We start from the raw sequence: 69,046 nt of genomic DNA on the forward strand, positions 1-69,046 counted from the left end.
ATTTAGAAGCAGACGTCCAAATGCTGCCCCCCCCCCCCCCTCCTCCCCCGAGGCTCATTTCACGGGTAGGTGGTATCCCGGGAGGAGGCAAACGGAAGGCGGAAGGCTTTGCGGCGACCAGGCCGCTGGTCGTCTGTAACGAGGAGGCCAGATGTCGAGATGCCACCACGGGGGGGGGGGGGGGGGGGGGGGGGGGAAAGGGGCGAGAAGCAGCTCGTGTGTGTCGGCCCAGACGCCCTCGCCGCAACGACAACACTGCTGCGGATTTATTGGCTCTCCAGACCCGCTGATTAAAACTCATCCAGGATGACCTCATCTGCACCGATGGAACGGACCGAGGCCGACTGTGCGTCTTGGCGTATTAATACGACTAAACAACCCTCTCCTGTTTCTCCCTGTGCGTCTTGTTCTGCGTCTTCACACACGAGTGGTTTCTGTTTGTTGGCTTCACTTATAATGCACACGTGGTCAAAACAGTTTACAACACGGAGGAGGTCCGTCAATCCCGCTTCGACCCAAACAGGAAGTGAATTTGGACACTTTTGTTTGTTGGCAGTTACCAGAGATTTTCAACAAAAGGTCTTTGGGTTTACGAAGCCGCCTTGGTGACGTTGTCATGGAGACGTTACCAAGATGGAGATTTTACCAGCCTGGATCGCACCCGTCGCCGACCAAGGGAAAAAGGAAGTGACCATATTTGGCCGCGGGAGGAGTGGCTTAGAGACGCCGTGTACGTCTCTCGTAGAGACCTGTCAATCACTGTGTGGCCCCGCCCTGAAGCACCTGCTTCATGCGTCTATTTGAGTCTAAATGGACGTTGCTTTCACCTCTGAGATGATGAGTCTCTACGACACGTCGGAGTGTCTTTTTAACGACTTTGTACCATTGATTGAAGACCAAGAACACAACAGCAGACAATAATTATTACAACTGAGCGCAGACTTTGACCGTTTGTCACATTTACACGTTTAGACTTAACGACCTGCTCCTCAACCCGACTTGTGAAAGATTCCTTAATGAAAATAAGCAACTTGCAGGTGTGTGCGTCACATGTTCAGCTTCTCACCTCGGGGGGGGGGGGGGGGGGAGATTTATTCTGAAAGGTGTTTTATTCGTGTGCTTTACAGCTTCAACATGGGGATAAAATGTGCAGATGTTCGGGGGTCCTGATAACTCTTTGTAAACTGAATAAATACATCTGTTTTCAATCCCAAGGTTGTGTAACAACTGGGTTCATGTTGTGTCTGTGACACGTTACATTGAATCACTACATCGATGGTGACCAGATGGCCCATGTTTTATTTCTCATAGTTTCTGATTTATTGTCTGTTTACTGTCACACTGGGAGGCTGCTCGAGGAAGGGCGTCCTTGTGGATTTGGACTTGAGTCCCGCAGAGAAGTTTTTGAATGTATTTTCCTCTTTTAGCTTGAATTGCTTCTGAATTTCCTGACTTCTCTCCTTCTCTCCTCTGAGTGATTTGGTTTTCACTCATAATACACATGTTTCTGTTTTCTAAATATTTAACCGATCTCTGCATTAACTCAAATAAGTTTAAGCTTGACTTTCATTGTTTATCATTTTCCGGAATGCACAGTTAAATTTGAAATGGGCTTTTAACACAGTGCTCAACGCACTGTGAAGCAGTTATGTCTCTTTATTGAACAGGAATGTCCTAAAGCATCTCCTGCTTTATGGTCTGTTTGACTCTACATGGAGCATCATTCACTAAATGGACATCATGCTGTAAGTAGAGTCATTTTCTCATAGACCTTAGAGAGAATACAGGTTTAGGACATGAAGCATTGACTTTGCTTGGTACAAACCTACAAATTATGTTTCCTTTAAAATGTCATTTTCTTAACCTCTGTTAATATAAATATGTAAACAGCTGATGTTAAACGGTACTTTGTTCCTGTGAAACAGATGGTTTTCATTTCAGAAGGTATTCGTGTGTCTCAGCAACAGTGACTCAGCAGTTTAACAACAACCAGATCACATTATTAGTTGAACTTATGACATCAGGGCTTTCTTTACTGTAATTGATTCATTTAATCCGATGTTTACTATTCATCCTATTTCAGCCTAATTTTTCATTAAATTCCTTCAAATGATTGATGTCTTTTATTTAGAGTTGCGATGAAAGAATTTACATCAGGTTATTTTTCTCCATCTTTTAAAACACACCACCCGAGATGATGTTTGCCAGACGGCTTATTGTTGGAATACTGGCAGCCAGAGGTGTTCCTGGGAGGAGAGCAGACGCCAACAAGTACCCAAAACAAAGTTCAGCCTTTGAATAAACACATCCAGGAATTCCATCACATCATTAAACTCATCCAGGAATTTGTATGAACTCCTCGGAGCCATGATTAACATTTCACATGGACGGCATATCTGTAGCTGTGCTGCTCTCAAACAGCTCTGCATTCTTCTGCCAGCGTTTGCATCTGCATGTAAAGTGTGTGTGTGCGTGTGCGCGTGTGTGTGTCTGTCACATTGTGTAAAGCGGCGGTCTGTAACCAGCAGTCAGGGTGAGGGGAAGTGTAAAAAGAGGGTACGGTTAGTGGTGATGACCACACCGGTGTCGGGTGTTCTCATGTCCTCCCGGAGGTAGTTTGGGGACCCGTTTCAGGTGAGGTATTTGTTGGTGGGATTGTGGGTGAGATACGGTTGGGAAAGGTCTGGGATTTGAGGAAAAGTAACGCAAGTCAATGCATTGTCCCCAAAAGTAGTGAGAACCAGCGTGTGCTTACGTGCGGCCACTTACACCCCTTCAGAGATGCTGTATTGGGGGATGTGGATAATGGCGTAGAGGAAATTATAGAGGCCCAAAGCAGAATGTGGTTGAGCTCGGCATCTGTGGCTGTGCAGTTTAACTATGCTCATAGTAGCGTACCTATAATTAACATCTTAATTATAAACAGCTAATTCCCACAGGACCCTCACATAATTCCCTTAAATGTAGGACAGAATTATCCTTTCATGTTGCCAGATGTGAAATGAAAGAAATGTGTCAGAATAAAAGAATCCAGCAACGCTCAGAAGTAAAATCGCTCTCTCTTTTTGCAAGAAGAATAATTTGAATAAGATTTACATTGTGCATTTGCATGCTTCCTGGCAGCATGACGTCATGCTGGCGTCTCATGAGCTGTATCGTGCACTCATCATGCCTCCTGTGTCATCGACTCTGTCTGTGTTTGTCCGCTCTTGTTTTGACTCGTTGTGCAACATTTCGTGCAGCGGAGTTTCAGCCTCGATCTGATTAGATCTGCAGTCTCTGGGTTTCGCGGCGGTAACGTTTGGCTCCGTCTGGAGTTCAACCGGAACGCGCTGGAGCCGATGAACATACAAATGAAGCCATCGTTATCAGACTGTAGCGAGGTTCTGTGTGGTTCTGACACCTAATATCCCACTTCAATTATGCCTTAAATTATGCATGTCATGTTGGTCAATTTAAAAGACAAATGTCACAAGACTGTTAGCTTAGGACTAGAATTCTACTGGAATTGGAGAGAATTTCGCCCCAAAAGTTGCTTTAATTGAACTCTAAACTCAACCTAATGCACCCTCACCAATAACTGCTCCTAAAGAAAAAGACTTACGTGAACACATGAGGAAAGATAACGTTATATATTTAAGTGGAGCGTAGCTAGCAAAACAAGCTAAAGGGGCCGAGTGGGTAACAAACTTATTGTGCGAGTCAATGGATGCGGTTTCTTTTAAAGTGATAACGTGAAGTTAACGTGAACTAGCTAGCTTCAGGCTACGCTAACGGTAATGTTGCTGTACTCAAGTTAATTTTGAATGAAATCAGAACATGGAAATTGCCGTCAGTCTACATGTGGTCTTCAGCCTGTTAAATGGAATAAAACACAGCGTCTTTCTTTACTTTAGCAGACTACTGACAGCCGTGATATATTTCAGTCCATAAGTGTGCCGTATATCGCAAACCCCAAATGTCCTCCGGCCTCTCGCATGACCAAACTCAACCAACTCACTCTGTTGAAGACGTGGTTTCATTCCAGTGTCAACTAAACACTTTTACTGGGTTTGGGACCAGGCGAGAATAAAAAGAAGTGTGTGTGACCTCTCACGTTGGACGTTTACAACCACAGCGTCGCACAAGGAAAACATCTTGAGTCATTACGAAAACAATGAAACACCAGGATTGTGGGAAAGAGGCCTTTTGTTGTGTTGAAGACCACGATACCTGCTGACTCATGGTTACCGGAGAGCAGGCTGGTTCAATGTTACTGTATTAGAGGAGGAATACACAAACTAGTGGGCTTCTTTGTAACGTCAGCGCTGTCGGCTGGTCGCCATGTTGAGAGCCTGTTAGAGGCAATCGGAATTCTCTACATGTTGTTCACCCTTAATTAAATATTACAACCGAGCACTGTTCATGAGAAGTGGATGTCATCGTCCTGACGTCCCCCGCTGGCTTCTGGACGTCATCAAACCCTGAGTTTAGGATTTCAGATTTTAACTTTAACAGAAAATAGGAGTAACGGGAAATTCTCCACATTCAGTTGACTACGTCTTCAAAAACGTCCACTGGGAAATCAGCGTCAGTAGAGGAAAAGATCCATTTGATTTAGACCTAATAAGACACAACCGCAACGCACGTTTGTCAAAGCGTCACATGACCAGTGAGGCTGATAGCCGTGACCTCTGACCTCTACGGTGGTTTGTTGCCGTCTGTGTCTTGTACTGCCCCCCAGCAGACCCCCATTAAACCCCCCCCCAAGGTAGTGCTGAGTAAGTGTGTGAGAGAAAGAGGGATGGGAAGATGGGGGTTGTCGAGGGGGGGTAACATTTTCTGGTAAACCACCTCACCAAGACCCCCCCCCTCACCTCTTGAACGCACCATGTTGCAAACTCCGTAACACACACACACACACACACACACACAATGTTGACAGTAAGCAGGAGGTTGGAATGTTTAAGTATTTGCATGAGTCCGTCTGTTGCACACACACACACACACAGACACACACACACACACACACACACACACACACACACACTGACACACTCACACTTGCTATCTGGTGCTGAATGTTTGCTCGGTTGGGGTCCAGTTACGAGGGGGAGGGTGGTGGTCCTCAGCAGCCGGCTCGTCTCATGTGTGTTGGTTTCGTCCAATAGAACAGAAGACAAAAGAAAGCCGTCCTAGTGGAACTGTGGAAGGACTTGGACACGCTCTGTAGTTACAGAATATAAAAAAGCTGTGATAGTCATTATGAAAGTACAGGCTAGTTTGAGCGTGTGGACAGTGTGAGACCACAGACCTTCTGGTCCAAGGATGAGCCGCTTCATTTTGTGGTAATTTAGGCCTCTGGACTGAAGTGGTAGTGTCTCCTGGACCAGGGTCCCTTTAGAAAACCTCTACTGCAGGGTCTCACAGTCTGACCCTCTCAGTCCTGGTTCTGGTTCGCCCTCCGTTCCCTCCAGCTGGTCCAGCACTGCGTCCTGGGTCTCCAGAGAGGAGAAGCTCTGCTCCTGAAGGAGGAGGAGGAGGAGTCAAAGGCTTCCGGCCTTCAGGTGGCTGAGGTGAAGCCGTATCTGGGTCTGTGCGCGGTGGACCGGTCTCTTCTGGAGGCCCAGTTGGAGTCTGAGCTGAAGGAGGTTCTGGTGAACCTGCATGAGTTCATCTGCTTTCACCAGAATCAGAGCCGTTAAAGTTAAAGTGATTTTAATGACATTAACATGTAATGTAGAAACATGCCATTAGAGGAGATGGATGGAAAGACAGAGAGAGAGAGAAGGTTCCATGATGTGTTTGGTTTGGAGACCTCCTCTCGCACTCATTGCATTATTATCCCGTGTTTGTTTATGTATCTCCGTCCAAAGTGGGGAAAGAACAGATGAGCGAAAAACTGAGGGTCGAGAGACAGGAGCAGGAGGAGGAGGTGCAGGGAGAAAGTATCAGAGACAAGGAGTTCAGTTTACACAACTCAGGGATCTACCCCCCCCCCCCTCCCCTCCCCCGCCTAGCCTCGCCTCCTTCCTCCTCCCCCGCCTCCTCCCTCCTCCCTCCTCCCCTCACATCTACTACTCTTTCCGTGTCGTTTCCTCACTGCTACACCCCACCTCCCTTTTTCTTTATCTCCTCCCTCCTCCAGGGCCAGAAGAGGGAGGATTGTCCGACCTGAGAGTTTAAACAAACCAGAGAGCCCGTCCGAGCGGAGCTCTCACACACACACACACAGACACACACACACACAGACACACACACACACTCATACAGCTGTTGGGAGTTTGAGGGAAACTCTGCTGAGCTTTCACCGGAGAGCGGAGCTGAGGAAGGTTTGTGAGAGGAGGTCTCCTCACCGTTGTGGTTTAATGTGACTTATAGAGCTGGAGAAGATGCACTTCAACGCATTCCTGTAGTTTGTCATATTTCTTTCTTTCTGCACGAGCTTCGATTTCATTCATTCGATTTTTGTGTTTTCAGAAAGCAGAGCTGATTGAAGAGGAGGCCACCAAGGATTGGGGATCGAACCAACCAGACCTTTGTCCTCGGGAGCCCCTCCCTCTCAGAGCCCGGAGGGCCGTCTTGGGCCCCCAGAGGACCACCACTGACTGACCTTCTACCGATGGAAGCGCCGACCCCGGCTGAGATGGGAGACCCGTGTCACCCTCGCTCCTGCTCCCCGGAGGGGGAGACGGTGTGCGCGGCTCTGGCCCGCTACGAGACCACCCTGCGGGACGCCATCAGGGAGATCCACGTGGACGTCAGCGCTTTCAAGCTGGGCATGGAGCGCCGCCTGGAGGAGACGGCCGACCCCGGGGGGCCCCTCGGACGAGCCGTGGCTCAGCTGCGGCAGGAGAACCGGCAGCTCAGGGGCCAGCTGGAGGCGCTGACCCTGCAGGTGGAGCTCCTGAGTGGGATGGCGTGCGACAGGAGCGCCTTGCTCAACAACAACAACAACCACCACAGTCAGAACCACAAGAACCACCTGAGTGACATTCAGGAGAACCACCGGGAGGGGAGGGAGGTGGTCTACGGGAAGGGCGAGGCTCACACCCAGAGCCAGGCTCTCCTCCACCTCCAGCCCTGCAGCCTGGGGGGCCAGGGCAACAGCTACGGGGGTCAGTCCAGTCCCGCGTCCCCACCCGTCTCCTTCTCGTCCTCGCCGGGCTCCGGGAGTCCTCCGGCGGGCTGCAGGGTTTCCTCCGTGGCGACGGGCCCCGTGGCAAGCGGCAGCCCCTCCGCCGCTCGCTTCTCCAGCCGAGCCACGTTCGCCGTGTCCAGCAAGACCAACGTGAGTAGCCTGAATGTCACTAGAGAGACGAGGAGCCCGACATTGGGCCACGGTGCTATTTATCTGATGTAGTGAAGCAGAAGCTGTAATAATGCATTCTCCCTGATGTCCAGCAGGGGGCGACTCCTCTGGTTCTGGTTTAGTCAAAGAGGCTTTCTGATATATAAAGGTCTTCATCAAATCGTGCAGGTTTTGGTTGCTTAGTAACAGCACAATCCTCCACATCTGGTTTTGAGAAATGTCAGCTGTATTCTGTGTAGTGACCAGCAGGGGGCGACTCCTCTGCTCCCATAGACGTCTATGAGGAAATGACTCTACTTCTGTGTAGTGACCAGCAGGGGGCGACTCCTCTGCTCCCATAGACGTCTATTAGGAAATATCTACTCTTATAAGTAAACATTCAAGTATTTATTCATTACTCTTAAGCTCTTTATTTCACTCAATCATCCGTCAGAAATCTCAAATGTCATGAACTGCCTCGACGCTCTTGCTCGTACTGACCCATCACTTCGGGACACGGATGGAAAGGTGTTAAACAACAGCAGAGGCCTTGTCTAACACGGTAATCGGGATGTGACTCAGCGTGTTGGGACGCTGTCGGGCTGAAAGCGGCTGAATGTGAGGTTGTCGCCACACGGTTGTGTCACTGCGGTTGTGCAAGAGGGGACGCCGCAAGGCTTCATGGAGAGCGCCTACGTGAGTCTAGCCGTGGTTGGCGTGGTTTTCCCATGTGGAGTCAGCATTGAGCGCTGTGGTTAGTCGCTGTCATCCTGGGTGTGAGACTCACCAGCCGCCCTGATAACTCTTTCTAAACCGCTTTTGTTTTTAATGCCAAGGTTGTGTAACAGTTGGGTTCATGTTGTTACATTGAATCACTACATCGATGGTGACCAGATGGCCCATGTTTTATTTCTCATAGTTTCTGATTTATTGTCTGTTTACTGTCACACTGGGAGGCTGCTCGAGGAAGCGCGTCCTTGTGGAGTTGGACTTGAGTCCCGCAGAGAAGTTTTCGAATTTCCTCTTTTTGCTTGAATTGCTTCTGATGAAACCAAAAAGAGAATTTCTTGACTTCTGCTGTGTCATAAATTTATTTGGTTTTCAGAACAGAAAGAAACTTTTGTCTCATCTTAGAATAAAAGTCTATGTAACATGAAGGAGGTTCTTTGTTCTATCTCAGACCCTTCAGGAATTGCAGATATTGCGATCTTGTGCTGCAAATGTGCTGAAGCTATTCCCATATCAGTTAAATTCCCTTATTGGACAGGCAATGTCCAAAGTGTCCCCTGCTTTATGGTCTGTTTGACTCTAAATGGACCATAATTTACTAAATGAACATCATGCTGCATTGAAGACGACTTGAAACTAGAGACTGAGACCATAAACTCATGTTTACAACGTTTACTGAGGGAATGAATCAAGAGAGAAGTAGAGTCATTTCCTCATAGACGTCTATGGGAGCAGAGGAGTCGCCCCCTGCTGGTCACTACACAGAAGTAGAGTCATTTCCTCATAGACGTCTATGGGAGCAGAGGAGTCGCCCCCTGCTGGTCACTACACAGAAGTAGAGTCATTTCCTCATAGACGTCTACGGGAGCAGAGGAGTCGCCCCCTGCTGGTCACTACACAGAAGTAGAGTCATTTCCTCATAGACGTCTATGGGAGCAGAGGAGTCGCCCCCTGCTGGTCACTACACAGAAGTAGAGTAATTTCCTCATAGACGTCTATGGGAGCAGAGGAGTCGCCCCCTACTGGTCACTACACAGAAGTAGAGTCTGGGGCCTCGGGTGTTTTCCAGTCCAATCCATCAATCAACCGTGGCCTTGCATGCAGTGTTATGTTTATTGCCTAAAGTAAACGGTAAAACCACAGACATGAACCCCCATGTCAAACTGTTTTGCTTTACAAGTACCTCAAAGCCGCAGTGATTACCTTGAATGTGGGGAGACGGGGTTATTTACTTCCAGGGCTCTCCGTCCCGCTGCGAAAGGTTTACGAGTATTAGGATTGTGCTTCTTGGAGCACAAGTTGTTCCTTTAAGCAGCTCTGAACTCACAGCTGTGCTCTACCGCGTGAGGAGGCGTCACAATATGAAATGGCACATTTCTGGAACCAGTTTTTAAAGACAGGTCCTTATTTCCCCAAACTGTGCATCCTGCAACTGTGCATTCAGAGACACATGAGTCTTAAAAACACACACATTATGCAAATGTTAGTCATGAATCTTTAATTACCCAACTATGCAGTGGATACAACGGTGGAATTTTATCTCCTGTGAAATCATGTGGTCGGAGCTAAACAACAAAGGGAACCTTTGTGTCCGTGTGTCTCTGCGTTGGGAGAACATCCCCCCCCACCCCCCACCTACCCCCCCTCCTCCTCCTAACACACAGCCAAACACACACACACCGATCGGATCAAAACCCCAGAAAGGGTTCCTGGGTGCACTGCGTGTTGATCAGAGCTCCTGCTGGGCGGCCCGCGGTGGAGTAAACAGTCGTAGAAGCAGCTGACAGAACCGAGTTTTAGAAACTCTTGGTGGATGGATCCAATCAATCCCTGCATGCACACACACACACACACACACACACACCTACAGCACGGCTCCGTATGAATCATGAATACTCACCCCCCCCCCCCATGCGTCCTCTGTCTGTGAAGGCGTGTGCGGTTTATTAACGTCACTCGGCCTTTATTGAGCAGAACATTTGCAATTAAGGTTTTTAAATATTTTGAAAAGGTCGTCATATTTTGCCTCTAATCCGCTTTTCTGATTCAGTACATTGGAATTCGCATAAAATACTTGAATGGAATCCCAGCTGTGTGTTTAATAGTGTGTGTGTGTGTGTGTGTGTGCGTTTGTTTCCCATCTGGAAGGTTTTGAGGTTGGTAACGAGGCGGCAGTGTGGCTCTTTTCTTTCCTCTAATGGTTCTGGTCCAACAGGAATTAGGCAAGATTTGGATTAGGACAAAGACCCAAATCTCTTCCTCCTCAGTTTTTACCTCCTCGCACTCTCTGCCATCACGCACACACACACACGCACACACACACACACACACACACACACACACACACACACACACGTCAGCACTGCTGTTGCCAATTACAGTGGCCAAGGCAGCGGCCTCAATGGGCCATTGTGTGGGTTCTTGAGCTTTATTGGGAAGACATTGAGTGAAGCATTACAGATAAAACCCTCCTCTCCACATCTCACCCTCATCTCACCCTCATCTCACCCTCATCTCACCCTCATCTCACCCTCCTCTCCACATCTCACCCACATCTCACCCTCATCTCACCCTCATCTCACCCCAGAGAACTCTTTAACCACAGTAAAATGCGTTCATTATCCCAATTTAAAAAAGTTTTGGTGAATTTCAGTTCAGCTTGAAAGATCCTATCTTCATAAAAGATAAAAATAGTAATTACAAGACGATTATTCCCCCTCAGGTTGTACGTGCATTTGCCGTGTGAAATGCTTTTGTTGCTTCATAAAAGAGAGAAAAATGATCCAATAGATAAAATAACAGAAACTTGTTACAAGAAATTTTCAACGTCTCACCGTCTTCTTCGGCGTTTCCTCGGTTGTCATGGAGACGGCTCAGTGGTCATGCGATCACATGTCCAGTAGCACCACAAGTCCTGTGGAGACAGTTGACGAATGTTGCAGAGTCGGGTGCGCTTGATTCTCGGCCCCATGCAGCACTCGGGTCGGTTGTGGATGTGTTCTCTGGAACCAACCGTGCACGTGGTTTTAGTTGTTGGTTTTTTTTCCTACTGCCGTCAGCGGGGTTGTAAACAGACAATCCAGTCGCTGGTGGATTAAAAGGAAATCCAGAGGGAAGCAACGCGGTTTATAGTAAATGTGGTTTCATCGTTGAGAAACACGTGCACTCGTGAAGCCGCGGCTGTGAGACAGAAGCCGCTCGTAGCCTCGCACCAAACCATGAGAACATCTACAGGTTGAGGTCGCTGCTCGATGGTCTGCAGCGTGGGTTCAAAACCATACTGTCCACACTGATTGTCATGGGATGTCTATGAGTTAAAGGACGTACGTTTCTGTAGAGCTACAAACGGCGTCCCACAGCGCCCGGTCTGAGTTGGTGGGATTCCACCAAGTTGCACTTTGTCTTCCCCTCGCGGGAACCCATGACCTCCCCCCAAACGTTACTCCGCTTCACCTCGACACCATCTCGCCGTTAGTTCAGTCGCCGTCTGAGGGCAGTCTGGCCAACGCGTCTCTGCGTACGCGACTGTCCGATCTGATGGAGAGATGTCCAATCTCTCCATCAGATCGGACCGTCGGGTCATCAAGCCCAAACCGAGCCGCGCCAAACACGGACCTTCGTCTAGCATGAAGTCAAAGGAGGAGGAGAAACTGCTCAGGCCTGATGTGTACAGTCTCTTGTGTGCATGCAGCATGTTGTTTGGTTCCATTTGAAAAGATGCAGCCTCCTTGTCTTGAGTAGAATCAAAGTGTTTCTTTCATGTCGTGCTGAGGAAATGTTATGGAGGAGCACGGCATGGTGGCAGGTTGTGAAACAGTCACGAGATGCAATCTGTCGGCTTCATGTACGCGGAGACCAGTTTGCCAGTGGAAAGTCCATCGGGATCCTGTTTAACATGAATCAGATGCACCCATGTGACCACATGGGCCACCGATGACGTCATTAAGGAAAACTTTCAAAGATATAAGATCTTCTCTGTGAGGGTCCCGTCTGCTGATGGAGGTCTATAGAGGACCAGGACTAAACAGACGGCTTCAATAACTTCCACAGACAACGCTAAGGACTGAGGGTGCGCTGCATTTAGGGTTTCGCCGCCTGGTAGAGATCACATGGGGTGGTTATCTCAGGACAAAGTCATGTGACATCCACACGCCGCCCACAGAGACTCTGCAGGCCGAGCCGGCTGCGATAGTGTTGACGTACGACCTCTCTGCTTGTGCTCCAACCGCTGCACCACCCGTCCATGCACCTCCCCCCCCCCCCCTCTGTGGCCCCTTCCTCACCCCTTCCACTCCTCCCCCGATCTCCACCTCACAGCTCGGCTACGTTTTAAGGCTGGATTCCTGGCACCAACCATTTTGAGTGCTTTACTGATACTGTTTCAGATTTACTAAGAAAATAAATATCTACGAGATGGAAGAGAGGAACTGGGCACAGCTGAAGCAGTGTGTGTGTGTGTGTGTGTGTTTGGGGGGGGGGGCTTTAACAGAGGTATGCGGACACTCCCTGGCTACCCCTGGCTCTCTTAATGACTTCCAGACAATAGGCCGTGTTCCCGTCATCATCTCTGTGGAAACAGGTTAATAACTGACTGGCGGGTGGGAGCGTCCCCCCCCCCCCCCCCCTCCTCAGGGTACCCAGTGAGCCTGACTGGATGCCGGCTTTAGGAGGTAGATCCTCTCGTGGGAACCTTCTTCCCTGCGTCACTTGTTCCTGAAGCCGCTTCGAGGAGACTTGTTCTCAGGGACGTTGGAGTCATTAAGTCTCCCGACGCGGGAGGGTGACCTGACTGACACTTTGGGCATATTTTGGGGGGTGCTCAGGGGGCTCAGTAGAAGAAGGGACATGACCTCAAGTTCATTTATCTGACTGTCAATCAGCACGAGGAGGACAAACTCCAAAATGTAAACTCTCCAGAGGCTGGATGACGACGTAGATGTTTCCACAGCCAGATGAAGGAGCCCTGCAGGGAAATGGCAGCGGCTACAATAACAGCATAAACTGGGTTATAAATAACAATATAAAAAGTGGTTCATGTTTAAACAAGACACAGCTGGCAAGTGGAACACTACAACACGGCATGTGGAAATATGTGAACAGGGATGTGAAGGCAAAAAGTGGCTTTATCGACTAGAGACAATGATAAGACCCTGTGTTCATCTCCAAATAGATCAGACGTAAGGAATCCACTGTCGCCTCTGAGGCAGGAGGTGATAATCACTATCTATGTTTGAGACCCCCCCCCCACCCCCCACCCCCCCCATGCTGGGAGTCTCTCTCTATTGTTGCCGCATGGCGGAGTGACACCTTTACACAGGAGGGAGTGAGATGCTGCTTCTCATGTTGACTCAATGATTGTTGTTGATCCAAGTGAGAAGAGACAAAACGTGTTCAGAAAGTTCAAATCAAATGTTTGATTTTACTGTGGTAAATGTGCAGCTTCTGCCTAAATAATAACTGCAATAATAATATCTAAAAGCCGCGTTACAGACCTCAAACTCATCGAATCAGTGAACTGTACCAGGCCACAGAAAGAAGGAAAAGCAGCATTTACCCAACATGTTTTTTTACCGGCTGTAGACCGTAAACTGGATTCAGTGTTTTTAGACGGTTTCTCTTCTCTTCTCTGCAATTCGTTTTTTATACCCTCCCGGTTCAGAAGCTCAGGTCACTTGTCTTCGAGCAGAGGAAGTGTGGGCTGTGAATGCATTTGAAGAACAGGTGTTTTTCGACGGTTGGTCCTTCTTCTTCTGTCAGGAGGAAATTACAGGGCAGGAGTTCCTCGTCGCTTCCCCCTGCTGACTGAGCCCCAGTCTTTGCAGGAGAAGCTCGCTGCTCGCCGCACGCTGCACGCCGCACGCCGCACGCCGCACGCCGCACGCCGCACGCCGCTCGCCGCTCGCCGCACGCTGCACGCTGCGCACGCTTCATCTGCTCCTCTCACCTGTGGCCTCTGGCTGCCGGGCCTTCAGACGTCGGAACAAAGGACGGCAGCTCGGGTGCTTTCCAGTAACTGAAAGTGTGCAGCGCGCCGTCACCTCGCTGTCAGCGCACGAGGCCTCCGCGGACGGCGTGTCGCTGCGTGTTTTTCTCTTGTAGAATCAATCAGGCTGGAACGAGTGTGACTCAATCAGCAGAGTAAAGAACTTAAAGCATAGTTTTAATTTGGTGGAAGTTTACGTGAATTCTGCATGCTAATGCTAAGCTAACTAGCCAAAATGTTTAACCAATGGGGCCTATTGAGTTTACTCTTAAACATCAGCTGTGTTTCCGGGTCAGGAGATCGACGCCATCACACAAATCCATCCAGCCCACCAAAGTAAATAAAAGTGGTCTTCCTTCCTCTCACTGGTTAATGCGGCGTTTAAAGCTGAGAGTTTAATCAACACAACGGTGTGTGAGTCCCAGCTCGTCTCTAAAGCCTTTTTCAAAGTGTGAGTGAAGAAGCTTAACAGCAGCCCCTCAGGCCTCCTCCTGCTGGGAGACACCAAGCAAACCGGGTCGACCGAGGGAGGGAATCAACTTTTTTACTTTTAAAAAAATGTCCTAAAGCTGTTTAGGGCACATTTTTATTAATCCTTTCCTGTTTTGTGGAGGTAATTTCTTGCCGGTGGACATATTGCTCATTTATAATGTGAAAGGACCAAATGTGAGGCCTCGTGTATTACCTTTAATCATAGATGTCACCATTTGATGTGTTATGCTTCCATTAACGGTTCACATTGTACAACGAAGCACAAAATGACATCACTAATGCAAACAGTTTGATGTCACATCTTATATGTGTGCAGCTGTCTGTCATCTGGATTCATCCTCTCACGTTTGTTCGGGCTCATTTCTTGCCAGAATCTGATTAAAGGCGCCGAAGGATTGAACCCTCTCCTCTCCGTCCTCCTCTCTAAAGCCTCTCCACATTCCAGCCCCCCCCCCCCCCCCCCCCCCCACGATGACGCACTCTCGGGGAGTGAAGGGATTTCTTGTTTCCCTGAAGAAAAGCGGCGTAAAGTAGCTTACGTTCGCTCTCCACTACGAACGTCTGAAGGTACCTTGGACCTGTTTCCAGACTAAACAGCTTCTACTTCCTGGAGGCCGGGGTCGGGTCAGGAGGACGTTGAATGTGAAAACACTCAGCTCGACATCTTCGGGTGAAGGATGGGCAGAAAAGCACTTTCAGACCTTGACATTTTATTCTCTTTTTCTCCTGATGAGCTCACAGCTGCTGTTTGCCGGTGGCCGTCTGGTCGTGGATGAGGTCACTTAAACATCGATTTGAAGCAACTTTGGACAGAAAATACAACTTTGACGGAATATGAAGCGCATCAAATTGTTTTTATCTAAACCGTGCTAAAGCCCTCGCTACATAGAGGGTTTTTTTGTAAGGCGGAAAATTAAAGACATTCGTGCAGTTGTGTAAGAGAGAAAGGGCTGCAGACATCAGTCGCTCAGGAGCAGCTGCCGGGTGTATTTACACAGGTTTTCATGGCTGGGGAGGACTTATACATCCACACCTACTCCACGCATAAATATTTGCTGTGTGGCAGCTGCTAACAGCAGCATTGACCCGAGTGACCTCATTGCACTCCAGCGCTTCCTGGCTGCGATGCAACACCATGTTCTGCTGGTCCTCTGAGTAAGAAAAGAACTACGCTCTCAAAGTGATGGTAAAAGGTTTTGCGTATAAACTGAGGTAGAAAGGCAGAAGTATCAAAGGTACGTCTGATATTTTAACTAAAGGATGTTCAAAAACAATAAATCCCTCCAGTCGGCTGCGGTTTGAATCCCATCTGTTGGGTGTTGATGGTGCGGCTCGTTGTGTTCTGCCATTAAAGAAAAAAGAAAAAGGCCCAGAGATAGTGGAGCGTTTACAGGAACCTCGGCAGATATCGCGTTTCCCCCCCCCGCTGACGTCCGATGATCTGGGCACTTGAGCCGGGAAAGTCCCCCCCCCCCCCCCCCCAACCCCCCCGAAGCCAGACATTCTGCAATTTGTCTCCCTCCTCCCACTGGATAGCCAGCTGTTTCCACCTCGACTACCCCCATTTCCCATCATGCAACTGGTACCCTCTCCCCTCCTCGCCTTCTCACTGATGAAGTTTCAAAGAGGCACTGAACGTCCTCTGTGACTCCGTGTGTTTCAGAGCATTGAGCGAGAGGAGCCGATAGAGGTGGACCCCACCCCCGGCCCGGAGAACGGCGCCCCCACAGGTAACTGCTTCACGCTCCAGTGCTCCTGTTGTGGAACTCTTGGGTTCCGTGGTGTTCCTCAGGGTGCATTTGATTCTGTCAGTGAAGAGCCTCTGTGGGTTTGACCCCTTCGTAGGTCACGCTCATGTAAACACACAATCCTACGTCTTACAATCCAACCAGAACATTCGGAAGTGGTGCTCGAAAAGATCTCCTCGCCCGACGACCCCCCACAACAGCACTCGGCCCCCGTTGCCATGAGGATGCCCCACCTCCCCATCACCGCGACGACCAAGACGGCAGAAATGAAGGGCCCCGACTCTCCCAGCAGCCCCTCAGAGGCCTCGGCTGCCGGCCAATCGGCTGCCGGCACCAACCACAGCCAACCGATAGAGGAGTCTCCAGTTCAGCCAGGTAAGTGTTCAAGACTCTTGATTGACACCTTGCAGCGTTATTTACTTACGACTTCCTGTTTCCTGTTTCCTTTGTGGCCGTTAGTGTCGTCCACGTGGACTCCGACACCAATCAGAGCTCTGGGCTCCCCCCGCCTCCAAGGTGAGACGCGCCCTGAGAGACACGTGAGGCCGGGGGGAGGGGGGGGGGGGGGGGTGAAGCGATTTGCTGACTGTTTTTTTTTTCTTTTTTTTTGCAGAGACGGCTAAGTCGGCCCCGCCCAAGTCCGTGACCTACTCGGGGCTTTCGCAGCACGACAGGTGAGTGGGAAGGTGACCCAGCTGACTTCGTTTGTCTTTCTCTGGGTGGAGGTAAAGAAAAACACCTTTCTGTGGATCCCGCCCCCCCCCTCGCCCTCCCCTGCAGAGACCCCAACGTCAGCAACGACAGGCCCGACGGGCAGGTGGCGGAGAGGAGGCGGGAACTGGTGAGGTCGCAGACTCTGCCGCGCAGCATTGGCGCTCAGGCTCGCCGATCCGTCTTCGGGAGGCTGGACTCGGAGGCCGGTGGCGGGTAAGTGCGACGCCGCGCTGCCGCGGTTACACTGGCGGCTCGAGGTTTGCCCCTTAAACCCTTTAAGGTCTCTCTCTCTCTCCTTGCCGGTCATGTGTGCAGGCGCCCCAATCCGGTGGACTCCAAACCCACCCTGAAGAGGTCTCAGAGCTTCGGGGTGTCCAGCGCCAGCAGCATCAAACAGATCCTCCTCGAGTGGTGCCGCTCCAAGACCATCGGCTACCAGGTGAGCCCCCGAATCCAGACCTTCTCACACCGTGTCGACCGATGTGTGCAGCTCACTTAGATGCATATTTTTCACAAGCCATGTTCTTTGACCTTCGCCCAATCTCTCGTATGTTCTCTGTTTCCTCTGCAGAACATTGAAATCCAGAACTTCTCGTCCAGCTGGAGCGACGGGATGGCCTTCTGCGCCCTGGTGCACTCCTTCTTCCCCGCCGAGTTCGACTACAGCGCCCTGACGCCCGCCGGGCGCAAACACAACTTTGAGCTGGCCTTCGGAACCGCAGAGTGAGTCGGGCCGAACCCCCCCGAGCATAGCATGGAGTTAGCATGGCGAGCTAGCATCACATGGCCAGGTTTAATCACGTGTGATATCCCCACCCGACGAAAGAAAGGGTCTCCTTATTTATCACTTAAAATGACAAAGTAGCAACTATAAATCGCCCGAAATATACCAATTAAAAAAAATACATACTTACATACTATTACAGTCAAAGGACGTTAGTGGTCCTTATTTTAAATGTTTAAGTTTGATTTCATGTATCACCCAGGAAGCAACTTGGTCCCATAGACGTCTATGAGGAAATGACTCTACTTCTGTGTAGTGACCAGCAGGGGGCGACTCCTCTGCTCCCATAGACGTCTATGAGGAAATGACTCTACTTCTGTGTAGTGACCAGAAGGGGGCGACTCCTCTGCTCCCATAGACGTCTATGAGGAAATGACTCTACTTCTGTGTAGTGACCAGCAGGGGGCGACTCCTCTGCTCCCATAGACGTCTATGAGGAAATGACTCTACTTCTGTGTAGTGACCAGCAGGGGGCGACTCCTCTGCTCCCATAGACGTCTATGAGGAAATGACTCTACTTCTGTGTAGTGACCAGAAGGGGGCGACTCCTCTGCTCCCATAGACGTCTATGAGGAAATGACTCTACTTCTGTGTAGTGACTAGCAGGGGGCGACTCCTCTGCTCCCATAGACGTCTATGAAGAAATGACTCTACTTCTGTGTAGTGACCAGTAGGGGGCGACTCCTCTGCTCCCATAGACGTCTATGAGGAAATGACTCTACTTCTGTGTAGTGACCAGTAGGGGGCGACTCCTCTGCTCCCATAGACGTCTATGAGGAAATGACTCTACTTCTGTGTAGTGACCATTAGGGGGCGACTCCTCTGCTCCCATAGACGTCTATGAGGAAATGACTCTACTTCTGTGTAGTGACCAGCAGGGGGCGACTCCTCTGCTCCCATAGACGTCTATGAGGAAATTACTCTACTTCTGTGTAGTGACCAGCAGAGGTGTGGACTCGAGTCATGTGACTTGGACTCGAGTCAGACTCGAGTCATGAATTTGATGACTTGAGACTCGACTCGACAAAACGTACAAAGACTTGCAACTCGACTTGGACTTGAACACCGATGACTCGTGACTTGACTTGGACTCGAGCCTTTTGACTCGAGAAGACTTGCTACTTCCCATGAAAACTGGGGGAAAACATTTTCACACCACCGCGCCGCTCTGTTTATCTGCATCTGTCAAAAAAATGTGCGCCACTTGTATGCAGAGAGCGCGCGCTGCCTGCACGACATCCAATCACTGCAGTCCATTTGACCGTATCAACGAGACAGCTCGTTCATGGTTACAAAAATCGGGATTTTTGAACCCGGATTCAGACTCCGATGGAAATCCTCGCCAACATTATGTCAACGTCCGTTTTAAAGTAGTGTAATGAGCTGAGTTAAAGTTATTAGTTAATCAGTTATGCAGATGTTGCATGTGTTCACGTTATGCTCTGTTAACAGCTGTAGTTACGCGAGACAACCCGAGTTTTGGGGGGCCGTGTATGCGGAAGTGTTCGTTCGGCGTGGTGACGGCCAACAGTGACTGAAGTTGAGTTGTTTTATATAAATAAATGCAGCGGAGTTGCAAGCCAGTCATCGCCTCCTTATTTACGCTGCAGCATTGGGGTGAGCGTTACAGTACTATAACACAGTCACAGTCGATCCACCATTACCCTTCCCTTCGTAGTCTATGTCTGTGAGGCAGCGCACCATCACCCAGGGTTCCCCGTCCCCACTATAATAAAATGACTCGAAATTAAAATGGTACGACTTGTGACTCGACTTGAGACTTGTTGGCTTTGACTTGTGACTCGACTTGAGACTTGCTTCGTCTTTGACTCGACTTGACTCGTGACTCGAGGGCAATGACTTGAGACTTGCTTGTGACTTGCCTAACAGTGACTTGTTCCCACCTCTGGTGACCAGTAGGGGGCGACTCCTCTGCTCCCATAGACGTCTATGGGGAAATGACTCTACTTCTGTGTAGTGACCAGTAGGGGGCGACTCCTCTGCTCCCATAGACGTCTATGAGGAAATGACTCTACTTCTGTGTAGTGACCAGTAGGGGGCGACTCCTCTGCTCCCATAGACGTCTATGAGGAAATGACTCTACTTCTGTGTAGTGACCAGCAGGGGGCGACTTCTCTGCTCCCATAGACGTCTATGAGGAAATTACTCTACTTCTGTGTAGTGACCAGCAGAGGTGTGGACTCGAGTCATGTGACTTGGACTCGAGTCAGACTCGAGTCATGAATTTGATGACTTGAGACTCGACTCGACAAAACGTACAAAGACTTGCAACTCGACTTGGACTTGAACACCGATGACTCGTGACTTGACTTGGACTCGAGCCTTTTGACTCGAGAAGACTTGCTACTTCCCATGAAAACTGGGGGAAAACATTTTCACACCACCGCGCCGCTCTGTTTATCTGCATCTGTCAAAAAAATGTGCGCCACTTGTATGCAGAGAGCGCGCGCTGCCTGCACGACATCCAATCACTGCAGTCCATTTGACCGTATCAACGAGACAGCTCGTTCATGGTTACAAAAATCGGGATTTTTGAACCCGGATTCAGACTCCGATGGAAATCCTCGCCAACATTATGTCAACGTCCGTTTTAAAGTAGTGTAATGAGCTGAGTTAAAGTTATTAGTTAATCAGTTATGCAGATGTTGCATGTGTTCACGTTATGCTCTGTTACCAGCTGTAGTTACGCGAGACAACCCGAGTTTTGGGGGGCCGTGTATGCGGAAGTGTTCGTTCGGCGTGGTGACGGCCAACAGTGACTGAAGTTGAGTTGTTTTATATAAATAAATGCAGCGGAGTTGCAAGCCAGTCATCGCCTCCTTATTTACGCTGCAGCATTGGGGTGAGCGTTACAGCACTATAACACAGTCACAGTCGATCCACCATTACCCTTCCCTTCGTAGTCTATGTCTGTGAGGCAGCGCACCATCACCCAGGGTTCCCCGTCCCCACTATAATAAAATGACTCGAAATTAAAATGGTACGACTTGTGACTCGACTTGAGACTTGTTGGCTTTGACTTGTGACTCGACTTGAGACTTGCTTCGTCTTTGACTCGACTTGACTCGTGACTCGAGGGCAATGACTTGAGACTTGCTTGTGACTTGCCTAACAGTGACTTGTTCCCACCTCTGGTGACCAGTAGGGGGCGACTCCTCTGCTCCCATAGACGTCTATGGGGAAATGACTCTACTTCTGTGTAGTGACCAGTAGGGGGCGACTCCTCTGCTCCCATAGACGTCTATGAGGAAATGACTCTACTTCTGTGTAGTGACCAGTAGGGGGCGACTCCTCTGCTCCCATAGACCAAATATTTTTGCGGTTCTGTGTCATGAATTAAACGGCTCATTTCAGGTTTTAGGTCATCGGGACTTGTCCCTCCAGCATCAGTCTCCTGACTTGTCCTCTGTGTGGTCCTCTGCAGGCGGAGGGCCGGCTGCGACCGGCTGATCGAGGTGGAGGACATGATGATCATGGGCCGTAAACCCGACCCCATGTGCGTCTTCACCTACGTCCAGTCGCTCTACAACCACCTGCGCAAGTTCGAGTGAAGCCTTCGGGCCTCCTCCTGCATCTTCTCCTGGAGCACACTTCTCTTTGAGAAGGACCACACGGCCCCCTGGTGGCGGACGGGTGGACGCGCCGCGGGGTGCAGCCCGCGAGGACACTGACTCGTGGAGATTATTCGGTTGGTGACGTGGAGACACACAAACACTTCTTTTTGTATGCGTTTAGTTTGAGATGAGAGTTTAATATTGCACCAAATGAGAAGAAGTGTGTTTCACAAAGTGTAAGTGAACTAAGTGAGATGAGATTATGTATAAATCACATCCACATATGCTGTGATATTGAGACAATGACTTGAGAGACATTAAAACACGAAATAAACAAATTGTACAAAGACACATTGTGGACATTGTTTTCCTTAAGAAGCAGCAAAGAGATTTCTGTCAAATAAATGGCACGTCTGAAAACGCCATTTATATCAAATTAAACATGTATAAACAATATAGGAATAAAATAATAACGTGTTCATATTTATTTATGTTTTTTTAAATATTTCCCTCCATAAAATACGAATAAAATATATACTATATATGCATATAAGTCATAGTTAACATTTTGTATTTTCTACAAGATAATACATGATAATATTTATAATATTTATAAGTTATGAATTCCATTTGTTTGGTATAAATTGGGATATTGGAGGTTATTATAGAGGTTAAAGGATATTCTCTTTGAGACTTAAGAGAGATGGATGATCCACATCTGGTTTCACATCTTCACAGATCTCCTGCAGAGATGATTGAAGTTTATCAGAATCAGGTTATTATCTCACACCGCTGAGCTGTTTTGACTCCGGCGGATTAACTCTGACCTACTTTCAAACTTTTGCGGAATTATACGATGGCCCTTAACCATAAACATGCAAATGATGACACAATAATATCTAAACGTGTTGTTTAACATTTGTACACACGCGACTCAGTAAGCACGAGATTAACTTCAGTAGTTGGTCACTTAGATTATAAAACATTTAAATCAGCTTTGTCACATGAAGTTGTTTCATTAGTCAGTCAATCATTATCGAAAATACAACGATATATTTCTGGAATTCTGTCAAATATATTCATCCATTAGATGGACCGAGCGCGACCCCCAAATCCCCCAAAAGTGTTCATCAACAGGCAGAGCATGAAAACAACGTTCCTCCATGGACACCAATCCCGAGGGGGGGGGGGGGGGGGGTCGGTCTGCGAGGCGGAGGGCGGAGGGTGGAGGGGGTCATGTGGTCAGATATAAGAAGCCGTCCCTCCTCCCCTCGGGCCGGTCTCACGCTGGAGACATGGACGTGTTCGTGGACCCGGACTTCTCCTCCCTGAAGACCAGCAGAGACATTCTGGATTTAACAGCCATGTTGGAAGAAGAGCAGGACCACTGCAAAGGTGAGGAGACCTGCAGATGATGGTTGATGACTCAAGTTATTTCATTAATGCAGGAACTTAACTCATCTTATTAAGGAAATAACTTCAGTTACGTAATTAAGTAAATTAAGTTACTTCATTAATCTCCTAAATTACTCCAAAAAAATGACCATTTAAATCAAATCAAATAAAAATGAATTTGAGCCAAAGCTTTGTAGTTTACACATTTATAATTTTGTAATTGCACTCTCTAATATAATGAATGTTCTTGCTTATGAATAAATGTTTGATCCATTATTAGTAATGTAATCTAATCCCTGTTGTTGCAGGCGGCCGCAGGGACAGCGCGGCGTCCTCTCCCGAACCGGACCGAGCCGCCGCCTTCGGCCCGATGGAGGGCCAGAGGAAGAGGAAGAGGACCATCTTCAGCCGGGCCCAGCTCACCGAGCTGGAGCAGGCCTTCGCTGTGACCCCCTACCCGGACATCACCCTGAGGGAGAGGCTGGCGGCGCACACACACCTGCCCGAGAGCAAGATACAGGTGAGTCTGCTCACCTGTGAATAGTTATCAGTGTTGTGATTGATTTACACAATCCATCATTGTCATCACTTATTGACACAATCATTACTTTATGAGGTAGAAGCAGTGCACCAATAGTAGTTAAATCCACCCGATGCAGTAGGGAAGGGAAGCACCACCGCTTTACTCCACAGGGGGCGCCATAAACAAACAGGAATTACGACGTCCACTTGTTACCCACAGGTGTGGTTCCAGAACAGAAGAGCCAGAAGTATCAAGACGGTGAGACTCCCAAAGTCCCCCCAGCCCGCCCTGGGAGGGAGTGGGGGGGCCGACCCCCCCACCGGGCCGGTGGCCGCTGCTTTCCTGTCCTCGACCACCCTGGCGGACATCTTCAGACCGGAGCAGAACCACTCCTGCGAGGACGTCCCGCAGATCTACTCCGACTGGTTCCACATCTACAGCAACCCCGTCTCCTCGCCGGCCCCCTCCTCCTCGTCTCTGCAGCCCGCGCCGGGCCCCTCAAAGCCCTCGGAGCCTTGTCTCTGGGAGGAGCACCACCAGCACCACCAGCACCACCAGCACCACCAGCACCTGGGGCCGCCGCTCCCCGGGTTCCTTCCCGGTTCCTTCCCTCCGCCCCACCACTCGGCCTCGGCTCGGCCCTACCAGGCCTTCAGGAACTTCAAACCCCAGAGCGCGCATCCTCCCGCCGGGGTCCACCAGGCCGCGTGCGGAGGCGGCGCCGCAGGTGGAGGTCACACCTCTGTGGACCAGGTGGTTCCCTCCCACCCTCAGCCGGTGTACTGGGAGGTGGCCCACGCCCAGGGGCACCATCACCACCCGCAAATGGGGCCGCAGACCTCCATGGGCTACATCTCGGACCTGATCTACAACGCCGCCATCGTCACCAACTTCCTGGAGTTCTGATGGGTCCAGATGTGGAACTCGTCAGTGGCCACAGACTCTTCCCCTCCCACATGTGTGCTGCTCCTCAAACATCTGTCCTGCAGTGGTTCCTGGCTTTGTGCGTCCCCCTTTGTGTTTCGGTTTCATTGATCAGCTCCGATAAAACGAGCATTAATGGACCATCTGTAGACCTTTTTAAACACTCTTACTTCTTTTTAATAATCCATAAAAATCTGTAAGTATTTAAAAATACGTGTAAATATGTATAATTGTGGTGCTTATTTTGCTTGTTTAAAACCAACATTTTGGACGTCATGCAGCTAAGAATCTGCCAACATTCTGTTTAGATGAGAATTGGCTTCAGTGTGTGAAGCCCAAACATTCCACAAAGTAAAGAACATCTGTAACATCTGGATTTTGTTGTTGTTGTTTGATTCATTTGCATAATTAGATAATAAACAACCAAATGACAAAGATCCAATCTCGTGTCCCATGAAGCCTGAACATCAGAAGCTGTGACTTTGGGTCAGAACTAAACGCTCGGACTGCTGTTGTTTTGCTGCTCGTGTCTTCTTCTGTGAGCTGGACGTCCATCACGGCACCATGTGACCCTCCCCGCTCCGGGAGGCACGTTTTAATGCTTTTTAGTGACCTTCAAAACATCCTGATGATTAAAATGAGTCTTCTGGGGTAAGATACCATGACAGAAATAATCATTTTCAGAGTCAAAATACATTTCTGATACTGTAAGTAAAGAAAATGAAAAAATAAGAAGTAAATTAAAGGTCAGAGTCTATCAGCTTACAGCCTCCGTAATTCTGCCTGGATTTAAGTTTTTCAAATATTACATGAGCGGTATAATACAGGGGCAAATATGACAGAGATCTCCGCATATCATAATCATCCTTAATACAAAATAATCTTCCAATAAACCTTTAATCCGGGTGTCAAATCTCAGATCTTTGGAAGATACATGCCGTATCTGTATTCCAGATGTAGTTACATATTTTTAATCCTTCCTCTGGTATGAAGAGGAGGACAGTGTAAAAAAACGGAATAATAAAAATGAATTATTTGTGTAGAAGAGATCAGAGAAAACAGATCGCATGAAATAAGAGTATTATTGTTCCGTATCAGATTCACGGTGGCTTGTTTTTACGAATCGTTAGCACATCTGTCAGGTGACGTGATTGCGCAACATCTGTATGATCATCTGACGCCACAGCTGGCGGGTTTTTCCGTCAAAACAAGGGTCTTCCAGAGCTCTCAGCCTCGTCCCCTGGCTCTTCATGTGAGGACAGTTTGCTGTTTCAGTGAAAGGAAAAATAACAGATACTATAATTAAATGAATCATTCCTCCTTTAACTCTTTTCTATGACTAAGTGACGCATTTTATAATAAATGTATAACAGTGACATGACACGTAATAAACTACAGTTAAGCTAAATAGTTATTATTAAATAATAGATGTGTAATAAAAACCGTTTGTGTGAAAACAAGACATCTGGGTACTTTTTTTTTTACATTTATTGCACTTTTCAGCTGACAAACAAATACCAGGTTCCACATTCCAGTGTTACTCTCGTGAAGATACACAAACATCTGGAGAGGCTTTCACAATTACATCAGAGAACAGAACTGAAATATGACATATAGCTTCTGATTAATGCCGGTTGTGGCTCCTTTAACCACAAGGTCGCTGGTTCGATTCCCCCGAATCCTCCGGTTCGAGTTCCTCCCCAGATGTTCCCTGGGTTTACGTACACAACCCATTCAATTAAATCAGTTCTTTGTGAATAAACATCAGATAAAAACAGAAGAATATTCCAAAGTCCTTTGGAAGCAACTTGTCACGTTGCAGCTTCCCTTCAGCGTCACTCTGCAAATGACACAGACTTCTCAAACGAAAAGTCGCGGTGGCTACGGCTCCCCGAGTTCGCCCTCCATGGTCCGGACCAGCACGTAGAGCTCGGCGAGCCCGACAACAGACGCCGCGATCACGGCCGCGATCACTCGCTGGGAAACAAGCGGCGGAAAGCGACAAGGAAAGAAAAAAAAAAAAAAAAACACTTGTTACTTAAATATACACAACGTTCGGAACCTACTGTTACACAAGAGACGCCACTTGTTATGCAAAGAAAGCAACAAAGGGTGCGTTACCGCCCCGGTGTCGGTGAACAGGTACTGGCTCCCCATGTAGGAGCAGGCGAACGCAGCCACCACCGTCACCAGGAAGTTGAAGACGGTCGCCACCACGGCTTTGACCGACCTCACTGCAGGAGAAGAAGCAGCTGATGTTGCCTCTGGCCGCTTGCCATGGTGGTTTTATAACGAGCGCCGAGACGGAGATTCTCACCTTCACGTCCGAAATCTGCCAACGTTCCACCTCGGCTGACTTCCTGCAGACAAAGAAAAAGCCTACAATAAAGGTCTCCGTGTTCCTATTTAGACCTCACGCCACGGGATCCCTTCTCATGTAAACATGGAGGTACCTGAGTGTTGACGTTGCGCGTCATCCTGCTGTACTCCTCGTTGGCCAGCCGGGCTTTAATCCTCTCCAGACGGGCCACCAGGACGGGGTTCTAAGGAGGGAAGTTCAACGGTTCCATTTTCAGTTGTTGGAACAGACGGGTTTCAGAGATTGGGTTCCGTTGTCATGGGAGGTTTTGAGAAATCACATAAAATGATGGACTGTGAGACCCCGCTGCCCCTCCCAGCTCTGGTTCTTCTGGGCCTCACTTCCCTCCAGCAGGTCGAGCACTTCGTCTCCAGAGAAGAGAAGCTCTGCTCCTGGAGGAGAAGTTCTGCCGCAATAAAGCCGAATGTGGGTCCGTCCACGGTGGACTGGTCTCTGCTGGTGGACCTGCACGAGGTCATCTGGTTTCCCCAGAATCCGACCCGGTGGCGTCGATGACGCCATTAAGAAGAACTAATGATGTCATGACGCTACCTTGCAAGTACAACACCAATGCAGCAGCCAGAGGTTTAACAGATGTTCAGGAGAACTTTAGCATCACCTACTCTGGGAGGCTTCACCACCTCAGGCAGGTGCAGCGTACTGTCCTCCAACAACTCATGCAGGAAGAAGGGATGACCTGGAGGAGAACAGCCATGAGAACTCATCGTTACTGGATGGGCTCCAGGAGGAATTATTGCATTGCAGGACATCGGTTACCTTTGTCCTGGAGGTGTCTCTTCAGGGTCCTCGCGGTGCGGAAGGACAGGGTCGTTGGTCCCGGTTTTGCAAGAGCATCCTCCAGTTCTTCTCTCAATCGTTCCGGCAGACACGAGTCGGTCCTTTTCAACAGCTGCGTCACCTTATTTCTGAATTTATCCCCGACTGTAAATGCCGACGCCATGGTTTTATTTCCGAATAACTGACCGGAAGTGTGATTTTTAAGCGATGCAGCTGTCTAGATAAAACATAACAAAGCGTGTTCTCCTGTTAGAGAACATATGGTGACAAGAAAGGGAAGCCGAAAGCCCCCGTAAAGGTTTTAGTTGTTTGAAATTGAATTTCGGCGTTTAACGGCAAAGAACAGCTAGTGGAGGTTTATCATTCCAGCCAAGTAAGCCGCCATGTTGTTGATCCTGTGACATGATGACGCAGCTGCTCATGTGACTCTGTGACTATTTATTATTATTGGGCTTTTTTAAAAATAATAAAATCACCTTAATAATTTTCTGATTGTCATCATATTTATTTATGTGTGGAAAGTAATGTTTTATTTCACATCACTGAAATGTTTCTCGCTACGACATGGGACCTCCTTTTGGCCCCTTCACTGCCTTCTAAAAAAGGCCTGACGCGCAAAAACATTTGCCAATAAAGCGCTACCTGACTAGTTTTCGTAAAGTTTTTTTTTTTAACTTAATAGCTCAAATATGATTTAATCAAATCTGACGTGCACGCGTCTAGGCTCTTCGGAAAACATTAATTAGGCAGATCTTTGAGTTTAGGTGGTTGTTGATATATCAATGACAACCTCACTGCTGAATACTAGTATTAATGAAACCAAGCTGCAGAATTCACAGTGTTTTGGATCATAACGTAATGTTTCAGGAACAATACGACCACCTCCTGGTTTAAACGATCGTAGCAATTCGAGTTGAGCATATAGTTGTCGCACGTACGACTCTCTCAACCATCCCCTGAAAGCACCATCGTCACGCCGCTCGCTGTAAATACGTGCGCGTGAGCCCTCCTGCAACTGCTCCGGCTGTTAAAGATGGCGGCCTGCGCGCTACGCCGAGGCTTGTTGAGTACTGTCAGTAAATACAACAACACTCACAGAATACTGAGCGTTATTGACAGCAGCAGCGGATACGAGGCGTTCAGGCCGCGGGTTCAATGCCGGGCCTGCGGACTGCCCGGTGGCGTCCAACAGAGGCGGTTCATGTCGTCACGGTAAGAGCCGCAAGCCAGTGTCGTCCTCCTCCGTCACATGCTAACATGCTAAAGGCTTTAGTTGACCGTAGCTGCGTGTGATCCCCTCGGGGTGACGCCTTAAGACACCGGCTACGTTGCTGCTAAGGTGACGGCTGCCTCGACATGAGCGCGGTGTAAAAACGTGAGCTGACATTTAGAGAATAAACTTTGAGAAAAGTGCCCCTGTCCTCTGCTGTTAGCTATCGGGCTAGCTGTCTTGCTAGCTACCCAGCTGCTTAGAACTAGCTGCGTAGCTCACTAGCCAAGTACAGGACAGCATGGCTTCGGTATCACCTGACAGCCTCCAGGCTGCGTCACCGTGCCTCATATCACTCTGGCGGAATGGTTCTATTAACTTGCCATGTTTAAGAGACATTCTATTTGTGGCTCATTATAATCCGCTAAAATACATGAAACAACTTGTAGATAATCTTACGTTAACCTATTTATATTTTTGATCTGGGTTAATGATTGCATCGTTAATTGGAGTAATTGTTTGCGTTATTCTCAGAAAATTAGTTAAACGTACTTGCTCAATAGCTTTTTGTTAATATTTTCTAACTAAAATTAAAACTAAACTAAAACTAATTTCTACAAGCTTCATTTCTTGGGTTGATTGTATTTGTTCAGTGGCTCCATGGGAACCTTTTTTAAAGCTCCACGTGCTGTTTCCCTGTAAAATATTGACTTATAATTTACTTTATTACCTAGATTGCACGCAACTCCTAACAAAGTATCGATTTTTACCTAATTCCTGACACACAGGGGCTTCAGACTTTGACTTCTCTGTAGTATAAACAGTGTTATAAATAGTGTTATTGACAACATCAACATGTCCTCCCAGAGTGAAAAGATATGAATAGTGTGGTTTATTTATATATTGAGAAACTATTTACATAAATGTTTCTGTTGGTGCGTTTTGTTCATGTTGACACCGACCAGTCAAATTGTACTTGTCAATTTGCAACATTGCGCTCAATAGTTAATAGTCAATATAAATTTAGATATTATAAACAGTATAGCAGAACTATATGTATGCCCAGATGGACCCATTTTGGTGTATTAAGTTAAAATGATTTGGGCTTGTTTTAGTGTCGTAGTGGGTCTCTGATTGCTACATGAATGAAATGACCTCACACACCAGGAACCCCCCCCCCAGTTGACCAGAGTTTTTGGGCTTGTTTACTCTGCACACTACAAATAATGACGGACTCATTCAGCACAGACTCTTGTACTTTTTACTACATCGTTGTCATGAGGGACTGTGGCGGCAGCACTTTTTTTCCCGGCGTTCACACAAACTGAAATAAGTCGTGATGGTGCAAAAGGAGCGTTGTCGCGATCCAGCGCAGGGAGAAACCAGCCAGTCTGTTCAACCGTATTCTGACGCAATCGTGGGTTTGTAGAACATAACCCCAACGAGAGGGAATGTAGCTCCCCTCCCCGACCTTCTTATGAGACTTATTTTCATTGTGTGATCACATCTCCGGCCGTTTTGCTGTTGCCGACCTTTTCCCAAACGACGGCTCCGAGGCCCGATGAACCGGCTTCGCCGCTGTTTGCAGAGCGAGGCGAGAGAGGTCGGGTTGTTCTGTGCTTGTTGGCGCGGTGTTGACTGGCGTTTGTGAAAGGACGGTTATATGTAACGATTATTTTAATGATCGATTCATCTGTCGATGATTTGTTCGATTAATCAATGAATCGGATAAAAAAATAAAAAATGTAAAAACATTAATTTCCAACCCTTTATTGAAAAATAGAACTGACTGTGCACTTTCTAAATATGTTTTGTTTTAAACAGATTGCTCCTTGAACATCCCTAAGTAAGCAAATAAAATGGACTAACACAAAAAACATACACACATCGCATGATGTATACTTTACAGCCGCCAAATTAAATATTAGGCACAAAATCATGAATCATCGCCGTGGTGCTCCCGTGCCAGGCCATGTCGCTTTTGCATATCTTACAATCAGACATGTCAACCCTCCCGAATTTCAAAGCCCCTCCCGAAAATATCCCGGACCGACCTTTATCCTGATTTCCACCCGGACATCAATATTGCTGCACCACCCGTCACTGGGCGCGCTGTTTCGAACAATAATAAAGGTTACACCTTGAAGTCGAGCGCGGCGATTAGAACCTAAAACTACTGGCGCTGCAAAGAAAACCGCAGCACCCCCCCCCCCCCCGTTGCCCGCTAGGACCCGCACCCCCCATTTCAGTGTGAAATACCTGGGAGGATTTAGGTCGCATTGGTTTCTCTGCCTCCGCATGTTTCAGAACAGTATCACAGGTCTCTCCGATGGTCTTTCCTTTACCTCAGCTCTGCTCTTTTTTATTTTTCTTAACAACGCTCTGCTGGGCGGAGCTTTTCTTCTTCTCTGTTCTGCTGCGCGAGCGCTCAACTTTTTTTTTTTTCTCAGCTCGGCGCGCGCAACTTTCTTTTAAAACTCAAAGATAATAGTCGCGCGACACAACGAATCGATAATGAAATTCGTTGCCAACGCTTTTAATAATCGATTTCATCGATTCGTTGGTGCAGCCCTAATTTAGATCTGATTATCTCCAGCCACACAGGGAATTGGCAATTCTCAGTTTCATAGCTGTGTTCATTATATATTTATATTTAAAACACTTAATTGTGACTAGATAAATGACTTTGAAAGTAATTAATTAGTTTTAAATCTATTGAAAGGCCTAATAAAGATCAGTTTACCGGCTGTTATTCTTCCAGGTACAACAAGTGAATAACCACAAGCCAACTTACAGTGTGACATTAAATCTCACTCTCCATATCTCCACCTCATTAATCCCCCACGCTTCATCTCTGTGCTGAAGATTAGGTGTGTGTGTGTGGAGATTAGAATATTTCTTTTGTTGACATCTGACAAATCGAGGTGTTTTATTTAATCTTTTTCAAAGTTGTGATTACAACTGATGGGGCGGAGAGATGATTCTCAAAGGGATGAATGTAAATTGTCTCCATGGGGGGTAGTAACCCTGAAGCCTTTTTCTCAACTGTTGATGCTCCTCAGGGATTTATAAACTGTTTGTTTGTTTCTATGTTTTTGATCCTGTCCCCATGTTTTTGTAAATGTTTTTTTTATATTTGGACTGAAGTTAAAGCTTCATGAGTTAAAGCTGCCTTCTGTGTAGTGACCAGCAGGGGGCGACTCCTCTGCTCCCATAGACGTCTATGAGGAAATGACTCTACTTCTGTGTAGTGACCAGCAGGGGGCGACTCCTCTGCTCCCATAGACGTCTATGAGGAAATGACTCTACTTCTGTGTAGTGACCAGCAGGGGGCGACTCCTCTGCTCCCATAGACGTCTATGAGGAAATGACTCTACTTCTGTGTAGTGACCAGCAGGGGGCGACTCCTCTGCTCCCATAGACGTCTATGAGGAAATGACTCTACTTCTGTGTAGTGACCAGCAGGGGGCGACTCCTCTGCTCCCATAGACGTCTATGAGGAAATGACTCTACTTCTGTGTAGTGACCAGCAGGGGGCGACTCCTCTGCTCCCATAGACGTCTATGAGGAAATGACTCTACTTCTGTGTAGTGACCAGCAGGGGGCGACTCCTCTGCTCCCATAGACGTCTATGAGGAAATGACTCTACTTCTGTGTAGTGACCAGCAGGGGGCGACTCCTCTGGTCCAACTGAGGGGGGGTAGTCGGGAAACCGGTTCAGCTGACCGAGGGGTGTTAGTCACTCTAGTGCAAGCCCAGACATATTCGTAGTCCGTGGGGTCTGCAGTGTTTCAAGCGCACACACAGGGTCCAGTGTGTAATGGTGTTGCCTGTTTGGCAGGAACAGGCCTGAAGGGAAGATTTTGGAGACGGTGGGAATGTTTGAGGCTGTGAAGCAGCACGGAAAATATGAAACGGGACAGGTCAGTTTTTCCCAGTCACCACACACACACACAGAGGTCTGGTCTAACCAGTCCTCTACATCACATGCCATGAATTTAGATGTCATTATTACTTTAATGTTTATTGTTTCCCAGCTGTGGTAAATCTTTTTGTATTTTGTCATGATGGCACATTTGCGTGATCCCTCAGCTGTTCCTGCACAGCGTGTTTGGCTACAGAGGCATCGTCTTGTTCCCGTGGCACGCCCGCCTCTACGACCGAGACATCACCCCCCCCATGACCGAGAGGTAAACCTCCTGCCGATGGCGCCCCTTGGTTCTGTGGTAGACTTTGTTCATCTGAGATGTATTTATTGATTGATTCTCACTTTTGGTCCTTCAGCAAACCGGAGCCTCCTGGAGCCCACGGCTCCAAGGAGGTGAAGGGCAAGACTCACACCTACTACCAGGTCCTGATCGACACCAGGGACTGCCCTCACATAGTGAGTCTCCTCGTCTATGTCACACTTAACATGAACTGTGAAGACTTTCTGTCTGAGGTTGTCCTGCGGAGGGGATCTGGTCAGCGGATGCAGTTCAGAAGTAGTTCCTGCGTAATGTATTTTACAAAAGAACACGTTGGTTGCTTCTGTGGACATAAATGCTCCAAAGGAATCTGCTTCTGTTTGTTTTGTTGCTGCATAATGAAATTAAAGCTTCTCACAATTCGGTCTGCAAGTGTTGAGCACCTAGAACACCAGCTTACGTCTCGAGTAGGAACATCTGGATCATGTGAACGTGCAGTAGGTGGAGGTGTTTGATGGAGACCCCCCACTGAGGAGTCGATCTCTGGTTGTTTCTTGGTGTGTGTGAATTGTTTAGTTTCCTGTATGTTGCAGTCTCAGAGGTCCCAGACGGAGGCGGTGACGTTTCTGGCGAACCACGATGACAGCAGAGCCCTATACGCCATCCCAGGTGAGCCCAGGTCACATGTCTGTCATCTGCTCAGGCCATCAGGATCAAAAAGATGGAGGACGGACTCTTTCCTTTCCTTCAGGTCTGGACTACGTGAGCCACGAGGACATCCTGCCCTACAACTCTGCAGAGCAGATCCCCATCCAGCACGAGCTGTTCGAGCGCTTCCTCATGCACAACCCGGCCAAAAGTAAGCACGCCCCCCCCCCCCTCCCCACACACCCCTCACAGGAAACCCTGTTACGTATTTCTAACAGACGGTCAAGTAAAATTTGTATTTTTGCATTTTAACTAAAGCGCGAATGCCTCCACGATGTGACAAATGATGACATTAAAAAGTCGGCTCCTTGTTGGAGGATCTGAAGTGTCGTTGTGCTCCTGCAGCTCCTCCCTTCACGTCCAGAGACACCCTGAAGGCCTGGCAGGAGAAGAACCACCCCTGGCTGGAGCTCTCCGACGTCCACAGGGAGACCACCGAGAACATCCGGGTCACCGTCATCCCCTTCTACATGGGCATGAGGGTCAGTGAGGGCGCGGCGGCCATCTTGCTTCTGGCCCTGTGGGCTTCTTTAAATGCTAATGTAAATTGTTTCTTGTTCTCAGGAGGCCCAGAACTCCCACGTTTACTGGGTGAGTAGCTTTTATGTGTGTGTGTGTGTGTGCGTGCGTGTGTGTCGTGTGTCGTGTGTGTGTGTGTGTGTGTGTGTGTGTGTGTGTGTGTGTGTGTGTGTGTGTGTGTGTGTGTGTGTGTGTGTGTGTGTGTGTGTGTGTGTGTGTGTGTGTGTGTGTGTGTGTGTGTGTGTGTGTGTGTGTGTGTGTGTGTGTGTGTGTGTGTGTGTGTGTGTGTGTGTGTGTGTGTGTGTGTGTGTGTGTGTGTGTGTGTGTGTGTGTGTGTGTGTGTGTGTGTGTGTGTTGTAGTGACTGGGTTTGTGTCGTCTCCCTGCAGTGGCGCTACTGCATCCGTCTGGAGAACATGGGCAGTGAGGTGGTCCAGCTGAGAGAACGCCACTGGAGGATCTTCAGCCTGTCGGGGACCCTGGAGACGGTCCGGGGTCGAGGTGTCGTGGGCCGCGTCAGTATTTATTTACCTTTTCACAAATAGAACACACAACAAAGCTTCTAATAACAGCAGTAAAAGCAGTTGGGACTAAAGACTAAAGACACGTTTTTATTTACTCTCCTTTTTGGACCAATCATTTTTCAATCTGTTTTGTACATATTTCGTCCCATTTCGTTTATTGTTGACTAATACATTTATGTGTGGTACTTTTTAATGTTGCCATATACAGTAGTGTTTTGTTTAACGATTAATCGAAAAAATAATCGATCGATCGTCAGAATAATCTTTAGTTGCAGCCATCGATCTGGAAAGAGATTCTAACCAGACGTTCTGGTCTCGTCCCTCAGGAGCCGGTGTTGTCCAAAGAGCAGCCGGCCTTCCAGTACAGCAGCCACGTGTCCCTACAAGCCCCCAGCGGCCACATGTGGTGAGTCCACCCCCCCCCCCCCCCCCCCACACACACACACCCCTGTCCTCCCTCTGGAGGCTTAGTACTCTTTTTTTCCCTTTCTTTCTGTCTCTAGGGGGACGTTTCGCATCGAGAGGACAGACGGCTCCCACTTCGACGTCCGCATCCCTCCGTTCTCGCTGGAGAGCAACAAAGAGGACAAAGCGCCCCCTGCTGGCTACACGTTCTAACTGCCCCCCCCCCCTCCGGCATACCTTCAGTGAGACGATGTTTCCAGGCCCAAACTCCGCCCCCTTTCTTTTCCTGTGAGGTCACAGAGCAGCATTACATCATTGAGTAACTTGCATGGACGTGGAGAGACTCTTGGAGGGGGGGGGGGAGAGACATGTGACACACGGCAGTATTCCTCCTGTTACGCTTCCCATCAATTGAATGAAGTACAAATGAACCCTGTATACTGTTTGTTAGCAGTGGGCCGTAGATGTTGACGTTTGGCTTTTTGGTAACAAGCAGAACGCCGTAAAGGGAGCCAAGAGGCTTCTGTGGTTTTAAAGTCTTCCCTGTTGTTTAAAAAGCAGAATCAAGCCGTTGTCCTGGAGGTGTTTTAAAGCTCTGAGGAGGAAAAGTTCTGAGTGTTTAATGAGAAGAAAAACAAGCGAATACTGTAAATAGATATGTAATTAAAGGCAAAACGAATAAATAACTTTTTGGAAAACTACATCTTGATGTTGAGTATTTTTTATTCCTGCAGTTCTCGGACTGGAAATAAATGCAATGTTTGTATTGAGCTTTGATTTGACTCCTTAATGTTTATTATAATGGGATCTAAACCTTAAACAGCCCCCAGCAGAGGGCAGTGCAGCATAAAGCACGTGACCATTTGCTGCATTGAATGCTGACCAGTGTTCCTTTTATTGCACTACACGTTGATCAGGAGAAACTACATCATAGAGTAATTAAATTAAAGCCAAATCAAAGCATTTTAAATTACGTTTGGGAATGTACTCTTAAGAAAAACGCCTTTTTTTAAATTATTGACTAAATGACTTCAGGGCTTTTATAAAACCTTTTATACTTTAATAAAATGTTAGTTTAGTACAAATGTTAGTACAAAACCTCCCAAAATACGTGCGTCACAAGTTATATTGTAGCTATATTTTAATTGGGCATTTCACGACCAGCTATATGCCGATTTCACTAAAAGACATCACGTGACTATAGAGAGTACACCCTCATCTCAACAATACGTAAAACATTAAAGTAACGAGTAAAAAAACACGCAACCCCAAACTTCCCCTTCCATCACGTGCACTCGCTGCGCGCTCCCGCCGCTCAGTTGAACAGGAGGGGTTTTGGGATACATAATTCAGCCCCCCCCCCCCCCCACCCACACACACACACACGCACGCACACACGTTCCCTTCTCCGCCAGCCTGAGGGACACCGAGACGCTTCCTGCTCCGCCGGCGGATGGAGGCGCCTCCACCTTGGACGAGGACGAGGACGGATGCGGGTTTTCGTGTTTCCGCGTGAGGACGGACAGGACAGCGCGTGCGGGGAGGGGGGCTGTGGATACGTTTTCGGCTCGGTGGGGAGCGGTGATCTTACAGTAAACATGCCGCGCGGCACGCACCACCACCAGCACCACCTCCTCCACCTCCTCCTGTAGCGGATGCGTGAGGGACTACCGCAGCTGCGTGGAGGTGGAGCGGCATGCGGCGGAGTTGTGGCCGGGATGGGAGGCTGCGGACGGGCCGCTGCAGCCAGTAGCGCTGCTGCCTCCTGACTTTGTGCGTCCTGTGCGCGTGTTTTGTGTTGTTTTTTTGCAGCCATGCTGCACGCAGCTCCCTCGGATCTGTTCCCGACCTGAGCTGCACCGTCTGCAGGATTAACAAGTTCCCCCGGAACTGGAGCTTCATCCTCTGCATGTTTGTGTGATGATGATGATGATGATGAGCTTTCTTCACCAGCAGTTTGGGTCTGTTTTGCCTCATCATCAGCCACTGATCACACGCGGCTGGAGGGCGTGATTTCCTTGCACCGTCTTCTTCAAGCAGTTGGACGTCAACCAACCACCTCGACCCGATGGGGGCCAAGCAGACCAAGGGCCAGGAGGCCGGGGGGGCCAGCCCGCAGCACGGCTGGAGACGGACGCCCACCAAGGAGCGGGGCGACATCCTGGCCTCCCTCATGCTGAAGTCGGGGGACCGGGGGGGCCGCGGCGGGTCGTCCACGGCGCCGCCGCCGTACCAGCGCCGCATCGGCATGATCCAGGAGATGATGCTGATGGCCAAGCAGGGCAAGCAGGACGAGGCCACGGAGATGCTCAAGACTCTCCGACAGGTAGCAGCTCGGTGTGTGTGTGTGTGTGTGTGAAGCTCTCAGGGGTCAGAAGGTCACCACCAACAACCCTTTCCTCTGGTCATTTCTTTGTGTTCGCTGGTTGATGTCGTCACCGATGCACAGACGGACTCGGACTGTTGACGGATGACTTTAAGGAGGGGGGGGGGCACTTTGCCTTACTGTATGAGGAACTTTTGTTGTGTTGGTTCCCACGCCCCCTGAGGCCTAAAGCGGTAGTGCTTCCTCACACCAGGGTCCCTTCAGCAAACCTCTCGTTTTACTGCAGTGGGGTCTGACCCTGAGAACCAGAACCAGGACAGAGCCCGTCGGTACGTCCTGGGGTCCTGCCCCCCCCCCGGGGACCCACGCGGGGAAGAGAAGCCCGTGGCGCCGATGTTTCACCAGTTAAAAGTTCCTCTATTACTTTCTAGTTTAAATTAAAACATTTTGCCCGACGCTTTAACAAAAAATTGCAATCTGACATTTATTTTTTATTAGCAAATGATGCCGTTTGTCATTTGTTTTATTCAATAAGGTCAAACTTGTCACTTGGTTATTCTCACTTCACATCATTTTTCCAGAAGAACCAAAATATATTTATTTCACCAAAACGTTTAATTTGCATTTGCAAAATCCTGCTTATTAGAAGGTTGGTGCCCATGTTGGTTCTGCTCAGCTCTAGTGGCTGCGATGTCCAGCCTCTCTGTGTCAGACAGACGGGAATAAACCCTGCAGAGTGAATCTGGTGAGGCGCTGAGACACAAAGGAGCAGCCGGGAAATAAGAGACGCCACCGGTTGAAGTGAAGAACATGTGGAAGAAAAGGAGGAACGGAGCCATTATGCCAAGAGTTGAATGTAACACGTCGTTGTCACTGTGAGGAGAGCAGGAAGGGAGCTGTGAGCGCCTCCTCCCTGTGGACGGAACGCACACAATCCATACGTTTATCCCTCTATGACTCAGCCACAGGGAGCCGCGCCTCCCAACACACACACACACACACACTCTGCTTCACAGTTTACTGGTCAGGACCTCTAAGCTGCTTTTGTGTTCCAGTTTTCTTATTGTTTAAAATGTGTTAATCCTCAAATCATTGAAAGACGCAGTTCACCTCTTTTCATCCATCGCTGTTATCAGGCGTGTGTATGTGTGTGTGTGTGTGTGTGTGTGTGTGTGCGTGTGTGTCTGTGTGGGGGGGGGCTTCCATCCTTGACACTGCTCATGTCTCCAGAGGAGGAGGGTCACGGTCTCTGGTCCTGTCCGTGTTGGACATAAAGACAGGTTTAAAAACAATAACAAAGGACGGCCAATTATTCGCTTCGTCAATCAGCAGATTATTCAACATGTTGACATAATAAAGTCTCTGGGGTGTAAATCACCGCTTGCCGCTTTTCACTGTAGACTGAACGTCTGTGTTCACCGTTGGTTATTTGACCGATGCAAACACCCGTAGAGGCTGGTTGTCATGGTGACAACACACCCTAAAGTATCTACAGGCGGCCGGCGAGAGAGGAGAGTTAAACATTAAGGAGCTCCACCACGGTCACATGACATCATGTTAGACTATGAAGGAGCTCCACCACGGTGACATGACATCATGTTAGACTATGAAGGAGCTCCACCACGGTCACATGACATCATGTTAGACATGAAGGAGCTCCACCACGGTCACATGACATCATGTTAGACTATGAAGGAGCTCCACCACGGTCACATGACATCATGTTAGACATGAAGGAGCTCCACCACGGTCACATGACATCATGTTAGACTATGAAGGAGCTCCACCACGGTCACATGACATCATGTTAGACATGAAGGAGCTCCACCACGGTCACATGACATCATGTTAGACTATGAAGGAGCTCCACCACGGTCACATGACATCATGTTAGACTATGAAGGAGCTCCACCACGGTCACATAACATCATGTTAGACTATGAAGGAGCTCCACCACGGTCACATGACATCATGTTAGACATGAAGGAGCTCCACCACGGTCACATGACATCATGTTAGACTATGAAGGAGCTCCACCACGGTCACATGACATCATGTTAGACATGAAGGAGCTCCACCACGGTCACATGACATCATGTTAGACATGAAGGAGCTCCACCACGGTCACATGACATCATGTTAGACTATGAAGGAGCTCCACCACGGTCACATGACATCATGTTAGACATGAAGGAGCTCCACCACGGTCACATGACATCATGTTAGACATGAAGGAGCTCCACCACGGTCACATGACATCATGTTAGACTATAAAGGAGCTCCACCACGGTCACATGACATCATGTTAGACATGAAGGAGCTCCACCACGGTCACATGACATCATGTTAGACATGAAGGAGCTCCACCACGGTCACATGACATCATGTTAGACATGAAGGAGCTCCACCACGGTCACATGACATCATGTTAGACTATAAAGGAGCTCCACCACGGTCACATGACATCATGTTAGACATGAAGGAGCTCCACCACGGTCACATGACACCGTGTTAGACTATAAAGGAGCTCCACCACGGTCACATGACTTCATGTTAGACTATAAAGGAGCTCCACCACGGTCACATGACTTCATGTTAGACATGAAGGAGCTCCACCACGGTCACATGACATCATGTTAGACATGAAGGAGCTCCACCACGGTCACATGACTTCATGTTAGACATGAAGGAGCTCCACCACGGTCACATGACATCATGTTAGACATGAAGGAGCTCCACCACGGTCACATGACTTCATGTTAGACATGAAGGAGCTCCACCACGGTCACATGACTTCCCATCTGATCCACTAAGCTGAAGGAGGACGTTTAGTAATCTCATTTAGACTTTCTTATATCCGAGAAGTAAAATCTCAACCACAGACCTCGGAGGGAAGCGAGCCTTAAGTGAAAAATGTGGACTCATTTCTTATTCTACATCCCGTAGTTGCTCCTCGCATCCTTTTCCCGTCACAGCGCCGGATGCAAGAAGCGATAGTTTGGCCGTGAACTCTTTCCCTGCCGATAGCTCTGAGCAATGAAAGGTGTTTGTCTTCCATTCAAAGTGACATTCAGCGGCGCCTCGTGTGACACCAGCAGCTTGGATTCAAGTACCTGGAGAGCAGCTTCATCTGGCCTCAGTGTGACATATTCAGGCTTTTATTTGCAAACGGCCTCTCTCACTGCTCCTCCAATAACGGCATCTGCTGCCTGGAGATTTGTGGTGGACCACGAGCCTCTAACGGCACGTGGCGGGCTCCTCCTCAGGCGACTGGTTATTGCATTGTACACTTGCTGTTGGCTCAAAAGAAAGGAAAAGACTCCATCCAGTGGGTGAAGGGTGGAGGTCGAGCTCTTCCAACCTCTGGAGGTGATACTGGTTTTCAGGCCTGCTTGTCTTGAATCATTTAGAACAGAGAGGCGAAGACAATTACTGAGGATGAAGAAGAGGAGCAATAGACACTGCCGATGAAGGAGAGAGGCAGTGATTACAGAGACATTAGAGGACACTCCAGGAGAGAAAGGACGGAATGGGGAAATGACTCAGAAGAAGAAGAGCTTGTTAGCGGTTACCAGGCTCTCCTCCACGTTGCCCGGAAACCATGGCGATGGTGGCAGGGATAAGGGCTCGGAACAAATAGACATTGATTAATCAAGCTGGAGCTCTGTTAGGAGCTAACGATAGGCCATCGCCTTCATCACCGCCCGTCAATTTACCCCCCCCTGACCCCCCCGACCCCCTAAACCATGACCACCAGCGTCTGTGGAAAGCCCCCCGGGCGCCAAACGTGGCTTAGTGGGGTCATGATGTCATCTCGTATATCGTTGGGATCGATGCTGCTCGTCCTCTTATTGGTTCTTTTTGATCAATCCAGGAATAGACTGCTGCATAGAAAAAGTTCCAAACTCTTCATAACAGATTCTCATCTAATCAATGAGGTCATTGATATAATTAAAGCCCCCCCCCCCCCCCCCCCCCATGTTATAACCCATATTGCAGATATTTTCATTTTTGTATCATTATATGAATCACACCTGCATCCCCTCAAAATGTCACTCTGAGGAGAAGTGTAACAATAAGGAGCTGGGTTCCTTCATCTGTCGGGTCAGTGTGTGATCTTTAATGAAGGTCAAAACCACCTTCAGCTATACAGCTATACATATACATATATATACTGTATATTCTATGTATATATATTTACATACATATTTCTAATTTTGTTTTTGTCGCTGACAAGCACCAGTTAGTGGGTGCGATGCTTTCTAAAAAAAGAAACTCTCGTTGTTAACCCATGTATATATAAATGTGTGTGTGTGTGTGTGTACGTCTCTCCCATTAAGAGTTGTAGAAGTAGACGTTTCTATTTTTTCCTCCTGGTGAATATTTAATGAGAGTTAACAACAGAAGGCTCAATGAACAATAACCGCGTATTTCTTTCCTTTTTTAAAATGTTTCCTCCTCAGCGAACCACACATTGTCGACACTTTAGTTGTTGGTTTGTGAACCTTCTTTTGTTCAGATGAGAGAGAGAGGATTCACTTCTACGTATTTGCACAGTCATGTCATCACGAAACTGTATTTGACATTTTGGGGAAAAGGTTAATAAATATACATATATATGATAAAACGACTCTATGATCTGTTGTCAGAAAGACGTTTTGAAGAACCACAACCACTTGCTCGAAGGTGTGAATCCAACTGGAAACGATAGGACGTAACATACACCTGTTGTTGCACCCATCGCAGGTCGCTCCAATCTGCTGCTATTAATGGCGTTGTGTGTCTATGTGTACATGTGTGTGTCTATGTGTACATGTGTGTGTGTGTGTCATTCAGCCAAAGCGCCTCCTTCGCAAAACCATAGGCAGCATGGAAACCTGCAGTGAGTCATACCTATTTGTGGGAGAGAGAGCATCTGTCTCTCTCTCTCTCCCACCTCTGGCCTCGTTGCCACTTAACTGTCTGAAAACGTCGAACAAACACAGAAATACATCAGCAGACTCGATGCACACACCTCAGGGCAGAACATGCATTCACAGACACAAATCCAAACATTGGCGTGGAGTGAAAGGCAGAGGCTTTACGGCTTTACGCGTGATTGTGGCAGAGATTTACTCGAAGGCTGTCGTCCTCGGATATTTTTAATATGTAGGACCTTCGGAAACAAACAGAAGAAACATTGACACAAGTTGAATGCAGTTACTAAATTGTATATTGCATCTTTTGTATGAGTGCTAGTATTATATTTTTGATTGAACTGATAGCAATGGAGGGGCTTAATTGTTACAGCTTTTTTGACATTTTGTAGTAAACTTAATACATTTTCCACTATTTACTTTATGGTCTGTATGACTCTACATGGACCATAGTTTACTAAATGAACTTCATGCTGTATTGAAGAGGACTTGAAACTAGAGACTGAGACCATAAACTCATGTTTACAATGTTTACTGAGGGAATAAATCAAGAGAGAAGTAGAGTCATTTCCTCATAGACGTCTATGGGAGCAGAGGAGTCGCCCCCTGCTGGTCACTACACAGAAGTAGAGTCATTTCCTCATAGACGTCTATGGGAGCAGAGGAGTCGCCACAGAATGCAGCTTTAACACAGGCAGGACCACTGAATGAATATTGTGTCTGTACCTCCACAATCAAGCTATAGCTCCACTTGTATTTCTATGAATGTCAATATGTAATGAGCACATTACCCAGACTTTTACTGACCACATTCAAACCTTCTCATTTCCATTTTCCACTCTGCGTGAGCTCAAATTGTCAGGATGATCTTTATCTAATTGGGCGGATGCAATGAAATGAGCTTGTTCATACTACCAAGGGAGTTCATGACCTTTTCTTCTACTCCCACACTGAGGATAAATTAAAACCAAAAGTGGTCCTATGATGACTTAGGCCATGATGTCATGGCGTCACAGGGTCGTACAGGTGGGTATGTGTGTGCTTTTTAATGCCAGTTAAGTCGCAAATTCATATTTCTTTAGGATTTCAACATTAGATCATCATGTGAAGCTTCTTCCTTTAGGAGTGTGTTAATCAGGATGCAACAATTAAATATTTTAAAATGTAATGCAATAAGCAAAATATTTTCTGTGTATTGTAGGACCTGGGCATGGAGTCGACATCTCTGGATGACGTGTTGTACCGCTACGCCAGCTTCAGAAACCTGGTTGACCCCATCACGCATGACCTGATTATCAGCCTGGCGCGATACGTCCACTGCCCCAAGACGGTAGGACACAAGCACAAAGACACACGCACACATCTAAGTTACCTTGAAACACAGATTGTGCCGTTTACAGTTAACGGGTGTGCATGCTGTCACACGCACGCACGCATGCGCGCACACACACACACCGCCATGATTCATTTTGCTGCTGCTATCAGACGATCATTTTGTGTGACACTATTAGGTTACGGAAGTGCTGTAAGTGGTTGTGTTGCTGTGAGTGTGTGTCCTTGAGGGAAGCACGGTGCCTTTGAGTTTGTTCACGTTGTCCAGTATGTGACCGGGGGGGAGAGAGCCTGACAGCGGCCATGCTGGATGAATAATGTGGATGAATAATGTGTGAGGTATAAGGAGATGGGCACGACCATGTGCAACCATTGTGCAACGCTTAGCGCAGAAATGACAATGTTAGCTTTTTCAATGTTAGCTAAAGTAACTATTGTAATGTTGGTTTACGTTACCAATCATTTTAACTGCCCTATCATATTAGCTTAATTTGCTAATAATAGCCAACATAACCAATACATTTTATCTGACGCAATAGGTTTTAGCTAACTCAACCATTCATTCAGTCACTAAAAGAACACATTTCAGAAAACTAAACCTGTAATCTTAACCAATGATAGCTAAAATGACTAAATTTATCTTAAGTAAACTAACGTTATCTCACTAAACCAGTATTCTTAGTTAATATAATAAATGTTAACCAACGTTAATATTGTTAGCTTACGTAACCAATAATCTTGACTGACGTAATTGCTCTTAGCTCAGGTAACAAATTGACTTGAGGTAACTTTAAAGTGATGTCAAAGGTAACATTAATGAGACATTTGCTTAACGTGATGCTAACGTTACTAGTGTTAGCGTTAGCTTACGTAATGCTAACTGACGTAATTGATGTTAGCTGAGGTAACAAATTGACTTGAGGTAACTTTAAAGTGAAGTAAACAGGAACATTAATGAGACATTTAACGTTACGTTAACATGACACTAACGTTACTAGTGTTAGCTTACGAAACAAATTGACTTGAGGTAACTTTAAAGTGATGTCAAATTTAACATTAATGAGACATTTGCTAACGTTATTAGTGTTAGCATTAACTTACGTAATCTTAACTGACTAGCTAAGGTAACAAATTGACTTGAGGTAACTTTAAAGTGATATTAACAGTAACATTAATGAGACATTTGCTTAACGTGACACTAACGTTACTAGTGTTAGCGTTAGCTTACTTAATCTTAACTGATGTTAGCTGAGGTAACAAATTGACTTGTAACTTTAAAGCGATATTAACGGTAACGTTAATGTGACACTAACGCTGGACCTTCATGTTGCTGTTGCGATGACTGAATACAGGATTAATATCACAGGGCAACTGTTTAGATCTTCCTCCAGATATCTGTTTAATGAAGACATAACTGTTTTTATATTGAAAATTCTCACCTCAAGCTACACCCACAGAGGGATTTTTACAGCATCTGAATGATCAAATAAAACTGAGGGGAAACTAGATCCACATAAATCTCACTCGCTATGATTTTCTGAATAATAAAAAATGATTATCTGCAAATGTTCTATTCATTGAAAAAGGAACCAGATTGGTATTGCGGGGCTCTGAATGCACCGCGGGAGACTCTCCACACATGCTGCGACCACGGAGGAAATGGAGGAAAAGGTTTTTGTGTACAGTTCCTGATGAGAAGAGAAGAGCAGAGATGATAGAAACACCAGAGGGGGTGTTGTTATGTGCATAGAGAAGCAACGCGAGAGCAGTTCAGGAGGAGACGCTGTGAGGTGTTATTTCCTCCTCATTCGGCTCCTTCCTTCCTGTCTGACACGATTCATTGCTGTTCTGCTTTGCTTTTCCTCAACTTGTCATCACAGATATTTGCTTCACCTTCAAAAAGGTTATTTCAACATTAAAAAATGTCTCTTTCCAAATATTATATCAATATTTTCAGTTATGATTTTTTTTTAAAGTAAAAACATGTTTGGTGGATTTTTTTTTGTTGAAAAAAAGTTAAATTAAATTAGCTTGAATAAATGTTTTGAAAAAAAATTCAAAATATGTTAGGTCAAAAAAAAATTTTTTGATTGATTTTTAAAAAAGTCTAAATAGGTTGTTATTGTAACACAAAAAAACCTAATCAAATATTTGTAGAATATTTTCCGAAATCTAACTTTCCATCCAGAATGTCGTCAGAGACACAGAGCATTTAACTCGCTGTGACGTCTGCAGAGGAAACCTGTTCTTAGATGTTTCACATTCACCGAGCTCAGCTGCATTTTATTGTTTGTTGCTGTTGTTTTGACTGTTACAGTCTATTCTGTCTCTGTTGTTAATGTACTCGTGACCATCGGCGATATTCTCAGTGGGGGAATGCATGCGATGGCTTTAAAAGTTTAATGGTGGTGAGATTCTCTTGCTTCAGTACATCTCTCTGGAACTAGAGAATTTATTGATTGAACTGTTGCGCCATCACTGCCTGATTAAACTGTCTAATTAATACAAACAGAGCAAAGCTGCTGGCGGGTTAATAACGCTTAATAAAAGGACCGATGACCTCTTTAGTCCACAGACATGATTAAAAGATTCAGGTAGTTTTATTGGTGCATTAATAAAAACTTAATCATTCATTTAATTATCCAGAACCGTAAACAACTAACCAATAAATCTGAACAATTAATAATTTGCAAACCCAACGCAGCAGTTTACAATGGTATTGTTATACAATCATTGTAATTAAAAACATTTAAATAGTGGATATATTGATCTGAGCATAACGTACCATGTTGAGTTATTGGAATTAACCTTGTTTCTTAGTAATGTGTCGATACTGTGTGAAGAGACCAGTGTGTGACAGAGAATAAGATCTGTGGTTTGTAGAAACCACGGAAGGAATCCACTCCTGTTATTTATTGATCTTGTATTAATGCCCTTTGCCATATTTATGACTTTGTCGTCGGAAAAAAACAAGTCCAACAATGTCCACCACTTGAATCTTTCCGTTTCACTGGTCCTGCACCTGCTGTGACCTGTGTTAAGAGCCCCAGGACGCACATTTCAAAGAAAGGCAGGCTTAACTCACAGTTTGGGTGTCTTTCATTTTGCCTGATGTGGTGAAATACGCCCCAAAGCCAACTCAGAGCTAACATGCTAATCCTCGCTCCGCTGGCACAGTAGAAAGGTCCATTGATGGCGGCGTGACGTGAGCTAAGCAGGGCGACGCACAGAAAGCCGCTGGCCTCGTCCTCTCTCCTTCTTTTAGCTCTTTTCTTCCTCCCGTCTCTCACCGTCCCCTCGTGATTGCACTGCAGTATTTATGTCTGAATGGGTTTGACCTTGTTCTTACTGAGCAGTTATAACAGGTCGGATACCAGCCAATCGGCTCTGATCTACGGCGTCCGATTCTGAAGTGAAGGTCAGGTGTCTCTAGAGTGGTTTTAGGCTTTGGCCCCAGAGGTCGCGGTGGTGGATGAGACGTCGGTAGCAGTGAACGCGTCTCTCTTTCTAAGCTGAAAGACGACTGGCTTCAGCTTAGCGTTTAGTCTGCAGCTCGAGGGCGATAAAGCCAAATATAAAGCGCCTCCTTCTCAGTGAGCTGGCTGCCAGGTCTCCTTCCCTTTCACCTCCTGACCGCCGACCCGACAGCAGCGAGATGGAATTATCCGCACAACTCATCTGCAGAATGGAGGCACAGTTTGGCAGTAATTTACTGGAGCATGCACGGGGGGGTGCAAAGACAAACGGGACCGAAGCGATGGGCTCGAAGTTGTGCCAAAAAACTGCATCAGCAGGCGGGCCTGAGGGGGAAGGAGCCGAGACGAAAGCCGACAGATGAATAAGACAGAAGGGAGGTCATCGGCTCCCTGGAGACGGGAGAGATTCAAAGATGTGTTCTGTATCGATAATGCAACCAGAGAGTGAGGCGGCACAGCCGAGGGAGAAGGATTTAGAGAAGGAGAAGAAGAGATCGAAAGAGGATGAGAAGGAGACGAGGAGAGAGGGCGAGCGGGACGCTGTGAGCAGCCGCCGACCGTTTGCATCGACTCGTTCGCTTCAAGGCGTTTCGATTGGAGCCTTGTTGACGTGACGAGACTCTCTTCACTGGTACCAGACGCTCAGTCCCCGTCGCCACGGCGACAGACGTTTCCCATTTACGTCCAAACAATTGTAGATCGGTCCACACCATGTTCATCCACACTGAAGTGCAAACAGTCAGCCATTTAACGGAAGATGAACGTAAAACAGTAAAATATCTCTCTCTGATTTGCACAGAATAGTAATAAATGTAAAATAATAACGTCCCAGTTGGTAGAGCAGCGCAGCACTGACACATGATTTACAAAATAAACTAAACGCTTCCTCAACTTTTTTTTTCTCCTTTTTTGCAAAGTCCGACCCCACATTTACTCAAAATCCTCTTCACAGTTTCTATTAATATGACAAATGAGAGAGAAATTCGTTTAGCAGAACGTTCCACTCCGCTGCCCTGTGGCCATCAATTTATTCACTTTCACCAACGCAGGCTGCCAGAAAATGTAAAAAAAACTATAAAAAAACATTATATTATTCAGCTATTGCCCTGCAGCATTTTACAAAGCAAAAGGAATTGCGCACACACACACGCACACACACACACACACAGACACACACACACACACACAGACTAGAATGTGGTACCTCACAGTTAAAGGAAGTGGGTCTTTGTTGATTTCACTTCTTCCCTTTACCATCTGCCAGAGACATGAAGCTAGAAACCTGACTCACCTCCTGAATAAATTCATTTCAAGACACACACACACACACACACACACACAGACACACACACAGACACACACACACACACACACAGACACACACACACACACACACACACACACGCACACACACACACACAGACACACACACACAGACACACACACACACACACACACACACACACAGACACACACACACACACACACACAGACACACACACAGACACAGTATGGTCGGGGCATCAAGGCGGGTGATGAAAACTCAGCAGTGGTTTATTGTAACAGTCGTATTTCCACTCATATGCATTATCAAGTGTCTCATTAGAAAAGCCAGGGACGTAATGCAGGACCAAGTCCACCATATTTAAATTATCCTTATATTATATTTAAAATGTCCTCTTTGGACATCATCCGTCGTGCAGAGACTGTGGTCTGTAAAATGTACGTAAGAGGGAGGTTTATTTATTCTTTCATCTCTTTTCTAATTTATGTTTCAAATTTTTACTGGTATCTAGTCATTACTGCAGTTTTTTTTTTGTTGCTTTTTTAATTTCATTATTATTATTGTACGTTTATTTCTACTGTATTTTTTGCAAAAAAGAGGATGTCGTACGAGGGGCTTTTATTTGTAACCACAAGCTTCGAGTTGGACTTGGAGAAGGTTCATTGCCTGGAGGAAGGAGCCTGAGGAGGAAGGTTCCATCGAGGGAGTCGCACGCTTTTCCTCGTTTCACGACCCAATGGCTCAAAGTGGAGGCGACGTCGCTAATTGGGGGAAAACCAATCAACGCGCCGTGTGTGGCGTTCTGTTCCCCAGCGCCTGTGTGTGTGTGTGTGTGTGTGTTTGTCTACTCAAACACTCATTCTTTGCTCCAGTGGTTCTCAGATCTTTTAATAATGTCTTTGCCCCCCCCCCCACGTTTCTTCCGTAGATCACAGAAGTTGACTCAAAAATTCAATTTTCTCCCCTGAATGCGATGTTATTCTCAGTGAAAAACCAGGTTGTTTTATCTTGTAAGTTTCTGAGAGACACGTGACTCAAATGTCGTTTCTGCATAGAGGTTTTAATATTCCTCTCAGAGAAGATCCCAGTGGGTCTCTAATGGATGTTCTCGTGTGGGCGGTGTGTGTCCACCAGGAGGGCGACTCTCTGGGGGCGATGGAGAAGGTGTGTCGCCAGCTGACGTATCATCTGAGCCCCCACTCTCAGTGGAGGAGACAAGGTCTCCTGAAGAGGAAGCCTCAGGCCTGGTGAGTGAGTCCCACCTTGATGTCTCTCTGTGCCTTTTCATCCCTCTCTCGCTCAAACGGTCCCCGGGTTTTATTTTATTTTTATTTGACACTAGTTTGTGGTTCAGTGGGACTTTCATTCGCTCAAAGCCATGCGTGTTCTCCTGGTGAGGCTGGAAGCTCTCTTCCTCTTCTCGCCTGCCTCACTTTGAAGGTTTTTTAATTTATAAAATAATAAACACTGTTCTAAAAGTCCTCCAAATGTAACACAGAAGCGTTTACTTATATGTCCACTTGAAATGTGTGCGTAAAAAAACGTTGCAATATAACCTTTTATTACTATTTTGTAATACTAATAAGCAGAATGTGACTTTTTTTTATTGTTAATTGTTTTTTAATGCCACACACACACATCCACACACACACATCTCCGCTGGATGAAGGTCATCCTCTGACCATGTTAGGCCTGATGATGAGGTAGAGACGCCGTGTACGTCTCTGGTAGACCCCGCCCTGTCAATCGTCCAGTAGCCCCGCCCCACAGCCTCCGCTCCTTCATGGTCGGTTTGCCTCAAATGGACCATAGTTTTTGGTTTGTGATCTATTCAACAAAAGCGGTTGTGAATCGTGAAAGAACAAAGCGGCATTGACAAGGCTGAACAACTGCTCCTTTCACCCCCCCCCCCTCCCCCTCCCACACACCCACCAGGGTCTGAGACCCCTGCAGAGAAAACTGTGAGGTAAACAATGTGACAGCAGATATTCTCGTGGGAGTTACTTTTAGCAACGTCTCTCCCCAGGAAGGAAGCAGCTTTCATTTGCTGGAAAGAATTCTCAAATATCACAACGTTTAAAGAACGGATCCTACGATGTCTCGCGAAAAGTGTCGTGATCCTGACGTGGTCTGAGGACTGATGTTGTTGCCGCCTGCCGATTGGCCGGCTGACGAAGCTGCTTGAGCGGAATCATTGGCAGCCTCCCAGCTGGGCTCTATTCGGTCTAGACTGGATGTCTGCTCTGCCGGGGGGGGGCTTGAAAATTAACATTTGCATTTTGTCAGGGAAGGATGTGAAGAATCAGTGGCTTGTTAAAGCGAGTGTTGGGTTCTCGATGTGAAGCGTCTGACAGCTGAAACGCTGGCATTGGGAATGTTACATTGCTGGGTTACAATCTACTGCAGGAAGTCATTTCTTGGCGCTTTGCTGCCACCTCTCACGAGAATGTCTTTGCATACCGATCGGCTCATTGAGAGGGAAGTTCAGAATTAAATGTTGATGAAGCACCTGATGCAGAGCAACTAAAACAGCTTGACTGAGCGGAAGTTACTGTCTTCGTCTTATTCCGTCCATTTGATAGGGTTTGAACTCCAGATGGGAGTGATCCAGGACTGAAGCTTCTGGAAGTGTATTGAAGCTGTGTAGTGACCAGCAGGGGGCGACTCCTCTGCTCCCATAGACGTCTATGAGGAAATGACTCTACTTCTGTGTAGTGACCAGCAGGGGGCGACTCCTCTGCTCCCATAGACGTCTATGAGGAAATGACTCTACTTCTGTGTAGTGACCAGCAGGGGGCGACTCCTCTGCTCCCATAGACGTCTATGAGGAAATGACTCTACTTCTGTGTAGTGACCAGCAGGGGGCGACTCCTCTGCTCCCATAGACGTCTATGAGGAAATGACTCTACTTCTGTGTAGTGACCAGCAGGGGGCGACTCCTCTGCTCCCATAGACGTCTATGAGGAAACGACTCTACTTCTGTGTAGTGACCAGCAGGGGGCGACTCCTCTGCTCCCATAGACGTCTATGAGGAAATGACTCTACTTCTGTGTAGTGACCAGCAGGGGGCGACTCCTCTGCTCCCATAGACGTCTATGAGGAAATGACTCTACTTCTCTCTTGATTTATTCCCTCAGTAAACATTGTAAACATGAGTTTATGGTCTCAGTCTCTAGTTTCAAGTCTTCTTCAATGCAGCATGATGTTCATCGTCAGATTCGAGCACCTTTGAACTACACATACCTTCAGCTGTGGAACCGGTTTCTTTTATCCCCAGGTAGGCCTTCACATCTCCAAAGGGTTTGTTCAATAAACCATGAACATTTATTAGTCGTAATAGAGTCACAGCTTTTATTAAGATTTCCTGGCTTTAAGATGACATTAACAGTAACGTTTTAGGTCCTGACCTTTATGTTTTTTGAGGAAAAACAACAAACAAGATTTTACTGCCTCAAGGATATGCAAAACTAAAAAGCTTTTTTTTTAAATCGTCCTTCACAAAAGCTCCTGCTTTCCTTTTGTCTTCCTCCATTTTAACAGCTCCACTCGATTTGGCGTTTTAATACGACGCCCTGCTGCTTCCCCGGAGTCACCGCGCACGATAAGAGGGACTTTTCCATTTATTTCAGTCCTATTCATTCATCGATGGTTCAAATATTGAGGCGGCTCGTCGCAGACTGAGATTAATCTGATGGCTTTAAAAGTCTCTTTTGTCTTTGTCTCTGTGTCCCTGGACTCGTCCTCTGAATCCTTCCTCTCTCTCTTTGTAGAGGCTTCGACCATAGAACAGCAAAACATTGGATCTAAAAATACACTCCAGGTCGATGCACTTTTTTTTGTTGCTAGACCTGAACGATCGTCTCTCGCAGGGCGTGAAGGAGAAAAGAAAAGGCCGGATGTTGAACTTGTGTTGGAGCCCACGCCGCCCCAAAGTCGAGTAACGTGTTGTGTCAAACCATGAATATTCAAACGTGACCTTCAGCTGTGGGACCCGGGTCGCCGGCTTTAAATGCACCACATTGTGACCAGTGACCCCCTGCGGCGTTACACCACCCGCGGCCGTGGAGGGTGGTGGCACGAGGAGGTGCTCTGTTCCTCTCGTTTAGTGATCTATCAGGAGCAGAAACATCTTCAACCTTTCGTCAAGAGTTATAATTTCAGTGAATACATAATAATTACATGATGTTTTTACCCAAACTAGTTGAGTAGTTTGGTTGCAGCGTCATCTTAGGTTCTAGTTTTCAGAGAGGATTTTGTGGTTTGGGTTTGAAACCAGAACGTTTCTTTTAGCCCGGTGTCTCTCTGCTTCATACGACGTGTGTGGACTCATTAAAGGTGAAAACCTCTCATTGTGCACTGGTTCTGGTTCCCCCGGTTCTCCCCCTCCTGCTGAGGAGAACAAGGAGGAGGAGGAGGAAGAGGAGCTGCTGCTGGGAGCAGATTTCTAACCTCCTCCTCTCCGGTGGAAGGTGCCTTAATCAACGACATGCTGGAGTCTGCATTAAAGCATCATTTACTCCCACTGGAGTCCCTAAAGGTGACCTTGTGCCCCCCCCCTCACAGAGCACGAGACAAAAACACAGATATTCTTCTAATTAAATGTAAAAAAGAGCCCTCTGTGTAATCCCCCGCCCCCTCCCTCCCATCAACACGCACCTCATCTGGGCTCAACTCGTGCGTCAGGAACCCAGTGGGCGGCTTCTCGTCGCTTAGAGACGGACAGGAGACGTCTCCGTCTGTCTCCGTCTGTCTCCGTCTGGACGGAGCAGCGGTGGAGGGGAAGAGCTGAGACTGATATGTGACTGCGGCAGAGGAGGAGGAGGAGCTTATGAGTCACAGGGTCGTAGGTCACGAGAGTGGTATTTGGAGCTACACATCGAACCACCGGAGCCGAGTCAGGAGAACGACTTCATTGTGGTTTTGAGTCCAGAACAAAACGTGTTAAAATCCAATCAAAGGTTTTAACGATTAAATGAAGGCCAAATCACTGTGAAAGGTTTGACAAATCTTCATTTGAATAAATATTTATTTTTCAACCAAATGTAATTTGCTTACAGCGTTTTTAAGTTGTAGTGGCAGATTATGAGTCATACTTTTGGACTTAATACTTCTTGTATTACTTCCACTGTACTAATCCGATGTCAGAGAACCTTCCAGGAACCAAGGTTCCACTTTGATGTGGAATAAAAACATAATGTCTTAGAAATAGTTTTAGGCTTAGTGCTTCTTGGACTATTTGTACAATAACCACTATTTGACATGAGGCCTCCCACGGCGGGTCCAAACAGAGAGTCATGTGACCTGTGGTCAGCACGGGGAGGGCAGGGGGGGGGAGCGTGGGATTCTGGTCCCAAGCCAAATACCAAATCCCGGCCGCTGCAGAAGGATCAAACCTCTGTGTGTTGTTTCAGTCCATTTAACCACTGGGGGGGGGGGCGAAATGAGATGACCTCTTTTCTTTCTCCACAAACTAGATCAGGACTCGATCCCTTAATTCTCTCAAATCCAGACGCCCCACTGGGTTTTATTTCTCGCTCGTTTGGTGGAATCAACGTGAATCAGTGATCACGAACAGGGATGTTTGTTGAAGTCATTCGCACGGATGGATCGTTATTTATGTAAAGTGAAAAATACTGAAATGCATTTCAGTGCCGTTATTATTTTTACCCAAAGCATCTTTTCCTGAAGCTTCTTTATTAAACCTCACTAAGAATTTAAAAACTCTTCCTTCATCTGAGAAATGCATCTTGGGGGTTTCTCAGGCTCTTTCCTCGCTTGTGTGTGTCTCCAGCCTGAAGGCGGTGCTGTCGTCGCCCCTCTCCAGCGGCGCCCTGGACCTGTCCGGCATCCCGCTGGCGCCCCGGGACGCGGAGCGCCTGTGCGCTCACCTGAGGCGCCACGCCCCGGCCGTGGTCAGCCTGGAGCTGGGCTTCAGCGAGCTGACAGACGAGGCCTTCCTGCTGCTGCTGCCTACGCTGGCCGCCCTGCCGCACCTGGAGACGCTGGCGCTGAACGGGAACCGGCTGACCCGGGCCGTCCTGAAGGAGCTGACCGACGCCCTGAAGGTCGGCTGAATTCTCACACGTGTGTTTCGTGTGTTCCCGAAACAGGATTATCGACGTGAGCGGGATCTAAACCTCTAACTGTAAAACCAGGAAGTAAAAAAATAACCAAAATAATTTATTCTGAAGGCCGGCCGAGTAGGCCTTGGTAGCCAATCAGAGTCAGGTTAAGGCGGTTCTTCATAGCCAATCAGTAAGGTTAGGGCGGTTCTTCATAGCCAATCAGTAAGGTTAGGGCGGTTCTTCATAGACAATCAGAGTCAGAATAGGGCGGGTCTTTATAGCTAATCAGAGTAGGGCGGGTTTTCATAGCCAATCAGTAAGGTTAGGGCGGTTCTTCATAGCCCATCAGAGTCAGGATAGGGCGGTTCTTCATAGCCAATCAGATTCAGAGTAGGGCGGGTCTCCATAGCCAATCAGAATCAGAGTAGGGCGGGTCTCCATAGCTAATCATCAGGTTAGGGCGGTTCTTTATAGCCAATGAGAATCAGAGTAGGGCGGGTCTCCATAGCCAATCAGTCATGTTAGGGTGGTTCTTCATAGCCAATCAGAGTAGGGTGGGTCTCCATAGCCAATCAGAGTCAGAGTAGGGGGGGTCTTCATAGCCAATCGGAATCAGAGTAGGGCGGGTCTCCATAGCTAATCATCAGGTTAGGGCGGTTCTTTATAGCCAATAAGAATCAGATTAGGGCGGGTCTCCATAGCCAATCAGTCATGTTAGGGTGGTTCTTTATAGCCAATCAGAATCAGAGTAGGGCAGGTTTTAAAAGCCAATCAGAGTCAGGTTAGGGCGGTTCTTCATAGCCAATCCGATTCAGAGTAGGGTGGGTCTTCATAGCCAATCAGAGTAGGGCGGGTCTCCATAGCCAATCAGAGTCACAGAAGGGCGGGTCTCCATAGCCAATCAGTCAGGTTAGGGCGGTTCTCCATAGCCAATTAGAGTCAGAGTAGGGCGGGTCTTCATAGCCAATCAGAATCAGAGTAGGGCGGGTCTCCATAGCCAATCAGTCATGTTAGGGTGGTTCTTTATAGCCAATCAGAATCAGAGTAGGGCAGGTTTTAAAAGCCAATCAGAGTCAGGTAAAGGTGTGTCTTCATAGCCAATCAGAGTCAGAGTAGGGTGGGATTTTGATTTCACTGATTTCATTAAGAGGACCACGGTAACTTTTACTTCAGAGAAGAGGCTACATTGGTTGATGTTTCCTATAAAGCATCTTTTTGTTTCCCTCCCCAGGACCCGAGGACCTTCCCCAGCGTGACGTGGATCGACCTGGGCAACAACGTGGACATTTTCTCCCTGCCGCAGCCCTTCCTGGTCAGCCTGAGGAAGCGCTGCCCCAAGCAGGGGAACCTGCCCACCATCCTGGAGTTTGGAGAGAGTCAGGTCAGTGACCCCCCCGAGAGGCCGAGGGGCCTCGGGGGGGAGGAGGAGGAGACGGACGACGCCAACCGGACGGAGAGCATGGGCGAGCTGCGGTCGGAGGTGGAGGAGGAGCTAGACGGGGAGCTGGAGATCGAGGAGATGATGGAGGAGCTGCTGGACTTTGACAGGGAGGCGCAAGGGAAGGACGACGAGGACGAGAGCATGTGGACGCTCGGCGAGCAAAGAAAGGAGTGGGGGAGGAGGGGTCGTAGGGGGGAGGAGGAGGAGGAGGAGGAGGAAGAGCGGACGGAGAAGGAGGCGAGGCGGCCGGGCGGGAGGGCGGTGATTGCCGACAATGACTCCTCCCATCTGTCCTGCTCCAGCCAATCGCAGCACTCCTCCGGGGCCGCGGAGCCAATGAGAGCGGAGGAGGCCGACGACTCGGAGGAGGCGACGGACCGTTCGGGTCACCTGACCTGACCGCCGCTCCTCCCTGCGCCGGACAAGGCGTTGGGATGCTGATGCCGTGACACGAGAGGAGAGGGGACGCCCGACGGGACGTCCCGCGTGTCTCTAAAAAGACGAGGACGCTAACGCTAGAATAGAGCGGCTTCATCGCGCGAGGCTTTTTCATGTATAGAATCTTTATTCAGGTCCTGTTCCTCCTGGTAACCATGGTGATACCTACATGTGCCTGTGACACGTCCCGTCTTGTTGAAATGGGAGAAAACAGAGCTTTTTCTGGTGATCTGGGTGTTTTTCCTCCCACGTGGGTCGGATGGAGCAGAAGACGGGAATCAAAGAGGCGAGCGCTTGGGTGGGAAACCCCGTGGTTCATGAGAGTAACAAAGAAGAAGAGAAGAAATCACACGTCAGCTGAAACCAAAAGAGAAAAAAAGGATGACAGCAGTAAGAAAGTGGACGAGATTGTTTTAATCCCAAAAGAAAGTGCCGATTAGTCGCCTTTTCCCTTATAATCATGTTTCACTTGTGCTCACGTGTTTATATATTAACTACCCTCAGTATGTAGCCCCCCCCGGCCTGTGCTTTAGCTTCACCTGCGTCACTTATAGTCGCTTATAGTCCAACGCAAAGCTTTAACAAACAAAGGGTATGTTTGGATGGACAGTACGTGTATCATGCATCATGGTTTTTATCCGCGCGGGTGAAAGACGTTTCGATGAAAGATGATCTATTTAAAGATGAAAGACACACGAGAAGCAAGGTGTTATTTTTGTAGTGTGGGAGTAGTTCAAACTATATGGGGGGTTTATGTTTTTAAATGTTGGGGGAAACGTGAAGCAGGCTCCTCATGTGTGATATTATAACTATTCTAATAAAGAGTTTATTGGAACGGACACACGGAATGTTGAAGGAGGTTCAAAATGAATGAATTTATTTGTACGTTTGCCCCAGACAGCTGCAAACATGTATTCCCCTTTGGAGCTGTGAGGCATGTTAAACATTATAAAATGAAGGCCTTTGATATCTTGCAGCTGATTTCCATCAAAGTGTCCCTTTAAGTTGCTCATTTGGGGGGAATCCAACCAACCGACGCTGCGCCAGGTTTCCCTCTCAGCTCCGTTCACCGGTGATCTGAATAGAAGCATCTACGTTAAACGAGGAATCTGACACCAAGAAGTGGAGTGAGGCGAGGTCATCCGGGGTCACCTGCAGAGCATTCGAACGCAGCGAAAGGCTCCTCAAACTCAAAGGGAAGGTCTGAATGAGCGTCAACTCAAATCTGTACTTATTTGGACTTGATCGGAGGCCGTTTGCATTTATCTGAGCCACTATTGCTCGATGATCTCAGTAGTCCAACCATGAATGAAGTATTAAGATCACCTTTTAGAGCTTTACACTAAAGAAAAAGTAATAGTTGTTTCATATTATACTACATTTCTGCCAATAGATTCCTCTAAATGCTTCACGCTGGCCCTTTAAGACGTACTTCAGCAGTTTGTTATGTGTGTTATAACACGTCTTCACTCATCACCCTGAACGCCACGTGGCTTTTCTGTGATGGAAGGACGACGCATCGATTGCTGTCTTCTTTAAACTAAATCTCGTATCGCATCTTCATGGAATTATTTATTTTCTTTAGACAACAACTGTAAGGAGGTGGTTTTAAAATATATATTTAAAAACATAAAAAAATTAAACTGCTCTTTGTTTAATCCCTAAAAATGTAAATAGTGCTTCGATGTAGACTAAGCTGAAGGTCGCCGACCCCTTTGAGCTGTAACCCGTCACAGGACTCCTGACCTGGACGTCACGGCCTCGTGTTCGCGCTCGCAGTGCACTCGTCTGCTTTGATGTTAAGGTCACGCTGCAAAGGTCAAGCTGAGAGATCACAGCTGGGATTCCATCAACACAGATTCTGTCTCTTTTAATTCGGAACCTTTGATACGAAAGATTCTGTGCAGTTTGATCTTAAACTGGTTGGAGGCCGATAACGTGGAGCGATGCTGCCCTTTGATCTTGTTGCTCTGCTAGGCCCCTCCCCTCTTTGGATACCGTTGCTAAGCGCCTGTGTCAACATGGCAGCTTCAACAATATCAGTGCTATTCTAAAAAGGGTCGTTCTCGGAATAGTACGGAAAGGGCAACATTATATAGTTGAGAAAAACATGGCCGACGCCATCTTGGATTTATTCCCTCAGTAAACCTGTTAAACAGGAGTTCATACTTTAAAGCTTTGGTTTCAAGTCCTCGTCCATCTCTTATATAAAGTCGATGTCAATCACAGTAAGCCCCGCCCTAAAGCATCCCCCGCTTTATGGTCTGTTTGACTCTAAATGGACCATCTTCTATGGGAGCAGAGGAGTCGCCCCCTGCTGGTCACTACACAGAAGTAGAATTATTTCCTCATAGACGTCTATGGGAGCAGAGGAGTCGCCCCCTGCTGGTCACTACACAGAAGTAGAGTCATTTCCTCATAGACATCTATGGGAGCAGAGGAGTCGCCCCCTGCTGGTCACTACACAGAAGTAGAGTCATTTCCTCATAGACGTCTATGGGAGCAGAGGAGTCGCCCCCTGCTGGTCACTACACAGAAGTAGAGTCATTTCCTCATAGACGTCTATGGGAGCAGAGGAGTCGCCCCCTGCTGGTCACTACACAGAAGTAGAGTCATTTCCTCATAGACGTCTATGGGAGCAGAGGAGTCGCCCCCTGCTGGTCACTACACAGAATGCATGTTTAAGAGAACAAGCATTGTCCACTTTGACTTCACTTTTCAGAACCGGTTGCATGAAGCATATTCATGGTTTCTAACAAAGCATTGGACAGTGAGAATTGAGGGGCTTGTTTTGAAGGACTAGTGCTTTCATACAATACAGTAAAAGATGACGTGACAATTGTGTTTAGCTTGATTTCATAGAACAGGAGGACCTATTAAAACTAAATGTGAAGATGTTTGTGTTGCTGAAAGACTTTGCTCATATGACCAAAAAAAGAAAAAACACTGTAATGTGAATCTGAAGGAATGAAGTGTGGCCTTGGGCCTTTTCTGTTGTCAACATATATTTCTAAATCGACAGTGTATCTGCTGTATTATTCTCCTGTGTGTCTACCTTTAGACCCGTCGGCTCTCTCTCGTTTCAGTGCCACTTTATAGCGGGGACTGACTAGAAAGAAGGCTCCGTGTGTTCTTTTACTGATTGAATTGTAAACTAGCATTTTCTGTTCTGCCATGGACTCCAATAAATTATACGAGACAAACACATGCTGCATTTACTGTGTTTGCATATTATGGCTGCTTTAAGTATTCAGGCTATACATCCAGATATGGCCCTCACGAGTGAATCTATAATCTATAATTATCGTAATATGATAGTTAGTAAGCCTTTAATAAAGATGTGTTAACCAAGTATTCTGTCTGTAACATGAATACTTGTTTTTGAATAATGTTTGTCTGACATCTGGTGGCCACGCTTAGGATAGGCATCCAAGCTGCTGTCTAACGGGTTAAATGTGCTACAGATATTTTTCGGGAGCCTTTAAATATTCTTGTAAACAAATCGTAAAGTCCGTGCGTGTCATCAGCGTGAAAACAGCACTGCTGGAAACGAATCGGCCAGCTTTATGTTTCACAACAAACCAGCATCATGAATGACAAGGCTGTCAAGTTACAAAGAGTTAACAAGAAGCGGAAAACATGTCTACTTCAGAATAAGAGCGTTAATATCTCTAGACTTTTGAAAAAGTAAATTAACACCACGGTATTCAACAGTAAGTTGAATAATTCAATTGAATAATGAAAATAAATCCCATCTATTTTATCTGTGTAATTGAATTTCATTTAATAATTATACGCTTGTATGATGATCAACATAATAGTACATCGCTCATAGCGGAAGCTTTACTCCAGATTTAGATTTAGCTTGAAGCTAGCGCGTCTGGCGCACATTATTTCTACGTCACATCCGGCGAGTGAGGTCTTTCTTTTTTTTGGTTTTCCCGTATCCGCCATTTCGGTTTTTTGAAGTTAGTTGTCATCGGCCGCTGGATTCTAGCTGGAATTCCGTCGTTAAAAAAGCCGGCATTTCATCACAATTGCGGCTGAATCCCCGCCGTCAAGCAGATAAGGTCGCTTTTCATTTCCGGGTTGCGGTTCCGTGACGCCGAATTGATGTCCAAACGGCCGGCTGCGGGTGTCGCCTGTTTACTAAACGTGCTCCGAGGCGCTAAAGTTTTTTTTTGTATGAGTTGAAGGCTTCGCCCCGTGGATAACGGGAGGGAACGGGAAGGCCCGGCGACCAAGCCTCGGCTCTTGGAGTGAGGAGGAGGAGGAGGGGGGCAGTTTATTTTATTTTATTCAAAATAAAAAGATAATTCTAATGGCCGGGAATTTTGACGCGGAGGACCGCGGCAGCTGGTACTGGGGTCGGCTGAGCAGGCAGGAGGCGGTGTCCCTGCTGCAGGGTCAGCGGCACGGCGTCTTCCTGGTCCGGGACTCCATCACCAGCCCCGGCGACTACGTGCTGTCGGTGTCGGAGAACTCCAAAGTCTCGCATTACATCATTAACAGCATCAGCAACAACCGGCAATCTGGTCCAGGTGAGAAACGCCAGGGGGGGGGCGGACGGCCGGGGGGGGGGGGGGCTGATGTGACCGTTCTTGCATGTCTTGCACCAAAAAGAGATGCGCTATAGTGTTGTTTTTCGGTGTTGGGTCACTTCCAGTTGCACTCACTGGGTGTAATGCAACGCACGGGCTCGGTACACGTGTGTGTGGCACTAACAGGAGCCGTGGTGGCTGCTGGGAGTTTAAAAAAATGTTTCTTAAATTGCAGCGATTTCTTCAGAAATCCCCAGCTGTTAAACCTTAATATTTAATGCCACTCCTGCTGGGTTTTTTTCCACCCCAGACTTACAGGACCTTCCTGGTTGTCTGTAAAGAACGACTGTACATGAACGACCATGTTGTGTGTGTGTGTGATAAGAAATGACATCACGTGGTCACTTCCTCCCAGGTTCCGCCCAGCCGAGGTTCCGCATCGGCGACCAGGAGTTTGACGCGCTGCCCGCTCTGCTGGAGTTCTACAAAATCCACTACCTGGACACCACCACTCTGATAGAACCCATCAACAAGTCCAAGCACACCTCCTTCGTCGCCGCGGGCCCCGGGGGGCCCCCGCCCCGCCTGGAGGACGAGTTCGTCCGGGCGCTCTTCGACTTCCCCGGCAACGACGAGGAGGACCTCCCCTTCCGGAAGGGCGACGTCCTGCGGGTGCTGGAGAAGCCGGAGGAGCAGTGGTGGAACGCCCAGAACTCTGAGGGCCGCGCCGGGATGATCCCGGTGCCCTACGTGGAGAAGTACCGGCCCGCGTCCCCGGGTTCGGCGGCGGGTGGCGGCGGCGTGCCCTGTGGCGGCGGGGTGCCGATGCTGCCGCCTCTGGGGAACTCTGACGCCCCACTGCTGGGAGACCCGAGCCAGTACGCCCAGCCCACCCCCCTCCCCAACCTGCAGAACGGACCTGTCTACGCCCGGGCCGTTCAGAAGAGGGTGCCCAACGCCTACGACAAGACGGCGCTGGCCCTGGAGGTAAATATGGCCCCCGCTGTGGGACTCACAGAGCTCAGTTCATACCAGTGGAGCCCCCCCAGTGATGATATATGAACATCAAAGGCCCCCCAGCCATGGATCGCACCTTCTGGTTTTTAACTAGTTTATGTATAAACTGTAAAATATTAGTTCTTCTTTCTAAAATAAGTTTATATTGTCTCACATATTTTATATATATATTTACATCAGTAAAATGAATCATTGCTGGTTCCTCTGCCATCGGAGGACAGATGAGACTCCAGCGGGACCAGGAGGCCTCGTTCTCACACGCCTTTAAGATCCGTCTCTCTGTCAGCTGCATGAAGCCGTGTGTTGTTGTTGTTGTTGTTTTTAGTTGCGTCGGGTTCGGTGGATCCTCTGAGGCTCTTTAGTCGGTTAGCAGTGACTCAGCAAAGGCGGCACCAGGGGACAGTTAATGATTTAACCACATTTCCTTCTGTCTGCATCGCAGTGAAAGAACCAAAGCCACAGTCACGTTTTAGGTTGATTACGTCCCAGAGTAGACATCAATCAAGAGCTGCTCTGGTCCTTCGAGGTCTTTATTCATAAATCCGGAGAAGGGAATTAAACCTTCACCTTCTTCATGTTTCTCATTGTTTCTTTGAAGTTAACCTGAATAACGGCTGATTGAATTGTCATTGATCGACTAATTGATCTTGCATCATTCCTTTTTGGTGATGATGGGATACGAGTCACAAATACATCACACAATGCTGTTGTGTTTAAAACTGGGTTTGATCTCACTTGAAGTTTTTCCTTTTGCACAAACATTCTTAATGAAGTGAGTCAATAAAGTACTTATCATTATAAAAGGAAAAGGGCGTGACATTTCCGTGCATAGAAACGTTGCATCGTTGAAGCGTCTGCATGTGGTCGTGCCGCCGCTCGCCCTTTGCTCAGCAGGAAGTTTGTCCCGAGCGGGAACCGGGTCATCAAACCCACGGCTCGGTCAGCGACCTTTGGAGCCGGCCGTTAGTTCCTTGTTTGCTGGGACTCGTTGACTCGTCACACGCCTGCTGATGGTTAATGTCAATGGGATTTCTCTTTCAACGCATCATGAATGTAGATTCTCCTGCATTCGCCCCTCAAGTGCAGACTGTAGTTGAGAGGTGGACGTAGTCGTGGTGACTTTAGAAGCCTCCAGTTGCTTTTCTAGGGACCGGTGAACAGGAAATGAACATGGCTTGACCGAGGAGGACGTAGAGACGCCGTATACGTCTGGTAGAGCGTCCCCTCTTCATGGTCTGTTTGACTCTAAATGGACCATCATTCACTAAATGAACATCATGCTGCATTGAAGAAGACTTGAAACTAGAGACTGAGACCATAAACTCATGTTTACAATGTTTACTGAGGGAATAAATCAAGAGAGAAGTAGAGTCATTTCCTCATAGACGTCTATGGGAGCAGAGGAGTCGCCCCCTGCTGGTCACTACACAGAAGTAGAGTCATTTCCTCATAGACGTCAATGGGAGCAGAGGAGTCGCCCCCTGCTGGTCACTACATAGAAGTAGAGTCATTTCCTCATAGACGTCTATGGGAGCAGAGGAGTCGCCCCCTGCTGGTCACTACATAGAAGTAGAGTCATTTCCTCATAGACGTCTATGGGAGCAGAGGAGTCGCCCCCTGCTGGTCACTACACAGAAGTAGAGTCATTTCCTCATAGACGTCTATGGGAGCAGAGGAGTCGCCCCCTGCTGGTCACTACACAGAAGTAGAGTCATTTCCTCATAGACGTCTATGGGAGCAGAGGAGTCGCCCCCTACTGGTCACTACACAGAAGTAGAGTCATTTCCTCATAGACGTCTATGGGAGCAGAGGAGTCGCCCCCTGCTGGTCACTACACAGAAGTAGAGTCATTTCCTCATAGACGTCTATGGGAGCAGAGGAGTCGCCCCCTGCTGGTCACTACACAGAAGTAGAGTCATTTCCTCATAGACGTCTATGGGAGCAGAGGAGTCGCCCCCTGCTGGTCACTACACAGAAGTAGTCATTTCCTCATAGACGTCTATGGGAGCAGAGGAGTCGCCCCCTGCTGGTCACTACACAGAAGTAGAGTCATTTCCTCATAGACGTCTATGGGAGCAGAGGAGTCGCCCCCCTGCTGGTCACTACACAGAATGCAGCTTTAACACGTGATGCTTTGACTTTACAAAATCTTTTGATGCACTAATGGTTTCTTCTTCTTCACCCTGTATCTCTTTCTCTAAATGATGACTGTCTTGTGGTATTTGAACGATGATAATAAATCTCCCCCCTCCTCTCCTCCCCCCAGGTGGGTGACAGGGTGACGGTGACCAAAATAAACGTGAACGGCCAGTGGGAGGGTGAATGTAAAGGCAAGCGGGGCCACTTCCCCTTCACGCACGTCAAGCTGCTGGACCATCACAACGCCGAGGACGAGCTCAGCTGAGAGCGGCGGCTCAGGCCGCTAACTGGACACTAGTATTAGACCCCTCCCCCCTCCGCCCCCCCCCCCCCCCCCCCCCCCGGGGCCTCACGTCCTCTCCACGCTTTACAGTTTCAGAGAATGAGAGCGGACCGTTTATACCCCCTCTGAGTAACCACGCCCCCCCCCCCCTTGCTCCGACTGATGTTCTCCCGGTTCTCATGTGTCCGTCTGCTGTTGCAGGTGCTGTTAATGCTGCAGATTGACTTCATTAGAGATGATGCTTCTTCGTTTTCTTAGCGATAAGAAGAGCCATATTCCTCCGGTCTGTGGCAGCAATTAGCATTTGGACAGAGCCAAGCTAGCTATATTCCTCCCACTGATTCCAGGCTATGCTAAGCTAAGCTAATATATTCACTACAAAACAAAGAGAACCTCACCGAGCTTCTCATTTAACTTGGCCAGAAAGCGAATAGTAGGAATAATTCCCAACTGTTCCTTTACTCCTGATCCACTCGTCTCACTGGGAATCAACACTAATATCTTGTTCATGTCGAGGTCTTTGTTCACTCAAGTTATAACACAAAATCCTGACAAATATATATCACTAAAATATATCTGTCGGATTGGTGGGCGTGAGCGACGCCTACTAATCGAAGATCATCAAAAGGGTGTTGTGTGTTTACCTCCTCGGTCAGCTGATCTTAAAGCCGGGGCTGGTAACCTTTAGCAGACCAGCAGTACACTACGTTCATCCATCATCCAATGAACAAACAGCATAAGGTGGACAACTATCCTCTAATGAAGTAGCACCGTTGGCTCCAAAGGTTCCTCATTCTGGCCTCCTGACATCACACTAGTTGAAAGGAGCCCTGAGCGGTGGAGGTCTTCTCATTGGACGAGAGCGCATCATCGGCCACGACGAGGGACAACGTGAACGTGAGCTCCTCGTGTGACACGGAGGAGAACAAGAACTGACCGGAGACCAGCAGCTCGGAGCAACTTTTACCTCCTCCTCCTGAAACCAAGTAGACTTTTGTAAGAACAAAGAAAACCCACAAAAAGAGGAACCCGGTGACGTTCGATGGGATTATCATTACATGCTAAAACATTCTTATATTCTAGTTTTCTTCGTAGCAGATGTTTTACTGGTGCATGTTGGGAAGGGGGTCGATGGTGCAAACTGACTCCAGGTGCACATCTGTTCTCACCCTGCGTCCGTCGGCCATGTTGCTTTGTGGCGTCTTCTCACCTTCGCAGGAACAGACGCGTCTGACGAGTGATTGGATTCGGTCCCTGACCTTTAACCTTCCTGATAATCTCCTCGCCACCTCCGGCCATTAAGTTCCTTTAATCCTCACGTTCATCCTCTTTATTTAAAGCACACGAGGACTTTCTTCCTTTCCTAATCTACCTTCTGCCGTGTCTTTGTTTGCCGAGGAGAGTTACGTCGTGGTCGAGCTCCTCCCTGTTTCTGTTGAATCTCTTCGATGACGCCTGACAATCACACCCCCCCCTTCGACACCCCCCCCTTTACCTCCCTACAGACGTCACGGTAGAATATATTTATGACCAACACACCGTGTCGCCTTTAGGTGTCACTACAACAACATTTACACAGATAAAGGTTTTTTTCTTTTACAGAATGCTCCTCTTCTCATTATGAGTATGATGTTTCAAAGGTTTTTAATGATTCCACCCGTTGATCACAGGACGACTTTGTTTCAAACTGCCCCGTTCAAAATGGTTTTGATTTATTTGTTTTAAACTTAAAAGGTCAGGGCATCATGGAGAAATGAAATGATCACACTATATTTTTGGGGATTGTTACATTATGTTTAGTAATCCTCAGCATGGTGTATGTAAGGGCTGATGGAGGGTGAAGACCAGTACGTCACTTTACTGGGATGCAGCCTTTTAATCCACGACAATGTTCAACCTGATCTCCTGATATCGATGCGTCAACATATCGGCTCAAACACGGCAGCTGCTTGGCTACATCAATCATTACCCTTTTATAAATCACTTCACCAAGGACACCAAAAGTATTTTTTTATTTTATTTCTTCGGAGCCTTGCATGAGGAAGAGGTGGCAGAAAGGAAAATGCCAGTGGAAGTTGTGTTAATATCAAAATGTGCCATTTTATTATAACACTATATTCTTTCAACACAATTGAAATGACCTTTTTTATTTTCTGTAGCATGTAATGTGTTAATATACTAGTAAATAAAGTCAAACCAATGACGAATAATTTGTTAAACGTATGGACTGTTTGTTTTTTGGTAAAGATTCAAAAATACCGTTGAGATTGTCTGACGAATGTTTGAATGTTTTAACTGAACAAAACCAAGCTTTTCATTCATGCTGCACAGTTGCCTAGCTACAGAAATAATTGCCATTCATATTAGCGGGGTTATTTTTAGTAACGTCACATAACGCTGTGTAGCTGTAATGTACACGAGGAATAAAGCAAACGAGTTGTTTAAACGTAATTAAATCAACTCAATCTGCAAAACTATTTAAAACACTAAATGCACTAAACACAGCTCAATACATGTGAATGGACCATTAATGGGCCTTGTTTTTTGTACACACATATGTACGCGTGATGGCTCCATGTATTCATCCTTGTGGGGTAGTCGCCTCGATGACAGAGTGAACCGGGGCGGCGCAGGAGGCATCGGCGCTGCTGGAGATTCGTGTGCGTATGTGCAGCGCCCCGATGAGACCGGCCGCCATCTTTACTCCCATCAACTGCACATCGCTGCCGGTGGGGCGGAACACCAACTCGCATCATCCACCCAGTTGATTTCTAGGAACCTGGCGCACCACCGTGCTCTCTCTCTCTCTCTCGCCAAAGAATTAGCCCGCTTTTCGAACCCGTTCGCCACCCTTCCCCGCCCGGCTGCACCTCGAACACACGATGGGAGAGCGAGAGGACCTCGTTTACCAGGCGAAGCTGGCCGAGCAGGCAGAGCGATACGACGGTGAGACGCGCCCGGGTTTTTTTTTTCTTTGCGGGGTTGCGCTCGCGGGGGGAACATGTTCGCCGCAGGGATTTTTTTTTTTTTAAGCTAACGTTAGCTCGCGTTAACGGAGCGTCGCTCGGCTAGTTAGCCGCGGCTAGCTAGAGGGGGCTAACGTTGCTACGGCCGACGTGTTTCAGCCAACCACGCATTGACATGGCAGTTGGTCTTTGTTTGTGGGGGGGATCTAGGGTGACATTAAAACCAAACGTGTCATTAAAATATCTGTGTTTTATTTACAAGAAAATGTACGGATGGTGGCTAACGTTAGCGAAGGGGGCCATAACAAAATGGCGGATTACTGGAGCGTGAACTGTCAGGAGTCGCCTCCCCTGCACCACGCTAGCGACAGAGCTCAACGTCCGCGCCGCGGGGCCGCTACACCGCCTCGTGTCATGCCGCCGGTCGGTGTGTGTGTAATAAACCTCATCCCGTTAAACCATAGCCAACTTTTAACATTTGTACATTAGCTTGCTGAACTGCAAGGTTGGCTAACGTTAGCTCCTCGCTGTGCGTTAGCGGTGAGTGGGAGGGCAGCTGTTCGCTTCAAGTGGGGGGGTGGGGGGTGGGGTACGCGCCCCCCTCCCCTCCCCTCCCTTTCCTCCTCCTTTTACGCTATACGGAATCGATTGGTGAAAACGACGACGACCGGCGCCCCCCCCCCTCTCCGGTACGCTCCTGTCATACCATTACGGGCCTTGCCGAGGCTGTTTTTAGACCGGGCCGCCGTTGCCGCTGGTGAACGCGTTGCCCGGTAACGTGGAGTGAATGTGCCATGACTCACTCCCGGGGATTTGGAGGGTATTTACAGAGTGAATTACGGGGCTCCTGTCTGACCGGTAACCTCGCAGGAATGTGCTCAAATTTATTCTTTTTCCTTTTCTTTTTTTTTTTTTTTTCTGCAATACGTCATCAAACGTTAACCTGTCGTTGCGGGAGACGTATTTACACAGCGCTTCATAGACGTGGGGTCTGTTTGCCGTTTATACACCAGCCTGCACGTTTTATGGTTCTTCTCTATAAATCATTGACACGTTTTAGCCCGAGTGGTACAGCAGCTTCCATGTGTGCACAACACTCAGAATATCCCCTTTTATTTCTTTAGAATTAAGACCCCTTCCGTTTTCAAGAGCGTTTTTTCCTTCAAAGAAACCGCCCTTTGATTGTTCCGTGTAAAGCAAGTACATGAAACGGACCAAAGGGACCCGGGATGAAGAGAATCGGTGAAATCCGTGTCCTAAGTGCTGCTGCTGGTGGATAAGTTGCATTTCAATTATACATGGGGAGGCTGTTTGAAACCAAACCCTCGTGCAACAACTGCTCATTAGCGCTGCACTATTCCAAGATAGAGATGATCAAAATGTTAAATAAGGATATAGAATAGTTAAAACAAGATGTATTGCATATTGTAGGGAGCAGGAGGAGGAGTGGAAGACAGCGATATTGTCTCCTAAATACCAGCTGTGTCATACTTCCTTTGACTGAATCAAGTCAATCAATAATAAAAAAAAGTCCATCAAAGTTGTCCTTTCCATTCTGTTACATGAAGTTGTCCATTAAAACAAAATAAGCTAAAGGTGCCGCGACTCCTTCTCTAACATCTGTTTTATATCGATACAAAAACATCTCTTTTCCTTTGTCACCAAAAACGGGCTTCAACAAGCACTCATGATACCGTTATGATTAACCATCGCCTGGTACTCATTTCCACCGAGTGCAGAATAATGTCACCTCTGCACGTTAGCTGGTAGCTAACGCAGCGTAGCATTATCTCGTGCACAAGTGTGCAGCAGCAGGTGCTTGGCGGCAGTTTGCACATGAGCGCAGGATGTGGGTATTGTGCAGAGAGTGACAGGCTTTGTTGTTCCTTTGTCACATAAGTTACCTTATTATTAATAATGTCGCTGCATTAGTTCATTGAAGGTGTTTCTGACACTGGTATTTAATCAATTGCAT

At 47.6% G+C, this 69,046-nt stretch overlaps 7 protein-coding genes across 8 annotated transcripts in view; 6 read left to right on the plus strand and 1 right to left on the minus strand.

Moving 5' to 3' along the window:
- The first annotated feature begins 6,138 nt into the window (after positions 1-6,138).
- On the plus strand, positions 6,139-21,664 carry smtnl (smoothelin, like). Its single transcript, XM_037479170.2, has 10 exons — positions 6,139-6,311; positions 6,460-7,270; positions 16,138-16,204; positions 16,367-16,597; positions 16,682-16,738; positions 16,836-16,896; positions 17,003-17,149; positions 17,252-17,375; positions 17,508-17,659; positions 21,166-21,664. The coding sequence occupies exons 2-10, from the start codon at positions 6,602-6,604 to the stop codon at positions 21,290-21,292; spliced, it is 1,635 nt and encodes a 544-aa protein (XP_037335067.2). The 5' UTR covers positions 6,139-6,311; positions 6,460-6,601; the 3' UTR covers positions 21,293-21,664.
- Positions 21,665-22,667: 1,003 nt separating this feature from the next.
- On the plus strand, positions 22,668-24,491 carry LOC119215635 (homeobox protein SEBOX). Its single transcript, XM_062561484.1, has 2 exons — positions 22,668-23,210; positions 23,433-24,491. Exons 1-2 carry the CDS (start codon positions 23,061-23,063, stop codon positions 24,117-24,119), a joined length of 837 nt encoding a protein of 278 aa, XP_062417468.1. The 5' UTR covers positions 22,668-23,060; the 3' UTR covers positions 24,120-24,491.
- Positions 24,492-25,591: 1,100 nt separating this feature from the next.
- tmem199 (transmembrane protein 199) lies at positions 25,592-28,294 on the minus strand. The gene is made up of 6 exons (XM_037467250.2): positions 27,274-28,294; positions 27,120-27,193; positions 26,591-26,680; positions 26,455-26,497; positions 26,259-26,371; positions 25,592-26,114 (listed from the first exon to the last, which is right to left on the minus strand). The coding sequence occupies exons 1-6, from the start codon at positions 27,455-27,457 to the stop codon at positions 26,019-26,021; spliced, it is 600 nt and encodes a 199-aa protein (XP_037323147.2). The 5' UTR covers positions 27,458-28,294; the 3' UTR covers positions 25,592-26,018.
- On the plus strand, positions 28,290-35,549 carry poldip2 (polymerase (DNA-directed), delta interacting protein 2). 2 transcript variants are annotated; one of them, XM_037467237.2, is made up of 11 exons: positions 28,290-28,506; positions 32,352-32,427; positions 32,597-32,694; positions 32,789-32,888; positions 33,285-33,360; positions 33,443-33,550; positions 33,745-33,881; positions 33,964-33,990; positions 34,307-34,432; positions 34,768-34,847; positions 34,945-35,549. In XM_037467237.2, the coding sequence occupies exons 1-11, from the start codon at positions 28,328-28,330 to the stop codon at positions 35,057-35,059; spliced, it is 1,122 nt and encodes a 373-aa protein (XP_037323134.1). In that variant the 5' UTR covers positions 28,290-28,327; the 3' UTR covers positions 35,060-35,549. The 2 variants fall into 2 exon arrangements, with proteins under 2 accessions (XP_037323134.1, XP_062416990.1); XM_062561006.1 differs by lacking the exon at positions 28,290-28,506 and adding an exon at positions 29,737-29,921.
- Positions 35,550-36,225: 676 nt separating this feature from the next.
- Positions 36,226-58,453, plus strand: lrrc75a (leucine rich repeat containing 75A). Its single transcript, XM_037468762.2, has 5 exons — positions 36,226-37,172; positions 43,290-43,418; positions 49,316-49,428; positions 53,973-54,246; positions 55,478-58,453. Exons 1-5 carry the CDS (start codon positions 36,915-36,917, stop codon positions 56,084-56,086), a joined length of 1,383 nt encoding a protein of 460 aa, XP_037324659.2. The 5' UTR covers positions 36,226-36,914; the 3' UTR covers positions 56,087-58,453.
- A 1,465-nt stretch (positions 58,454-59,918) lies between these two features.
- crk (v-crk avian sarcoma virus CT10 oncogene homolog) lies at positions 59,919-66,313 on the plus strand. The gene is made up of 3 exons (XM_037458344.2): positions 59,919-60,666; positions 61,082-61,653; positions 63,950-66,313. Exons 1-3 carry the CDS (start codon positions 60,447-60,449, stop codon positions 64,085-64,087), a joined length of 930 nt encoding a protein of 309 aa, XP_037314241.1. The 5' UTR covers positions 59,919-60,446; the 3' UTR covers positions 64,088-66,313.
- Positions 66,314-66,717: 404 nt separating this feature from the next.
- The window catches only part of ywhae1 (tyrosine 3-monooxygenase/tryptophan 5-monooxygenase activation protein, epsilon polypeptide 1), a 7,647-nt gene continuing 5,318 nt past the window's right edge, over positions 66,718-69,046 (plus strand). The window contains exon 1 of the mRNA XM_037458357.2: positions 66,718-67,051. Within this exon, the coding sequence (XP_037314254.1) occupies positions 66,988-67,051 (64 nt within the window). The 5' untranslated portion in view covers positions 66,718-66,987. The remainder of the gene's footprint in view (positions 67,052-69,046) is intronic.

Source organism: Pungitius pungitius, chromosome 3, assembly GCF_949316345.1.
Source record: "Pungitius pungitius chromosome 3, fPunPun2.1, whole genome shotgun sequence".
In the NCBI taxonomy this organism is placed as follows: Eukaryota; Metazoa; Chordata; class Actinopteri; order Perciformes; family Gasterosteidae; genus Pungitius; species Pungitius pungitius.

Excerpts from the sequence above, each read along its gene's own strand:
- smtnl (XM_037479170.2), top strand. The coding sequence starts at position 6,602 with ATGGAAGCGCCGACCCCGGCTGAGATGGGAGACCCGTGTCACCCTCGC. Across the intron at positions 16,598-16,681 it reads GGAGTCTCCAGTTCAGCCAG|TGTCGTCCACGTGGACTCCG; the intron begins GTAAGTGTTCAA and ends TGTGGCCGTTAG. Across the intron at positions 16,897-17,002 it reads GGGCTTTCGCAGCACGACAG|AGACCCCAACGTCAGCAACG; the intron begins GTGAGTGGGAAG and ends CCTCCCCTGCAG.
- LOC119215635 (XM_062561484.1), top strand. The coding sequence starts at position 23,061 with ATGGAGGGCCAGAGGAAGAGGAAGAGGACCATCTTCAGCCGGGCCCAG. Across the intron at positions 23,211-23,432 it reads TGCCCGAGAGCAAGATACAG|GTGTGGTTCCAGAACAGAAG; the intron begins GTGAGTCTGCTC and ends TGTTACCCACAG.
- tmem199 (XM_037467250.2), bottom strand. The coding sequence starts at position 27,457 with ATGGCGTCGGCATTTACAGTCGGGGATAAATTCAGAAATAAGGTGACG. Across the intron at positions 26,498-26,590 it reads CGCGCAACGTCAACACTCAG|GAAGTCAGCCGAGGTGGAAC; the intron begins GTACCTCCATGT and ends CTTTGTCTGCAG. Across the intron at positions 26,115-26,258 it reads TGTTCACCGACACCGGGGCG|CGAGTGATCGCGGCCGTGAT; the intron begins GTAACGCACCCT and ends CTTGTTTCCCAG.
- poldip2 (XM_037467237.2), top strand. The coding sequence starts at position 28,328 with ATGGCGGCCTGCGCGCTACGCCGAGGCTTGTTGAGTACTGTCAGTAAA. Across the intron at positions 33,361-33,442 it reads AGCCCTATACGCCATCCCAG|GTCTGGACTACGTGAGCCAC; the intron begins GTGAGCCCAGGT and ends CCTTTCCTTCAG. Across the intron at positions 34,848-34,944 it reads GCCCCCAGCGGCCACATGTG|GGGGACGTTTCGCATCGAGA; the intron begins GTGAGTCCACCC and ends TTCTGTCTCTAG.
- lrrc75a (XM_037468762.2), top strand. The coding sequence starts at position 36,915 with ATGGGGGCCAAGCAGACCAAGGGCCAGGAGGCCGGGGGGGCCAGCCCG. Across the intron at positions 37,173-43,289 it reads TGCTCAAGACTCTCCGACAG|GACCTGGGCATGGAGTCGAC; the intron begins GTAGCAGCTCGG and ends TGTGTATTGTAG. Across the intron at positions 54,247-55,477 it reads AGCTGACCGACGCCCTGAAG|GACCCGAGGACCTTCCCCAG; the intron begins GTCGGCTGAATT and ends TTCCCTCCCCAG.
- crk (XM_037458344.2), top strand. The coding sequence starts at position 60,447 with ATGGCCGGGAATTTTGACGCGGAGGACCGCGGCAGCTGGTACTGGGGT. Across the intron at positions 60,667-61,081 it reads CAACCGGCAATCTGGTCCAG|GTTCCGCCCAGCCGAGGTTC; the intron begins GTGAGAAACGCC and ends ACTTCCTCCCAG. Across the intron at positions 61,654-63,949 it reads AGACGGCGCTGGCCCTGGAG|GTGGGTGACAGGGTGACGGT; the intron begins GTAAATATGGCC and ends TCCTCCCCCCAG.